General features: G+C 38.5%; 2 protein-coding genes across 2 annotated transcripts; one reads left to right on the top strand and one right to left on the bottom strand.

Moving 5' to 3' along the window:
* Nucleotides 1-760: 760 nt before the first annotated feature.
* LOC109034978 (molybdate-anion transporter) lies at nucleotides 761-10,924 on the top strand. The gene is made up of 2 exons (XM_019048423.2): nucleotides 761-1,307; nucleotides 2,971-10,924. Exon 2 carries the CDS (start codon nucleotides 3,235-3,237, stop codon nucleotides 4,645-4,647), a length of 1,413 nt encoding a protein of 470 aa, XP_018903968.1. The 5' UTR covers nucleotides 761-1,307; nucleotides 2,971-3,234; the 3' UTR covers nucleotides 4,648-10,924.
* Nucleotides 10,925-14,068: 3,144 nt separating this feature from the next.
* LOC109034945 (uncharacterized) lies at nucleotides 14,069-70,725 on the bottom strand. The gene is made up of 8 exons (XM_019048377.2): nucleotides 69,674-70,725; nucleotides 65,061-65,243; nucleotides 49,679-49,755; nucleotides 33,986-34,086; nucleotides 30,562-30,661; nucleotides 23,146-23,314; nucleotides 20,226-20,383; nucleotides 14,069-19,313 (listed from the first exon to the last, which is right to left on the bottom strand). Exons 1-8 carry the CDS (start codon nucleotides 70,344-70,346, stop codon nucleotides 19,140-19,142), a joined length of 1,635 nt encoding a protein of 544 aa, XP_018903922.2. The 5' UTR covers nucleotides 70,347-70,725; the 3' UTR covers nucleotides 14,069-19,139.
* Between the last annotated feature and the right edge of the window lie 1,364 nt (nucleotides 70,726-72,089).

The raw sequence follows: 72,089 nt of genomic DNA, 5'->3' as shown, positions 1-72,089 counted from the left end.
GATGACGACGACCACTCGCACTATCTGATTCCTTAATTTGTATGATTAATTTGGGAGGAGTTAGTCGTCGATCTTTTTTTCTTGCACTATTATTTTTGAGTAATTCTATTCACACATCTCTCGTTGTATGCAGACGTTTCCAGGGTTTTTTTTTGTCTTTTGAAAGGAGGGAAGGAGCGTCGCTGTGAGTGGGCTTAAATTTTGGATGACGAAATCCACAGCTAAAATTGACCGAATTTCACTGGATGCAAGTTATTGTGGTTCGTAAGGGTTTAAAGGAGGAGATAAAATCGTATAGGTAGGTACCTATGGTTTACTGGCAATAAAAAAGAAAAGAAAATAGTGTAGCATTTTTACACAAAGAGCTCACACAAACTCTTCATTCTTTTAATAAAGGTTTCCCCACCAAAAATGTATTTCAAAATTTGAAACTAAAAAAATTAATACTTCTTTCAAAGAGGAATCCAACATGGAATCGCTGGTGAGAATAATTCAAGGTAGGGCAAACAGAGAAGAGAAATTGATAATGGTCAAATATTATTGAATTTTTCGTGATTTCTGGAGACATAAATTTGGAGAAAATCTTTAAAAATACCGCAGGCAAGATTTAACAGATATGTAACGCGCTCATAAATATATCAAATCATATCAACTACGGTCAAATGTTGACTCTATTGACCAGTTGAAGTTTTCGAAATGCCCGCCACTAACCAAAAACCAACGGTGAATGGTGTGTTCGTTGTGACGAGACGATGATTGGTTTTTTTCTTGAAGTTTGGACCCTGAGAAAATGTAAACAAAAGTCTCTTCCTTGATACTGTTTATCTTTTTGTATTCGTTTTATTTGAATTTGTAATTCTCTTACTTGTTTCTTAGTTTATTGTAGTCTTATCAGACCGCAGACGACCTCCACTTCAACCAATTATACATATTAATTTTACATTTACTGCGGTTCCGCCGTAGCTGCTTATCAGTGAGCATGAACAACTGTTGTGCACCCTTTACTTTTTTATCACAAATTTATTTTATATTTCGATGAAAACTTTAATATATTAATCGTTTCTAATTGTGTCTGTGATATTTCATGATTTAAAGATTTTACCTCAGTGCACTCAAGCTGTGTTTTTCCATTACTTAGAAAGCAGAAAGAGGTCAAGGAGCACCCATTTTCTGATGGTACATTTTGCTGATTCTACTCTTTGATGTGTTTTTTCTGTAATCCGGACCTGAGGAGCTGCTTAGAAGACTGTTAGTGGGTGAACTCCAGTGCCCCCCAAATCTTAGAGCTTTGAACCCACCATCGTTATGTAAGAATTCAATTAAACTTATTTTTACCCTCTACACTCCACAGCGTGTTATCCAATCTGATTTGGAAGTACAAACTTCACGTTTTTCATTAGCTGTCACATGGCTTTGCCTTTAATCTCGTTTTGAAACAACACAGTCTCATTTTGTCCAATTTGTTGTGCTTTGACTCGTTCATGGTTAAGAGCATCAGCACTGCGGAAAAATTTAAATGATTTCCTAGGAAATACTGAAAATTTTGTGAGCCAGCAACTAAGCTTCTGATCTCATTAAAATACTGAGAGTCGAGGCTTATTAGATTTTTTTCCAATGACTATGCATGTGTGAAGAAAAGTTCTTGTCCCATTCTTTAGCTCTATCCATTAAACTTCTCTCAAAACTTTAATGTAGGTATACCACTATATATCAGGCAGGTATTTTCAGGATTTTAAACTTTCAAGAGATTATCTTGCAGTTGATGGGAATTTTTCTGAAGACATAGCAGAAACTTATCCCATATAGTCCTAATGGTTCAGGTATAAATCGGCTAACAATACTTATACACTTATTTTTCGCCTTCCTGCAAGTACTTCCATAGATTGAACTCATAAAAATTGCATCTGCAAGTGGATACCAAAATGAATGAAATAATGTGTCTACAGTTTGATGATTTGAACAGGAGCTTATAGCGATTTGATGACACTGATGGTACTATAAAATAACCAGTCAAACATTTCATAGAAAATACCTATTTTCCAATTGTTTTATCTACCTTATTGTGAACACAGCACAAACTATTATATTTTTTCCTTCAATCAGGTATTGTTTGTAAGTTTCTGAAAATGAGAAATTACTTGTTGCATTGGAACCTTCAGAATTTCGTTTTTAAAAAATTGGTCTCCTCTTATTTATGTGTCGTGAGGAAATATGATTACAGAAGGTAAAGAAACTAATTTCCTTTAATGGAAAAGTTGGCACTTTTAAGGCCATGGACTATCAATGTAAGAAAAGTTGTCTTCCCTCTTGTGAAACAATCTTGCTGTCTACATAATAGTATCTATGTATTTATGCAAGTCAGAGCATGAGTTCAAGGCCAACTTGTCTCTTGTAAGTTTCAATTGTCATGTGTCGCTTGAATTGGCAAAGCATCAACTTTTGTTTCAGATGATACAATGATGAACATTCACATCATGTGAGGGGGAATTTAATATTTTTGCAGTGTGATCAAAGCCAAGAGGTACCTTTAAGAACATCACATCCTGAGAGAGGCTCATACTTTCACATGCACTTAGATTACTAACATGAATTTAGTAAACATGTACAGAGTAGAGCCAATGCACTGAAAGCACTAAGTATTGCCCTGGAAAGAAAGAATCCAAAAAGGTGGAATTGCTGTGAATTCACAGGTTTCTACTCATCGATTGTCTCTTTTCTAAGAAATGAAGAATAAAATAAACCAAAGCAATGTGAATTCATTTCTTTTAATTCTGTTGGTTTTTATTTCCTGTTCAACATAGCAGTGTCCAACTCAACGTTTTTAAGTTTTTTGGCTCTTTGGTTCAGTAACTAATAAGACTTTTTCTGTGCCTTGTACTTGACCTGTAGGTACTTTTAATAATTTTATACGTATTGATCTTTTACCTGCAAAACCTTATTCAAATTTTTTTCGTTTTTTCCATTCCACAGGAATCGTTTTACGGATGCAAAGTTCTGGCCCATATGTAATGTATGTCAATCCTGCTGTATTGCTTTGTACGACTACTGCCTGTGTCGAAAGTGATATTTTCATCATTGGTCAAGTCTGTTATTGATTTTGAATGAAACCCAAGGGAAGGCTGAAACAGGATCAAATATTTAGTGGTGATTACCAGTTTTATTTTCTCAATTTTTCAGTAAGTACTTACGTCCGTCTTTCCTACGCTTGTGAGAAAAATTATCTTGAATATTAAAATGGTCTACATCACAATGTTTTTTACCATTGCGATCGCAGTTCTTGTCTGCATCTGTCTACTTTTTCATTTAATCACCAAGGAAACGGTCGATCGTCCAAAACATCGTGAATTTAGTCAGCTGCAACTGAAATTCCTTTGTGGCTATTGTTTAGCAGCCTTTTCTGATTGGCTACAAGGTCCCTACATTTATAAAGTTTATGAGTCATATGGCTTTGATGAACAAATGATTGCAATATTATATCTAAGTGGATTTATCTCAAGTTCCATTTTTGGCACTCTTGTCGGCTCTTTTGCAGACATTTACGGTAAAAAATCTATGTGTATATTGTATAGTTTTTTTTACTCTGTTTGTTGTATGACTAAGTTCTTTCAAAATTTTTTTCTCCTTATGATCGGACGGATTTTTGGAGGTATCGCAACATCGATTTTGTTCACAAGCTTCGAAGCGTGGTATGTAAATGAGCACCTGAACTATTATAGGTTTCCTTCAGAATGGCTAAATATAACTTTGACTAAAGCAGTTTTCTACAACAGCATTCTAGCAATTGTTGCAGGGGTTTTCTCTCAAATCTTGGTTTACCATCTGAATCTAAAACCAGTTGCGCCTTTTGGTGTTGCAATTATATTCTTAATTCTTGGTGGTTGTTTAATTGCTTGCACTTGGAAAGAAAATATGACAAAAACACCGGAAAAAACCACCTCAGTTCTCAAATCCATGAAGGAGTCCGTTCGATTAATCCTTGCTAAGAATAGGAGAGAATTATTAGTTCTAGGTGTCATCCAGTCATTATTTGAAAGTGTCATGTACATATTTATCTTTGCATGGACCCCTATTTTAAGTACAGAAAATTCCAAAGAACTGAACGACTCCCTAGGTTTAATTTTCTCCTGCTTCATGTTGGCTTGTATGATAGGTCCAAAAGTTTATGCTTATCTATTATCGAAGTCTTTTAGTCCTGAGAAACTTCTATCACTGACTCTTTCAATTGCCTGTGTAATTTTAGGAATTTGCTTGATTTTTACTGTTAATTTTTTCAATATTCAGAATGGTTGGGACAAGCAAATTTGCTTTGTTTTGTTTCTGGTCTATGAGTTTTCAATAGGAATGTACTACCCTGCTGTTTCATACATACGAAGCCTAATAATCCCAGAAAAATTTCGAGCGTCCGTATCAAATTGGTTCCGGTTTCCAACCAATTTAATCACCTGTTTAGCAATTATATGGGTGAAACCCAGTAAATTAGAGAATATGGAAAGTGTGAGTGATAGCTCTCTAAATATAACGTACATTAGTTTTATATTTCTCCCCTGTTCCTTACTTCTTCTAGGAGCCACGATTTTAAGTTGTGTCTATGAGAAAAAATTCGCTGCGTGTCGCAAAGAGTATGAGAATATGCAAAATGTTGTTTGACTGTGAATTTTCTAATTTTAAAAATGCTTTCTAAAATGGTACCTAGGTACTTTAGGAATACATGGACCGTTGGACAGGGTTAGAATCTATTGTTACCGTTTCCCTCATCATTGTCCTAATTATTGTTTTGCTTGATTTCAGTGAGAATTATTGTTTGCAGGAATTATTAGATCTGATCTGTGTAATGTTTTGTTTTACCTCCTAGTATAGAACTAAACTTTTTCTCTCAAAAATTCTATTCATGCGAGATTAATCTCAAGGTTTTTACTTTTATATTTTTTTAATTTTAATTAATCCGCAGTTTTCTCAAAATATTTCAAAAATGATACTCATTCCAAAATTAATTTTGTTCATTATCATCAGAAAAGTCAGAACAAATGAAGACTTCTTGTCAATAATAGGCTGAGTACCAAAAAGTTGAATTTGAGTTTTTCACATCTTTATTTCTGACAACTGCTGTGGTACGTACCGTAATCCTATCTTTTGGATGTTATACGCACGAATCCATTCTTGGTGGGGTTGAGCTCATTTTGCAGCATGCTGTCCTTGGTATCTAGGACAAAACTCAACTTTTAACTCGATTTCTGATTTTTTGGCACTCAGCTTACTGTTGATGACGAGTCTTACAATGTGAACGGTGTATCTGGAAGCACGATTTTGATTCACAATGACTGGCCATAAAAATTGTGTTCCTAAAAATGCAACTTCTCAAAATTGGAAGCAAATATATTGAGTCCTCTTCATGTTCAGAAAAAGAGACAAATAAGGAAAATGTTGCTCTCTTAGATAGCTATTTTAATACAATATTTTTTTGTGGTCTCGTTGCTCTATTCATACATGACATCAGTTTTTCGTGGTGGCAAGCCATGAATGTCAAACTAGGATTAACAAGGTTTTTTGCGGAACCTTGAATAAATGTAATTATTTGATTTTTAGTAGTATCTTAAACAGGCACAGCTCATCAAACAAAATCATATCACTAAAATTAAGACTGCTTCAATCTATACTTAAAATTTGTTTCTGAAAATGGTTTCTATCTGAAGTATTCTGCAAGCAAAAAACTTGTGCAAAATGTTTACAAATTATTGGAGTCTTGGCTTGTTTAGAGTCCTTTTTTACTCAGAGAAGCGCCATATGGAATCTATTTCTGATTAGCTCCCATTTTTAGGCTTCATGGATGTCACAAATGGGCAAGAAGATAACACTTGACTGGTTGCAAAGGTCATAAGCTGGAATTGACCAGGAAACTAAGGGTACAACCAGGAACCAACAGAATGAGAGAGGGAATATAGGAAAGGAATCAAGGAATGAGTTGACCAAAAATTATTGAAAATGTTACGAATTAATCTGCTTGCCCATTATTGACCTCTAAGACCGCAATTCTTGGTTTAAAGGGCCTCAAGGCTTGTAGGGCTCTAATTACTAAAGTCGTTGCATCAATATGTACTGTAAGTTGAAGAGGAGCTCTTTTCTTTTGTCTCTCTGAATTTTTGATTATTATTTTCTTAATGTGTATGTTGCAGACAAATAGTCAAATTAGGCATTTTGCCGTATACCTAGGCAAAAAGTCAAATATTCTTACTTTAGTCGAAATTCTGATTCTTTTGCTAACTTTAGACCAAATAATTCTTTTCTCTTGTAGGACAGAATTCTGTATAAAATTTGTCAACTTACAAAGGTAAATGAATTATTCCCAGTTTTTATAGGAGCATTTACCTAAAAATTGTCAGCATGTCTTAAAATTCAGAAACTTTGAAATCTCAAGAGTCAAAATATAGAAGGAGTATTAGAGGACAAAAATTCAAGAAAAGATTGTACCTAGATTTGATGAATCCTTACTTTCAAAACATTAAAAACTTGAGACCATTTTGTCAAAAACACACACAAATATTCAAGCCTTCAAAATTTAACTATCTGCCCTGACATTCGATGCCTGAATTGACTATTGCCTACAACACGTATAGTATGTGAACGAACTCATGAGCTGAGTGTACTCTTTCAGAACTTTGATCTTTTCTCTTTCATTATTCTGAATTAAAATATTGTTATTATTGACTTACGTTTATGACTCCTTTAAACTAAATTATCTGAAGACTAAATCTCATAATAATACTCTATTTGTGTAAAAAGAATCCATGGATTATCTTTAACATCAAATAATTTTTACCTCTTAAAACTACCACACTTTTGTAAGTGAGATTGAACGATGGTTTTAGCTCTCTTTAATGAGTAAAAGTTCTAAAAAAAAAATGCAGCAACATTGATTATTTGAACATGATTCTAAGATCAATACTCACAGAAAAAGTCTGTAGTCATGAGTATGAAATCTAAAATCATGATCAAACAAAAAATGCATTGGAAAAAGGGAAATAACTCTTGTGTCCCATCAAATATAGCTCAAATAAATGTTTGCAGAATATTTTTTTGCCAGATTCCATTATTTAAACAATACAAATTGAAAATGTTGATTTTTACGCACAAAATTCATCATTCTATTAAAAGTTTTTAGCGTGTTTTCCGAAGAAAATACATTATTTATCAATTTTACCTTTGTAGCCATATAAAGCTATCGCTAAATTTTTTACAGTGATACTGTCATTCAGTAAATCTATTTTTATGCATTATGAAGTACTATTTAAGGCTATTCACGCACAATAATGTATCTTAGGCTGGAAATTATTGTTTATGTAGATCTTTGTATGAGAAGAAGGGTACCAATGAGCGATTCTGGGTCATAATCCACGTTTTAAAAGACTCAGGATACCGAATGTGTTGTTCCTTTGAAAACTGCCCAACTCTGATATCATTTTAGTACAGAATACATTTCGACGGTGAAACTACCAAACCACGTATCTCGTTTGCGCTTTTAAAAATCTACGCTCGCATTTTATTTTTTTTGAAGTAGACCAAATCAATATCATTCCTTGAAATTTTCACAGAATTTTCTACGCACGATGAGGAAAAATCACAAAAATTTTCAAGACTGGACGTTAAGTAGTTTTTCATTTAAAAAATAAAGTATGACAGGAAGTCTGCGACGTCGCAAACCGAGATACGTGGTTTGGTAGTTTCACCGTCGATTTCTGAGGGGTCTTACACACCTCTAACTTTTTTTCTTTTTTTTTAAAAAAGTTTACTTTCAAATTTTAGGCATGAATTCTTGTTTGTTTAAAAAAGTGCCCTTTTCCAAAGTTCAAAAACGTTAGGCTGTTTTTGAGAACTGAATAACATGCATCAATTACTTTTTCCATTTACCGAAAATTTCCGGCTGAATTCAATTTCCTGGAAGTTTTTTTTTCTTACTCTTCAGATCTGGACAGTTGGACACTCTCCAAAACTAGCTATATTTAATTCGAGAAGTCTCAACATTTATACCTTTCTCCTATGAAGACAATGTAAATCTCCCAAAAAAAGAAGAAAAAAATAATCGGCCATTCACTCTCTAATGATTGCCAAAAGTATGAAAATTTCATTTGTCGAATTTTCTTCCAAGCAATAGTGTCTTCTTTACCTCCTAGTCGATTGAAAAGTGTTTAACTTTTTTTCATCATGTGTGCTCATCCACAAAGAGGTATCTTCATCCATTGAGGAGCATTTATTTGAACTGTCAAGTTAAACCCAGAAACTGGATTTTCAGATTTCAAACTCTCATAAAATAAAAGTTATAGTTATCTAAGTTAGTGTAGCCCATATTTTTCAGAGCTATATTTTTTGAACTGGAATGTTAAAACTACCATTATGCCAGCTTAGTTTGATACATTTGCGCATTTTTGCCCTAAAATGTTTATAGAGCTTCCCTCCATGGTCCAGTGATCCGCAAGGGCAATAAATATCATTAATTTGTTTTTCAGTTTTCGTGGGCGGAAGTCTTTTTTCATACTTGCTAAAAATGCATAAATTTTCAGTCATATTGTATTTTATAATTTTTCAGAAGTTTTGGTGCACAGCAATACGGTTTATTTTTCAAAAAGCACACACTGATAAAAAAAACCACATTGGATCTAGAGTCCAGACTCTTGAAAACATTGACAAGAAAAAGGACTCCTGATTCAATCAGATGTAAGCTTAAATCAAAAGGAAATCCGCTCAAATGAAGAGGCTTGGTTCTTGATTTAAGCTTAAATCTGATTGAATCAAGAGTATTTTTTCTTGTCGATGTTTTTAAGAGTCTGGACTCTAGATCCAATGTGTTTTTTTTCCAGTGCAAGGTTTTTTACCTGTTTGCTAAAATCTTCGAAAATGAGAGTATGCTCTTATAACTCATTCTTGGATTGTGTGCACATCAGACTAAGATGGTATTGTTTCTCAGATCGGAATATTTGAACTTTCAAATATCTATTTATGTACCAAAGTTTCTTGGTTCTTCATCGTTTGTCAATATTTTACTCTCTGTTATCTTGTAAGAGCTAATTCATGCTTGTGGGCGTGGTTCGCTCTGAATAGAATTTTCTCTACTACTTTGGTAAATAAAACCATTTCAAATGGCTCATTCAAAAATGAACGAAGCGCAGATTAATTTATTTTAAGGTGCTTAAATTTTTTTTTCTGAGCTGTTTACAGACTTACTGAACTTTTTGTTAAAACCCCATTCAAACTTTTCTACCCACACAGCCGTTAAAATAGTTTCAGAGGTTTTCGAGGAAGCAAGGCATATTTTGATAATTTTCTGACACCTCCTGAGTTACCTCCTGAGAAATGTGTCTAATTATTCTACTGCAGTCTTTATCACTTTGCCTTAATTTAAGGTTATTCTTTAAAATAAGATGTTTTTGTACTAAAGAAGGAATTTTTTGCTGAAACTCAACCTCAACTATTATCATAATCATGCTTTATTCGTCCTTTCCTGAGCAAAGGAACAAACTGCCATCTTAAAGGCAGAAATTTGATGTGAACAATAACTCATTTTTTTACAAGATTATAACAGTGCAATTTACGTTTAAAATTTGGCCAATTTTTGTCTATGATACGATAAAAAAAAAAAAAATAAAAAATAAAAAAACAAAAAAATTAAAAAAAAAATTGTTTAGTTAGAGATTCTCAACGGTTTCCTAATAAAAATACCAAAATTGTGAAAGGAAATTTTGTACTGCTAAAGTGTAGTTATGTTACTTTGTCTCGGAAATGGCTTATTTTTAATTTAACCCTGTCATGATAAAATCATTGATGAACACCAGGATATTTCGAATGTGATAAAATATTTGGTAATATGTTATTATAATTTTACAAATGTCATGTCTGTTAGTTTTATGTTAATTTTTTTTCGTTTTTAATTTTACTACCCTGTTATTGTTGAATGAAGTTTTATTTTATTATGTTTCATCCACATTTTCTAATTGATTTTTCTTACTCTTTTTAAGTCATGTCCCATAGAGCTCTACTAAAATTAACCTTTTTCATACTCATTGTTTATTGATGATACTCGCAGTCTCATCCATGTTGATAATTTATTTTTATTCGCTTTTAAATGGAGCAAGTTTGGAATTTGGAATTGATCCCAGGGAGGTACGGTATTTTAGATGCGACAGTTTGTTGTCTCTCTCACGAAGTCTCTCTCTCATCTTGTCTGTGCTATTCAAGGAACATCAATTTGTCCATAGGAGCACTGTCACATGAATTTATTTGAAAATTTTATCATTGGAAAATTTAAGAAAATTAATATGAAAGTGCTCCTACAAATAAATAAAATGAAAGGAAGCTGTTCTGAAACAACTCAATATAGATACATGTAAGTGATGATGAGTTCTAGAGACAATCTAATAAAATCTGTCTCAAACGGATTGGAAGCCCCTTCCCTTTAGTGGAAGTAGAGTTTTTCATCAAATATTGTAAATTTTGAGATCTCTGCCATATTCCATGGAAAATATATTGAGGCTCACATTATATTCTCTAATGATGACTTCGTATCTCACTTTTTCGTCTTGAAAATTTCAACAACTATTGCATCCATTATTGTGTTTCTTTAATGTCACCTGTTAACTTTCATAAATTAGACTAATATTTTCTACCTGTAACCATATCATTTTAAAACCAAAAATTCAATCATAGCCAAAAATTATGTCCTTCAAATTTTTTATCAAAATTACCTCCTGATCTTACAAATTCTCCTTTTTTTATCACTTAGGTACCTCGTTGTTTTGTATTTTATTTCTCTGCTTAGTTTTTTCATGTGGGTATTTTGTTTTTGTCTTCTTACCTATATTTTTTTTAAGATTTGTAAGAATTTACTCCAAGGACATCCATGAAATAGATACCAATAATATCAGTTTTTTCGATCAAACTTCTTGCTTTTTATTTTATTAAAAGAGTCTCCAGGAACATGTTTAACTTGGAAAAATCATTACGTTTTGAAAGGTTAATATGGCGTATCCATAAATTGTAACAAGACGCAACCTTCCATTTAGAGTCGTGCGAAGTTCCGAGGGTATACTGCCGTACTAAGGAGCAACGCCGTATGAACATTTGAGAGTTACCAAATTTCCTTCGATAAAATTACTATTTTAGAGGTAAGTTATTAATATTTTTCTTTTAAATTTTCAGAATCTTTAGGTAAAATTGTGAACAAAATTAGCTGAAAAATTGGGAGGAAAATATTCATAAGTTTACCAGGAAATTCGCAGCTCATCAAAGGAAATTTGGCAACGCCTGAAGGTTCATAAGGCGTTTCTTCTCAGCGAGGCAGTATACAAAGATACTTTCAACATTATTCTTGGCTACTGGAGCTGAAAAATATGCCTTGAATTAGCAAAAACGGCCTCCAGAGCTCTGTTTCATACTGCTTACCAATACTGCCGTGTTGAAGAAGAACGCCGTATAAACATCCGGATTTTTCCAATCAAATACAGGTATTATGCGTAGGAAGTCAAAACGCCTTCAATTTTTTGAACGCAATGCGGACATCCGTCGAGGTTGTATAGTTGTATCAAGGCGCCGTAGCAAGCGCGTCCCATTCCTTATCGTTACACACGAATGTAAGTTGAGAGAAGCCAGTCATAAAGCCTTCAATTTTATACGTGCATATTTTCGGGCAAAATGAGAGACGACGTCTCTCCATATGCGACGTTGCATACTTCCTTAGAAATTTTATTTTTCTCTCGAGAAGCTGGTCAACATGAAACTTAAATTCTCCATGATTTTTCGTATTCGATAGCAGAAGATTTGGTTCAAAATTTAAAGTCGTAAATTTCGATTGTTTCTCATTGAAGAGATGAATTAAGAACGGAAATTTTGAAACACCGCAATGGAGATACTCGGTCTCGCACTTCAGTCGGACCGATACGGACATCCAACAAGCTTAAATAGTCGCATCAAGTCCCCGTCACCGCTGACCAACGCGTTTGTCGATCGAATCAACTACAGGTATTATGCGTAGGAAGTCAAATCGCCTTCAATTTTTTGAACGCAATGCGGACATCCGTCGAGGTTGTATAGTTGTATCAAGGCGCCGTAGCAAGCGCGTCCCATTCTTTATCGTTACAGACGAATGTAAGTTGAGAGAGGCCAGTCATAAAGTCTTCAATTTTATACATACATATTTTCGGGCAAAATGAGAGACGACGTCTCTCCATTTGCGACGTTGCAGACTTCCTTAGAAATTTTATTTTTCTTTCAAGTAGCTGGTCAACATATCACGACAGCTCACGCTGTGAAAGTGATGACGAGCTTTTCCAAATTTTTTTGCATCATATTTTAGATTTAAGTTCCCTTTATTATTTAGTTAAATCATTCCTCCTTCTTAGTTTTTAATTTCTCTGCGAAAATTATATTTTTGCGAAATACAATCCTTGCGTTAGCGCCCTTAAACTCCGGCCTTAACGGTCGAAACCACAGGAGTGGCACAAGAAAACCGAAAAACCAAACAGGGACGCTACTTCAATAACAAACTTCCACCTTGCTAAGGCGCAGGGATACAACTATTTGATCTCGCCGGAACGCTTGAGGTATGACGCTTCAACTGAAGGCGTTTTCGAATTTTCTGTATTTACATGACGAGCTTTTCCAAATTTTTTTGCATTATATTGTAGATTTGAGTTCCTTTTATTATTTAGTTAAATTACTCCTGCTCTTTAATTTTTAATTATTCTGGTAAAATTTTCTTTTTGCGAAATACAATCCTGGCTTTAGCGCCCTTAAACTACGGCCTTAACGGTCAAAACTGCAGTAGCGGCACTTCCGATCGAATCAAATTTTCAGTAGAGTTAAATTTTCGACAGGGACACTTCACCGGTTGGAAACAGTTTCCAGTTGGGTTAATTTCCGATCACGTCAAATACGGATGGATTACGGTTCCAGTGATTTGGAATTTTGGGATGGGTCAGATTTCAGGTTGGATCAAATTTCCAGTTGGGTCAAGTTTTCGATCGGTCGAGCAGAGTTTACGGTTGTCGATTTCCGGTTAAGTAAAATTCGGTCGGACGATTGGTCGATTGATTTGAGTTTCCGGTGGGTAAGATCACCGGTTCAGTAAAGTTTTGGTTAGCAGGGTTAGATCAGGTTTTCGGTTGAGTAGGATTTGTGGTAAATTTGAGTTTCCAGGTAACTGAAAGATTCAGTCAAGTGAATCAAGTGTTCCGTTTAATTGAACGATCCCGATTTTTTAATCGACGATTTGCGTTGTCCAGGGAGATCATCGATTGTTGAAAATAGCGAAAAATAAGGCCGAAGTTTGACCCCTTTCATTATAAAATTCGAATTCAAACTTCCTGCCCGTCAAAAACTATATTCGAAGTAGGTCAAGGTAGCCATTAAAGACAGCCTGTAAAGTAAGGCAAGTAACTGGAGCATGGTTTCACACACATTTCCTCCCTCTTGTGATGTAAGTCACATCTAATCTTGCTTTAATAAAAATAAATTATTAATAAGTAATAATAAGTAAGAAGAAGAAGAAAAAAAATACACAATGGAAAATTTTTCCTCGTAGGCATGTAAGCAGAAGTTAATTTAGGGCTCGATTTGATTTAAGGAGACTCTAATCTTTTTGCTGGGAGGAAACGTGAATTAACATACATTGAATAGGTCAGATGGTGCTAAAAATCAGTAAATGTTCTCCCATTAAATCTATGTAAGATATTCACATTTTATTAGACAGTCTGGTAACCTTGAATGCGCTATTTTCTCACTTTTGAGTTGAATTTAGAAAGTTTCAGTGCATCTATCGTATTCTGCGCACATGTCAGGTGCGTGGCGTGCTCTGCAATATGTCAATTGTTCTGCCATTTAAACATATGGTAAAGAATTGATTACTATGTGTTCGCTGCGAACAACCTGATTATCGATCCTTTTCCATAGGTCTAAATGGCATAACAATCGGTTCATCGCAAAGCATGCCACGCCACTGGTACTTGTCGACGGAAAATGAATAGTGGTGCCTGATTGCGTACCTTTTTACAGCGGTCCATTGCATTATTTGAATCAGAATTCGAGATTGAAAATTTTTGGAACAGTTTTTATTTACAATCAATAAATAGTCAATAAATCTAACCTAAAACTAAATAATAAATAAATTGTTTCTCTATCATTACATAAAAATACTTTGGTAACAAAATTTGTATTTGATGAAATACTTCCTTGGTCAAATCACGAGACCAACACTGCCATGCCGGGGAAAAACGCCGCATGAACAGTCGGACATTGCCAAGTTTGTCCGAAAAAAATAGAAATCCTCGCAAGGAAACTTTATATATATATATATATTTTCCCGAGATTTTCCCGGATATTTTCCCGATAATTTCTCAGATAATTTTAATCGCAGTTCAATGTGTAGTTCCTGAAAATTTCAAGGAAAAATATTCGAAACTTCCTTCAAACATTGTCACTCTACTGTAGGAAGTATGGCAACATTCGAATGTTCATATGGACTGCATTTTGCAATTTGGAACTATAAATTCTGGCTCATCTGAAAAAACACTTTTGTGCACAGGGAAACTAATGGCGCACACGTTGTTTTTAAACCGGGCCAGAATTCATAGTTCCTAATCGCAAAATGTAGTCCGTGTTGCGTTCCTCCTCAGCAAGGCCTAAAAGGAGACTGCAGGAGAGGTTAATGAATATGCATCCACATAAATCAATCACATCAGAAGTATTTTGCTCGGAAAATTTGGTGAGGAATGATAGCCCCTCCAGGCATCCACAAAAGAAGTTTTCAGTGTATGAACAATCATTCCAACAATATGAAAACAGATAATGGAATATGATGTCAAGATCAGCCTAAATAATCCCTTCTCTACTGCAAAAACTGAAAGGAGTGCATTTTAAACATACAGTAACAAAATAAATTACTCCATACTCTCTCTTTTTAAGATGATTTTGATCTTTTTTAATTGAATCGCTGGGTCTAAAAGTTTTGCCAGGTGTACTGTAGAGAGGAACTGCTATGAAGAGCCAAGATAACCACCAAAGTAACGAGGTTTGAATGAAATATGAAAAGCAAAGATGTTTTAATCATTGTCGAAATGGCGGTAAAAAATTGAAGCCACTGATATAGTGAATCAGATACTGGATTTGATTTCCTGTCGGGTACAAATTCTGGCTGATCTCAATATCATAAAATTCTTTGGTCTCCTACCCAAGTGTTGCAGAATTATAGTATAGTGACATATAGTAATCTATGTATTCCTTCTTCAGTAGCATTATTTTTCTCGGAAATTTGAAACATGTCAATTAATGTCAAATGTCTGAAGAATTCACAGCAGCAGCCCTCAAAATCTGCCTTGAAAGTTTCTTATATTATACAAATATTCGTTCACACACTGGGAGTTTACCATCTAGTATTGAATTAATTTATTTTGTTCATCATTCTTGTAATTATGTGCGTACAGTTATGTACGAGTTTTTTTTGTTTTTTATTAATAATACCTACCACTTTCTGGACATTTTGTAAAAAATGCAAAACATCGGTACTCAGGATAATATTTCCATTAGTGGATCGCAAGTCAATTGTGAAGTTGCCACTGTAATCGTTCTATACATTTTCAAAGCTGATTATCTAATTTTATAAAAGTAATCTTACAAAATCTGAGTCATACTAAGAAGTTTTCGTTAGCGACTGCAAGTAATAACTCTTAAACATTGAATTGATTTATGATGAGGATTGTCGGCAGTTTCAAAAGCTTTTTTTGACTCCGACAAATTTTTAGCAAGGAAACTTTTGGCACCTTTGAGAGGGACTTTCCTATTTTTCTTGAATGATGATAGCCAGTGGCGATTCTTGAATGTTGGCAGCACCATTTTTCTTCCATTTAAATGTAGGTAAAACAATCGAATCTTGGTGAGGCATTGCCTCACCTGAAATCGATATTTTTTAATGGATTTAAATTAAGGGAAACCAGTGTTGCCAGTTTGCAAAATCGCAACTGATGATAGCTCAAGAGCGGAAACCAGTAAATCCACCATTTTAGCAATCTGAGATGACAGCACTCAGAAATTTCACAATTTGTTAAGTTTTGTGTTTTTGGAATATTTGTAGAGATTATAACTAATCACAGAAAAGAATGTGCACATATTTGTTAACGCTACACTGCATTTCAAAATGAATTCATAACATCAAGTCAGTCTGACTTAAAATCATAAAAAAACTTGAATTATACCCCTCCTAACCGAGATGACGCTTGAGAACAAAATGAATGAGTTCATTCAATTATCAATTCTCCCATTCTTAAAAGGAAAGAGCCATTCTCAAAAACTTTTTCATGATTATTCATGATGGTTCTACTCAGTGGTGAGGCGTGAATGGTCGATGATCGATATTTCCCCATTTGAAGCTGTGGTAAAGAATCGCTTATTAAGGTCTCCGTTGAGAACACGCTGTTTATCGATCCTTTTCCACAGGTATAAATGGTAGATTAATCGATATATCGCAAAGCACGTCACGCCACTGGCGCTGCACTCAGTCTTGGTAGTTTTTTTATGAGTCCTTCTCCACAGCCCCTCGATTATTTGGACGTATTTCTAGCGAACGGAACTATGTGCATTTGGACATGAACCCTGAGACCTATAGGAATACATGCATAACAGGGCTCACGTCGTAATGCACATAGTTCCGTTTGACGGAAACACGTCCACTCCTGTGAAGTATTCAGAATTATTTAATGATAATTGTCCCTTATTTACGAAATGGCAAAGTACCTATGTACACTAGTAACAACCAATTTTTTTTTTCAAAATTGACAGTAAATCCGATTTCACGATATGTACATGTTAAAGAAGCTTAGGGAACGTAAATACATGTACATTTTTGTTCCTTTTTCTATTAAGTAACAAAGTCGAATTTTATTTACCTAAACGAACAGTCCTGAGAAAGTTTTGTCCGCATCTATGAGACACAGAACTAAAGTAAACGAGAAATTACTCCGATAATTTTGCACCATGTGCATATTTACAAAGTTTTTGCTGAACACATTTTGTTTTTGACTTGAAAGCTCCGAAGCAAGTGTCAAACTTGTTAAGAGTCCGCGGAACAAAAATCATAATTTAGTGTAAATTTTCGTGTCACGACTATAGTGTCAGTTAATGTTCTAATAGTGAGGCACCAATATTCAGGTTATCTTTGATTATGAGAAGGGAAATTTAAAACCAAAGTTTTCTTCAAGATTTGCTATCCTTTTTATGTTTCTTCATTCATGTTGTGGAGTTCCATTAATCGCTTTTATTTCATCTTCTGTTTGAATAAAACAGTTTTCAATGGAAGATTTCCTTAACTAAAAGGGTTTACGTTTTTTTCTGAAATTCTGCTTTTTTTGAGAGGTTTGGTCAGGTTCTAAAATCAAAGTATCACTTCAGTTTTTTTAATCCTTTTCTTATTTCTATGTCAGGGTGGCTTAGTCTAATTCAATTCGAGCATTACCTCCTTCAATGCACTTTATCCTTCTCTTACGCTATTATTTCATCACGTTGCTTTCAATTTATCTTATGAGGATGGAAAAAAAAAAAAAATTTCCAGGATAGGAAGTCACATCGAAACAGGTCAACATTTTTACTTACTTATTTCTGTAAGAGTGAGGACGTTATTCAAATTCTGTGAACATAAACAAATCTGCAGTTATAAGAAGAATTGGACCGCGTCCAATAGGAAGGAACCAAGCCACATCAGCTATCGCCAAATTTAACCTGGCAATTAACTCTTTTACAAAAGAACGTTTGTGCGGATTTCATTCGAAAATTTTGAGGAATTTGCTTCGTACCATGCAGAAAATTTACCGAAATTTGCATAAAAATCCGCACAACCGTTTCCATTTAAAAAGGTGGATTACCTAATGGGCCTGTTGCATGCAAGAGATACAGCCGCGTGAATAGACTTTTTAGAGGTTAAATGACACGAAAATTACGATGGTCACATTAAAAAAGTCTGAAATACACTCCTTACTGCGCATTTTGCGTTGTGAGGAACGCGCTTTTTCAAATTTCCCGCGTCTGGGGGCAGTTCTCTAATCACCGGAAACGAGCAAACGGCGGGCTCGGTGATTTCCGGAAGATGCCGAGTCGTTGTTGTTGTTGTTGTTATTTTTTCCTTCAGTTTGTTTACAAACCCAACGTGATCTTTTACAGTGGTCCCTATACGCTTTATGCGGTAACCAAATCGATCAACTTTTAAATATCCAACGCAATCCTTCTACATTTCATTTTACGATATCACGAGCTCCGATTTTTAGGTTATGTTGTCAGTTTTAGTTGACCGGAAATAGCCGCGAGTTGCCGTTAATTGTTTCCGTTAGAAAACTGCCCCCAGACGCGGGAAATTTGAAAAAGCGCGTTCCTCACAACGCAAAATGCGCAGTAAGGAGTGTATTTCAGACTTTTTTAATGTGACCATCGTAATTTTCGTGTCATTTAACCACTATAAAGTCTATTCGCACGGCTGTATCTCTTGCATGCAACAGGCCCATTAAGTTTGGCAATAGCCGATGTGGCTTGGTTCCTTTCTGCTTGAGGCGGTCCAATTTCTCTTCACAGAAAATGATTAAGCATCTACATAAGTTAAGCAGCAAGTAAGGAGACTCGCCTTCCGTTTCCTCAATTTTTGTGACACAATAAGACGTTTTTTATCCACTGAAATATCTCTGCTATCCTCTGGCACCCATTCTCTCAATATTTGATACGTGCTTTCTTTCTGCCATGAGGTTTTCTTTTATTCATATTTTATTCGTCCTCTTCTTAATAATTATTATCTCACAATTAGATTGACATAACGCTGATTGTGCATACTTTTATTTGAAAGTGCTTCAGAGTCTCTATTTTCTGCAGCTGTCTCAAATTTCTGAAAAACATGGAAGGGGAAAAATAATAAGAGCAACTTGCTTTTTCCCCTTTTTTTCTCAGCCAGTCATAATTTTATCGTGTTGTAAGTGTTGCGGGGTACGAGGGTTTAGTTTAGACTAATTTTTAGAATGCGTTTGGCGAGTTTTAATGACTTGTTTTTAGTTCCTCAACTTTTTTCAGTCTACTTTAATTTTCTACCCCACGATGTTCCCCTCCGGTTTTCCTGCAAGGAAATATTGAAGCTAATCATGAGTCTGATGGTTGACCATCACTTTATCTATCCATGGCACAAACTTCTGAATGTTGGTGTAAACTCCTGGTAAGTGTTCTCTACCGCATCCAATTCCCCACGATACCAGACCGATCAAAGTCTTCCTTCCGTCCATCGTAGTTGTCAGAGGTCCACCAGAATCCCCCTGGAGGCAGCAGACACAAAAAAATAATTTTTTGATTTTCCCGATGATTAAGAACGAAGAGAGACCAATTTTTGCAATTTAAATGGAATCTTTTTTTCCAAGCCTCACAGGGTTACTGTCTCATTTTTTGTTTTGTTTTTTTGTTTTTGAAAAATTATTTAGATTAGGTACTGATTCCTATGGAAAATTAGTACGAGACAGCTTTTTTATTTTTGTATGAAATCCTACTTGTTGAAAAGGAACCAAGATCATTTTAATGTTGCTAGGAGTGCAAATTACATTCTTTGCGATAAAGTTACTGAAATCATGTAAAGAGTCAAATTTACGATGGTAATTTTCGTCTTGAATTTATCGTTTATTCAGGGTAAAGATAAACCTTGTTTAGATGCTCAGTTTATACTTGGAAGGTAAAGAAAGTTGCACAATCTTAACGACACTGGAATACTCGACTTGGTTCCTTTTTGCAAATTTAATGACTTTACCAGGCGAAACGAAGTTACGACACTGGAAAAAAAAACCACATTGGATCTAGAGTCCAGACTCTTAAAAACATCAACAAGAAAATATACTCTTGATTCAATCAGATTTAAGCTTAAATCAAGAACCAAGCCTCCTAATTTGAGCGGATTTCCTTTTGATTTAAGCTTAAATCTGATTGAATCAAGAGTCCTTTTTCTTGACAATGTTTTCAAGAGTCTGGACTCTAGATCCAATGTTTTTTTTCCAGTGAAGATTGAAATTATTACTCTCGAAATTACGAAAATAATTCTCCAAAAACAAGCGAAGAAAGCTTCAACATATTCTGGTCACAAGACAAGTCCGTGTTTGTCGGCCGTGTGGTATCACTGAAAAATGAAGGCGTTCCTAAGTCCAGCGTTTCTGCTCTCATATTTGAACGTGGTATGAACTCACCTGACAACTGTCTCTGCCGCCTTCTTTGTAACCGGCGCAGAGGAAAACGTCGTGGATTGTCTCTCTTCGGCCGGCTGATCGGAACCACCGTTGACATCGATCGTTGGGTATCACTTCCACCTCCACTTCCTGAAGTACGGTTGGCACTGTCGATACTCCTAAAATTAACCACATCCATTAGTTTTGGTGCGTTGCAATGTTTATTAGATGCTGTGCATGCTATGTGCCTTATTAAGGTGATTCGATGGACGTCAGATTTTGTGTCAGAACGGCATGCAATCACATCAATTGGTTACATTTTTTCAGCTACTCGTCATTTTTCTCCAATTTTGAGATCGCAATTCTGTTGTCAGGAGACTAAAGCACTCACCAATTTTACCAAAGAAATTCAACGTAATGAAGGCGTGGTTTTTTTAGAGAGGAAATATCGCATTCGAGTGCAGTCTCGATATCAGTATCGAATGCGATGTTTTCTTTCTAAAAAAAACCACGCCTTTATTACGTTGAATTTCTTTGTTAAAATTGGTAAGTGAGTGCTTTAGTCTCCTGACAACAGAATTGCGATCTCAAAATTGGAGGAAAATGACGAGTAGCTGAAAAAATGAAACCAATTGATGCTATATATCGCATGCCGTTCTGACACAAAATTTGGCGTCCATTGAATCACCTTAAAGTAAAAATGTTGAGCTACAAGGCTCCCAAGTACCTAGGTTTATTCAGCTAATTTTCAGGGAGCGACCCCTCAGCTTAATTTTTTTTAAAAATTTTTTTTTAATAATTTTTTTTTTTGAAGAAATTTTATTTAAGAAAATCGGAACTATAACAAGAATATGCTTTGTATCTATCTACATGATTTGAATAAAATCGCCTTTTTTCCATGACAATCGATCCTCAAGATGAACACTTCGAAGCCAAGACCACCCGAAGATTATGAAACACAGATTAGTCCAGATCGCTAACATCCAATCTAGCCAATGCTTCAGAAGCGTGAGTAATTTTGCTTACAGGTTAGGCAACTTTAGAAAATTGATGGCACTACCAGTAGTGAAAGAACTTGACCGGATCGAGAGAAATTTCCTCTTGATTCTGATTATAAAGCTTTAATAAAGTATAGATAGTAATGTATAATAATGGTTTTTGATCAAATAAGATTTTATCAAGTACTGTTATGCTAAGTATTCTGTTTCAATATTCTTACAACAGTTGGTAGCAATTAACTGCTCTCATGGGGGCCTGGCGGGAATTCAAAACTAGGAACCAAAAGTCTCATTTTGGCAGGATTTTGCTTTAATTTTCGGTTTCTAAGGCTTTAAACTTCAAAAATATGATATATTATAATCTGCAAATTTTTTCAATAATGTTATCTACTCAGTATACTGATGAACTCTGATTTGTTTATTTCCACCGATAAAGCACAAAAACATAGCCCGATTATACGAATAAAGAAGGAGAATTAATTAAAATACGGGTAAACAAGGCTAAAAATTATTGAAACACTTAAAGGCAGGACGTTTCGAGCTGCTACCAGCTCATTTTCAGCTGCAAAAACACATAAAAACAAGTAAAAAATTGAGTGGCGACCTGACCCCAGCCGTTATTATGAGTGGTTACGTGAGATAACGGCTGAGGTCAGGTCGCCACTCAATTTTTTACTTGTTTTTATGTGTTTTTGCAGCTGAAAATGAGCTGGAAGCAGCTCGAATCGTCTTACCTTTTAGTGTTTCAATAATTTTTAGCCTTGTTTACTCGTATTTTAATTAATTCTCCTTCTTTATTTATTTCCACCTTAATTATTTAATTTGGAAATATTGAACCACATAAATTCTACTGAGAAACTAATTCTTGAATTCTTCGGAACGTTTCATCCCACAAAAATCTGAAAAAGAAGTATTCTCCCGCCGAAAATCTGCTGAAAATAGCCAAAATTTCAGTTTTGGTTCCTAGTTTTAAATGCCCATGGATTTTCCCGCCAATGGCGCTCACAAAACTACTCACGCTCCTCCGCCGATGTTAGCGATCTGGACTAATCTGTGTTATGAAAATATTGGTTTTTTCCCAAATTTCCGGGACAGCTTAGAATGTTATAGTTGTTAAAATTTGCAGTAAGCAATGCCTATCGCCGGAATTATATTTCAGGTCAAAAACAGTGTCTATTTTAGGGGTACTCTATTTCAGGTACTCTATTCTAGGCCGACGACTCTTGCACTGAGGCATGAACTCGGATTAGAGTCCCTTCATACTGAGAGTTAAGACAAATCCCCCCTCCCTCCCTTCATGGAGTCAAAAACGGGTATGAAGATTACACAAATTGATAGTTTTTTATAATCTTGGATCGGCTCATTCTCAAATTCCTTTCTCCGTTCCTTCTCTCATTCTGTTTGTTCCTTGCCGAACCCGTTATCCTCCGGTCCATTCTAGATTATAATCTTTGCAATCGGTAAAAAATGTAATATTTATTCCCGTGTGTGACACTGTAGACTTTTGGAGGCCTAAAATACGGGAGCCAATCAGAAATGGATTCATATTGTTTTAACTTTCAGTGTAAAGGGACTCTACTCCATTTTAGGCCGACGACTCTTTCATTGAGCACTGCAAGAAAAAACACATTGTATCCAGAGTCCAGACTCTTGAAAACATTGACAAGAAAAAGGACTCTTGATTCAATCAGATTTAAGCTTAAATCAAAAGGATTGAATCAAGAGTATTTTTTATTGTCGATGTTTTTAAGAGTCTGGACTCTAGGTCAAATGTTTTTTTTTTTTTTTTTTTTTTTTTTTTTTTTCCAGTGGATTCTACTCCATTTTAGGCCGACGACTCTTTCATCGAGGCATGGACTCGGATTTCCACGCGGCGATGGCTCAAGGAAAGTGCGCGGTGCGGCGATATACTGAAAGAAGGAGGAAGTGGCTGGTCGGCCTACCGTGTCGCGTCCTGCCCCAGCCGGCGACGGTGGCCATTTTGCCTGAAAGCTTCGCCGCGGTGTCGGGCAAACAGACGGGTATGATGTGCTGTTTAAAACTGACGTCCTTGTCCACTTTCACCAGCGCCACATCGTTTCGAAAGTCCGTCGGGCTGTACTGCGGGTGAACCTGTCAAAAATCAACCCATCCATCATGAGCTCCAATTTTCAGCGCCCAACTCCGGACCGGTAGGAGTCGTGTCCCCGGCTCGCGGCCCCGGACCAACTCCCTCGCTCCAAAGGTAAAGAGAGCAAAGCTCCCGCGGTAAGGAAGAACGTCGTATGAACCTTCAGGCGTTGCCAAATTTCCTCCGAAAAACGACGAATTTGCGGGAAAATTTGGGAATAGTTCTCCTAGGCTTTTTCGGAGGATTTTGTTGGAAATGGAGGTGTTGCATATCGACGGTGAAATTACCAAACCACGTATCTCGTTTGCGGTGTTTAAAAATCTACTCTTACATTTTATTTTTTTGAAGTAGACCAAATCAATATCATTCCTTGAAATTTTCACGGAATTTTCTCAGCACGATGAGGAAAAATCACAAAAATTTTCAAGACTGAATGTTAAGTAGTTTTTCATTTAAAAAATAAAGTATGACAGGAAGTCTGCGACGTCGCAAACCGAGATACGTGGTTTGGTAGTTTCACCGTCAATATGTGAGGAATTTGCAATTTGACTGTGAATTCTTATGTAAAAGTTTGCCAGAAACACGATGGTGCTACTGGTTTTTTCTGAAATAAACTCCCGAGCTCAAAAAAAGCTCTCAAGTTGAGACCAAAATGGAGGGGATATCCCACCTTACCCTGAGAGTCCACCTCTACATCAAGACAAACTCTCCATGCAAAGATAGGGAGCAAATACATTAGTAGGGTTGCCGTGTTTTCAGTTTTGGAGTCCCCAAAGAAAGTGGCAGCCCTGTCAATGTATTTGCTCCCTATCTTTGCATGGAGAGTTTGTTTTGATGTAGAAGTAGAATCTCAGGGTAGGGCGGGATATCCCCTCCATTTTGAGCCTCAACTTGAGAGCTTTTTTTGAGCTTGGGAGTTGATTTCAGAGAAAACCAGTGGCACCACCGTGTCTCTCGCGAACTTTTACGTAAGAATCAATAGTCAAATCGCAAATTCCTCACACATGCAACATCTCCATTTGCGGAAAATTTGTGAATAATTCTCCTCGGATTTGTCGGAGGATTTTGTTAGAAATTTTATCTGAATAGTCTGAAAATTTCAAGGAAAAATATTCTTAACTTTCTTCAAAACTAGATATTTTCTGAAAGGAAATTTGGCGACATTCGAATGCACATACGGCGCTTTTCCTGAGCACGGCAGAATAGTTTTGAGGTTCTAAGCATCTACAAGCTGATTATTGTTGAAATTGAGAGACGAAGCGATAGACAGCGAAGACATAATATGGAGTATGGAGCTATCATATTGGTAGAAATTTGAGGTTCTTATAGACTACGGGATAAATGATGGAATTATTATAGGGTCTCTCATGGGTTGCCGTTAGTTAGTCTACGTGTATCACCTACTTCCTTTGACCATTGCAACCACTCGCTTCCACCAACAGGAACTCTCCAAATCCCTTTTGTCTTCCTTGTCTACAGTTTTGTCTATCAATTTCTAGAATCAGCCCAATGGACAAATTCGGTACAGAAAGATCAGTGGCGTGCGGTGGGTTTAGTGACAGGGCAAGCTCTAGCGTTCGCCATCCCGGGGGGGGGGGGGGGGTTAACGTAGTCTCTTTCCCCTCCTCAGGGAGCCTCCCTAGAAAATTGTTAAAATTTTACGGTATTTACTCTATTTTTCGGATGAAATCTGATGGAACGTCTTGAAAAACTGTGGTTTTCGTTTACTCGACTTGTTTCGAATGTTATTGAGCATTAGAGGACGGCTCCATGCTCTTAACTCCTAATTTTGCCACTTATTTGAGGTATTGTAGTCTTTATTCTACATTATTTAGATTTTTTTTAGTTTAAAATTAGAAATTAGAAAAATAAGTAAGAAAATTAGAATTTTCTGCATTTAAAACATGATTGAGAATTTTCTAATTCATCACTAATTAGATCAAGTGAGCGAAATTTTATAGAATGGGCATTTGCCGAGAGACTACAACCGCGACGGAAAGAGGGAGCAAGATAGCGCATCGGAGGCAGAAGCAGCGCGCTGCGGTGACGGGCCAAGAGATGGCCAAGTGAAGCGAGCTGCGATCGCGCAGCGAAGGGCTCGGACTCGGAACGTACCGCTCTACCCGCCCGCCTTGATTCCGCCGCCGAGCAGTGGCGCTCCGCTCAGCTGATCGCAAGCGATTCTCCAGCGCATGAGTCGGCCCGTGTCCAGGCCGCGCAGCTCGCTGCGCCACCTCCATCCGCTCTGCTGCTTTCCTATACTATAGTGGCACTATACGTATTTCTGTCTCTCTCTCTTTCTGTTTTCAATGCAATTTACATACTGAACACCTTTTATAAATTATATTTGCTAAAATGTAAAACATGCATGTAACAGGTGTAATTTTCTTCTTTCTTTTGAAATCTTTGGGCAAGCAGTGCTTGCCTTGCTTATCCGGACCGCACGCCACTGAGAAAGATGGGTCTGTGCAATAGTGCAGCATCGGCGGAGATAGGAATTTTGCTAGAGGAGGTTCAAAAAGACAGCACACAGAGGGAAGTTGTGGGGTGTTTCTCAAGGTCTGAGGGCCTCTTCCAAAATGTTTTGATAATTGAGATATCCTAGAAGCTTATTTGGACCGCGTTTAGCAGAAAGGGACCAAGCTAGATTAGGTATTGACAAATTTAACTGGAAAATGTAACTTTTTACAAAAAAATGTTTGTGCGAACTCCTTTGACAATTTTAAAGAATTTGCTTCGTACCTACTATGCAGGAAATTCTTTGAAATTTGCACCAAACTTCCCACAACCGTTTTCATGTAAAAAATTAAATTACCCAGTAAAAATTGACATTAGCTGATGTGGCTGGATCCCTCTCTGCTTAGCGAGGTCCATTTGAGCTGCTCATAAAAAAAATGTATCTAAATAAAATTTCAAAGATGATCTTATATATCACGTCAGTCTGAGATAGTCTCAGTCGAATTTTCGGTGCAAAGATATATCCTTCATTAGCAGAATTACCGCCTTGTTCAAGAATTATTCGTCACATAAATGGACTGCATTTTGCAATTTAGAACTATAAATTCTGGCTCTTCTGGAAGAACACTTATATGCATGGGGATACTATTGGCAAATACGTTATTTTTAAAACGGGCTAGAATTTATCGTTCCAAATTGCAAGATGTAGTACAAATGTAAGTCTTAGACCACATTCGTAATAACCTCGCTTATATTAAAGTACGAAACCACGTATCTGTATCGCGGTGTTTCAAAGTTCCGTTCCTATTTTGTTTTTCTAAGAGAAACAAGCTAATTTTATGGCTTAAAGTTTAGACAGAATATTCTACCGACAGAGAGGAAAATTCAAGGAAATTTTCAAAAGATTACGTTAACTAGTTTTTGAAAGAAAAATTGAGTATGATGGAAAGTCTGCAACGTCGAAAAAAGAGCTACGTGGTTCAGCACTCCGATATCATAGATTTTTTAGATTACCCAATTTTGATTAAACTTGTTGATAGAATTTGTTAATTTGATTGAATAAAGAAAATTAAGTGAACCGACTGAATTAAAAAGAATGAAGGGGAGAATGCCCTTAACCAAAGGAAAATCCCGATTTTCAAAAATGTACAGAGATATGTATTTTTTTCACATATTCACTGGGGGGAAAAAACCACTTGGATCTAGAGTCCAGACTCTTAAAAGCATTGACAAGAATAAATACTCTTGATTCAATCGGATTTTTGCTTAAATCGAGAAACAAGTCTCTTAATTTAAATGGATTCCGATCCTTTTGATTCAAGCAAAAATTCGATGGAATCAAGAGTATATTTTATGGTCAATATTTTTAAGAGTTTGGATTCTAGATCCAAGCGAATTTTTTTTCCAGTGTTGTTCATGTTTTGTGCAAACTGTCAAGTCGCTCCTCCACGCATTTCTCCACGATCGATGCCTCATCGAGTAGTGGGAAGCACTTGGATTACGCAGAGGCGTCCGCAACGCAAGGCTGATTAGCGTAAATACGCATCAATACACGTGACGTAGACATAAGAGGGGAGGGGGAGGGGGTAGTGCGTGCGCGCATTAAAAATCTGAGCATATCTGATTTATGCAGAACTGATTAATTATTGAGTAATAATAGAAAGTTCCCTTTTCGAACCCTAACTTCCCTCAAGCGCGGTTGCAGCGACTAGTAACTCACACGAGGACTTTCTCTGATCGATTCACGCAACAATCTTCTAAACGGTGTTATTGAAATGCAAGCGACGGACGCTCGTTACGTAGCGCCTGTCTCAACACCACCATCTTCGATGTGTTTACTGGTGGTGACAAAACAGTGGTGACATCATTTAAAATTCGCCCATTGGTATGTCGCAGGCAATTTGTCAAATCAGGCATTTTATCAAATGCCTAGGCTAATATTCCAATTTTGACAGGTTATGAAAAGTTGTTTTATGACGAAAAACTCCCAAGTTTCCAATATTTTGAAAAAAATGACTCATCAAATCTGCGAGCTCTCGTTGTCACTTCCCTCTCGAATGCTTTTCATACACTTAAATGTTAAAATTTTAAAAATTCTGTGTTTTATGAGACGCTGTAAATTGTATTCTACGTGAAATTTTGGTCAAGAAACAAGTATCTTAATTGCTTAATCTAAAAATCGATTCTTAATTTAGTATGTCGTCTAGTGGTCCATTCACTCAAGTTTCGTAAAAATTGTCCTTTTTACGTTATGCTACGTCAAAGACACCCTTAAACCTCCCTTAAACACGATGTGCATTACATGGGACCTCCTTGAGGAATGGAGCTGTTTAAGGAACGGCCTCTTTAGTGTTTGACCTGTACAGGTCAGACACAAGTGCCTTAGTAGGTACTGCCGTGCTAAAGAAGAACGCTGTATGAACATTCGAGAGCTGCCAAATTTTCCTCGATAAAACATGCACATAGAGTGTCCCAAAACAACTGAGGCCAAATCTGTAATTCGGAAACTATGATAGATATTGACATGCGGTTTGTAGGAGGTTATAAAGTCCATACTATTATTAGCTATTAAAACTCAAAATGTGAGCTTATTTGGTTGAAAACTCACCGAGTTATAGCAATTTTTTGGGGACGAGTTGAAGAAAACCCTACATACACACGGAGAAAAAAACCTCGTGCGTGGGACCCGAAGTTTAGGTCATATGGATCTCTGAAGTCTTCGGATTACACATCTGAAACTTCAGTTCTTACATCTGAAGTACTTCGGTTTTCACATCCGAAAAACTTCGGTTCTCACATCTGAAGTACTTATGATGTAAGAACTGAAGTTTCAGATGTGTAATCCGAACCTCGACAGCTAGACCTAAAGTGTTCAGATGCTCAATCCGAAGACTTCAGAGATCCATATGATCTAAACTTCGGGTCCCACGCACGAGGTTTTTTTCTTCGTGTACTTTTGACGACATCCATGCATATTTTTCCATGAAACTTTCAGATATTTTAGATCAAATTGGGAGCAAAAATTTCTGAAAATTTCGGAGGAAAAATTCACCATTTTCCTAATAAACTCAGTTTTTATCGAAGGACACTTGGCGACGTCTGAAGGTTCATACGACGTTTTTCCTTAGCACTGCAGCTTAGTTTAGTGAGATGCGTCAAAATTTGTCACCACGACGTCGCGTCGCGTCGTGACCGACGCGTCATTGACACTGATCGTTGACACGCAGCTCCGTAATCCCGTGTGGACGCACGATCACGAAGCGAGACGAGGAGGCGCAAGCGGAGGGTCGGTTACATAGCGCGGTCGAATTCCAGTTGGAAAGCGTCGCGTCTCCGGCGAGCCAAATTACAATTGAACCGAGGGATCATTTACATACGTTCACAATAAAAAGCGAAAGTCCGAGTTAGAGCATAGAAAGTGGCAAGTGCCGAGCGGCCGCCCGAGTACGGCACCGTAATGAGAAATGCCAACAATTGAACCGCAAATTGAGGCCTTTGACTGCGACTGCGCGCCGGGATCGGAGAACACGAGGCCCTTTCATTCTGGATCGGCAGAGCCGTCGCCGAAGACGTAATACTCGCGAATTAGCGCCGTCTGGATTTGCACCCGAGTCGAGGTGTCAAACGTGCTTTCGATTGACAACCGGGCCAAGTTCGGTGTGGATGCGCTCTTTGGGTTGGGTTGGTCCTTTCGCGGGTGACATTTCACTCGACGCCGTCTGATTACACCGTGTAAAATTTCGTCTTGCGTCATTGCTTTTCTCTGGAGTACCTCTATAGGGAGAGTATGAACACTGGGCCCCATGGAGAAGCTTAGGGCTCAAAAAAGGCAGCGCTTTGTTTTGGTTTTTGATGGCTTGGGGGGGGGGGGGGTCATTGCCTTTTGACGGTTATCACCAACTGCACTTACTGCCAACCTGACTACATCTATGATGATTTTTCTCAAAAAGAACACACGATCAGCCGTAAAACTATGTAAGTATGTCTTAATAATGCATTTGAGTAAAATTTTCATCGCGGAATGCAAATAAAACTACATTTCCTGTCACTTTGTATTTACATTTGCTGACAATGTCCGCCATTTTCGGGCCCTAGAGGGCTCGAATCAGTTTAAAGTGGTAAGAGCCAATCAGAGGTGGTAACCGAAGCGGCCATAATCTCCCTAAAAAAGTACTCTACTTTCCTTGAGAATTTTGTGAGAAGCCCAGGGGCACTAATTAGAGTTAGCAAAAGCAAAAGGAGGGATGCAGTCTGCCCTGCAGAGGAAAAACGCGGTATCAGCATTTGAGTGGTGTCAAGTTTCCTCCAATAAAATATTTGTTTTAAAGGATAGTTGTAAATATTCGTGCTAAATAGAACCAGAGATGCGTGGGAGAGATGGGGGTGTGCTCGTTTGAGCTGGGTAAGAAACAATGTGAAAGTGGATATGATTCCTTTCGGGAAAATTGGGAAGCGGGATTTGACATTCAATCAAAAGGAACTAAGCGTCAAAATATGAATGTGTAGATAAAAATATGTGAACATGATGGAGAAAGGCGTATCTGTATGAATGCGCCATAGACCTTTCGAAAAATGCTTTTTGAAAATGAGGAAAAATTGTCATCGGATATTAGAAAATAAAACCCTTATCAAATATTACATAATTAAACTGTAGTGAAACGTTAGCTCAGCGTGGTAGGAGTTATCAATCATTTCTCTTTTATATGAACTTTTCTTCAATTGAATGTTTTTTTTTAATATTTTATTCACTTTTTAAATTCCTACATCCGATGCCTTAATTACAAATTATTACCTCTTTTCTTTCGACGGCGTATTCTTCGTGGGTAAACCGTTCCGCCTGATCTCGGACGTCCCATTCTCCTAGTCGCACCTTCAGATTACTGTTTGCTGTCCTGAAAACATCAAAGGATAATTAATACACACTTTTAATTTGCACAGATTTAAAACTTATCTAAACTTTCAAAATGGTGGTATGATATAAAGGAGACGTTTTGAGTAACTCAAACTGTAATTTTTTTTTTTTTTTTTTTTTTTTTAACTGCATTCGTATGTAGACACAAGTTGGTGCGATTATTCAATCATAACTTAAATTTATGAGGGATATTGTGATGACATTCTTCCCTCTGCAGTGAAAATACGTCTGCGTAAAATGCAAAATCATAACGAATGATCACCACCTACTTGTGTCTGTTGACTGATCCATCTTACCGCCCTCTTTCATTATACATTCGCTTATATTCAAAAATTGTCTTCAAGTTGATGAAACAAAAATGTGTACTCATTATCCTCCACAAAACTTATAAATTGTTCGGTGAGGGAGGGAGAGGGAGCTGAAAGCTCTACACGAAAAAGTTTACTTTTATTCAAATAATTAAATACGTGGTAGACAGGTGTATATTACAACTTGTGTAAAACAGATCAATCGATTGCTGTATCGAATGCAATTTTTATTCCATATGAAGTTTTTACTCTATCTAAATTTTGCAATTTTTCACCGTGAATGCTTTTTTAGAAATATTCACAGGGGCTATCGTTGTTGTTCCTCTTTTTTGGCTATAAAGTCAAAATCTGTCAAGCCATTAATTTGACCCAATCGACGTGATAAATCACACACCAGTTCAACCACACTCAGAACCTAAGACGAATCACCCTTAGATCGATTGTCAGTTCTGGTGATTGCAAACAAGTCCGACAACACCTGATGGGCAGAAGTGCGGGCAAAGACCGGACGATGTGATGACAAATGAAATGACACAACGAAACCAGTTTCACACCTGATGAGTCAATCATTGACGTTCAGATCATGACCACATTTCGTCATCAAGTTCCCTTAAACAGACCCGCGTGGAATCTGAGCTACCCATCTTTCACCTTTCTTCAATAAGCGGATGTCGTCGTGTAATTTTCTTGAGCAACGCATGGAACTTGGGCTCTCCCCATGATATAAGGAGAAAGGTAATTTTACTCAAACGACCTTGAAGCAAATGCGCAAAAGCCTCTTAGAGTTCAGTGCCAGGAAACATTTCCAGACTGATATTGAAGATAAATTCCATCATATTTGAATGACGTGGTTAAATAGTCCCACAAATATAGCCAATCATAGAGAAGGCGACTATGACAACACGTCGTATCTCGATTGTGGTGTGTGTAAACACAGCTTGCACACAGGAGCAATTTTGCAGTCATACCTTTCTCTTTGTACCATGGATCTTCATTGCGATCATTTCTTTCTCTCGAGTCTTTTTTGTATTATTAGACACGATCAAGTGGCAGCTTACGGGTTTTCTCTGTATTGCGATACTCTGTAACGAGCGCATGAAATACGACTGAATAATATTGGTGTAATAAGTTTCAATGAGCCACCTGACTGGGCAAGAGTCACAATATCATACTGCATACGTTCGTCTTATACGTTTTTATACTTCTATTTTGGGATCTTCCATAAAATATAGAAATAACTGTTGGAAAATCGATTTGAAACTGATAAGTCATATTTTGCAATTTGTAACTCATTGAGATATTAACCCAACTCAGCCTCTTTCCTGCGGAGAAAATTATGCATTGGAAATAAATTTATTTAAAAAAAAAAGAAATATTGCCAACATTAAAGAATACCACGCAATATGCGGCTGAACTCATAAAAATTATGTGTTTGGTATGTACGTTTTACCTTCCAGAATAATTTAAAAAAATCGGCGAATAATTTGAAGCAAATTTTATAATACTTTCCCTCTGCCTCTGATATTTTTGATGAATAACTGGTTTCAAAACATCCAGCATGTGATGGAACACCATCCTTGTGAAAAAGGCGATTACTAGTTTAGTATTCGGAATTAAGTTTTGGGTGGAAACGTTGATTTTCTGACGAGTTAGGTTCTCAACCAAACAACTTTAAAATTTTAGTATTTTGAAATGGGTTAATTATCTAAGTACATTTTTCCAACGTCATTCGGTAAAGGAAGACGTGGCGGGGCTCCCCATATCTAAAGTCAATATGATCTAAGTCAACTTAATGCTAATATCTAAGTCAACTTAAGCAACACATTCAATCATGTTTATAATAACGCCTTGATACAACTATTCGCACTCTATGGACGCGCGTGTTGCGTATAAAAAATGGAAGGCGCTCCTGTCGCTTTAATCCATGAAGCTGTGTGCGGCGCGCCGATGCCGATACGAATACAAAAACACACTCACAAAAATCTGAATTACCCGCCACAGCAGTTACTTTAGCAATGTCAAGATGTAAATCTAACAGATGTGGCGGTTAATTTAGCGTTTCGTGAGTTGTCACACACTATTTTACACCCAGAATGTTAAATTAGCATCCTTTTTTTCCGGTGTAATGCTTTTAATGGTAAAAAATGAAAACTTTAAAACGCTGTATTGTCAAAATTCGCTTTGAACTGAAGCTATAACTTTCATAGGAGGATTGTCCCATCATGTTTCAAGTCATCATGTCATCAGGTCTTGTTTGGGATAGATTTAAACGGAATCCCTGTGTTTCCCAAACTGGGCACGAAAAAGGCCCTTTTTTGACAGGCTCTGCTGAGGAATTGAAATGAAATGTAACAAAATCATGTGCGCTCGTATACACTCAGTGAGTGCGTCTGTAAGTTACTCAGTCCATAACAGAATTATCGTCCATTTGAACCCCGTTTAGCAGAAAGGGACCAAGCTACATTAGCAATTGACAAATTTAACGGAGCAATTTAATTTTTAATGTGAAAACGGCTGTGCGTATTCTTTTGAAAATTTTAAGGAATTTGCTTCATACTATGCAAGAAATTCTTTGAAATTTGCACTAAAAATTCGCTTAACCGTTTTCACGTTAAAAATTCAATTGCCTCGTTACAATTGGCATTAGCTGATGTGGCTTGGTTCCTTTCTGCTGGACGAGGTCCATTTAAGCTGCTGTTATAAAAAAATTTATCTACGTAAAATGTATCTAAAAATTTATCTTTCAAGAGAACTTTTGTACGGATTTCTTGAAAAATGTCGAGGAATTCGCTTCACACTATGCAAAAAATCTACTGAAATTTGCACAGAATAAATTTTGCAATTTATTTGAAGTTTGCATCTGCACAACCGTTTTCATGTAAAAAATCAAATTGCTTAATTTAATTTGGCAACATCTGATGTGGCTGGTTCCTTCCTGTTTAACGCGATCCATTTTATTATGATAAAAAGAAAATAAAAACACAATTTGAACTTACGTGGCAACACAATGCGCAGCGGTGACGACCCATCGACTATTCAGGAGAGCTCCGCCACATGAAAGCTTTTTCGAGAGGAAACCTGATTTGATTATGGCCGCCTGAAAAAGATCCAAATCAAATAAATCATTAAAAAGAAGTTAAAGAAAAAATAAAAATAAGTTAATCAATTAAAAAATTCTACTTCTCAAGAAGAGCACGCGCAACAAATCAGCAGGGACTCGGGCGACGTGCGCCTTCAACGAAAGCTACCTACGACTCTGAGCAACTATTCGAACTCTCCGGAAATCAAATTGCATATACGACGGAATGAAGGGGCTTTCCGAGAATTCGATCGTTCGTGGTTTAATATTCTCATTGTGATCGCTTTGCTGTAGTGGCAGATGAGTTAATTAATACGTTGGGAAAAGTGCTGAGATGTTTATTCATATGTGTCTCGTTAGTCAAATGAATTGTTTGACGCCCAAAGTAAAATAATTGCCAATAATTTCATCAATGAATTTCATCAGTAAATTTATCAGTCTTGTTTGTAAAAAAATGACGGCGATTCCCGGGACATTTTTCGCAATATTAGAGACAATCAATGCTGGATTGAAATGCTGTGTTCTTGTCTGATCCTTTTAAACAAGGAAAATAATATTGCCGCTCTTACAATGCCCATACAAGATTCCAGATCTTACGTATACGCACAGTTTCTAGTCGAAATTACAATATCGTAATGATACAAAAATGACGCAATGATACATTTTAACGATAGTTGACAAAGATCTCAACAATGGCTCAAACCTGCCAAACCCTTAAAAAATTAAAATTAAAAAAAAAACCCTTTTATTAAAATTTTAAGTTAAGTTAAAACTAATAATTTTCAAAATTATAATTAAATTTGCTAATTTAAATTTTAATAAAGAAGAATAAACTTATAATTAAATTTACAATTTAACCCTTTTATCAGGCACTTTATTTATTAAGATATGGGGGGTTAATCAATTCTAAAATTGCAGTTTAGTGTTATATCTATTTAACTACTAATAATTATGAAAGTTTGAGCTTTTTCGACTAACCACAAAGATATTGGTGTTTTATATTTTATTTTTGGTGTTTGAAGAGGACTAATCGAAACTTCCTTTAGTATAATTATTCGTTCTGAGCTTATAAATGTTGGGTCTTTTTTATCAAATGAACATTTATATAATGTTTTTGTAACTTCTCATGCTTTTATTATAATTTTTTTTATGACCATGCCACTAGTTATTGGTGGTTTTGGTAATTGACTTATTCCGTTGATAATTGGTGCTCCTGACATGGCTTTTCCTCGTATAAATAATTTAAGGTTTTGGCTGGGTCTCATTTGGCCTTTGCCAAATGAGATCATTGCCAAAGAGATCAAAATCGTTGTTAACACTAACGTAACAACGTAACTGTGACTAGAGAAGTAGCATGGACCTAGAAACCCCATGGATATTGTAAAGGCAACGATTCTTGTTTCTCCATGCATTGCTTGGACTGAAAACATGCGGTATGTGTACTGCCGTCCTAAGGAAGACAGCCGTATGAAAATCCGAGAGTTGCCAAATTTCCTTGAAAAAAAAATGAATTTTTAAGGAAAGTTAAGAATACTTTTCCTTGAAATTTTCCAGTACTGAAGACAATATCAGGAACAAAATTTTCTGTGAAACTAGACGGAAAATATTTGCAAAATATCCCGAAAATTCGTAATTAGTCAAAGGAAATTTGGCAACGTCTGAAGGCTCATACGGCGTTTTTCCTTAGCACGGCAGTATAGTACAAATGCAATGTGTACAGCGGGTCTATTTAATACGTTTAAAAAAATAAATTAAAATTGACGAGCGTTTGGCAACGCTGTCGGCCGGAAGGAAGGGGCAAGGTGGGGGTGGAGGTGTAAAGAGCGCGCACCGAGTGCATCTGCACGGATCAGTGAAAGTAAAACAGCGCTACGGTCGCGGGACGGAGACAGCACGCCGGCTTATGGCGTTACGGTACGGACGGCGTTGAAGCACCGTTGCCAAATTGGGCAGCTCTCGTCGAGTTTTCAAAAGGAATTCGGGGATTATTCCGCGAGAAGTGACGTCGAGGTCGGCGCTTGGCGGTCGTGCCCGAAATGAGTCGGATTCCGAGTTGACGAGTAAAGTGTGAACTCTGAATGGATCCGATGAACGCGGAGACGCGCCATTGCCGGCTGCAGACGTAAACCGTTTCGAAAAATCGTTGAAATTAAAACGTGGTCCCCCTTTTCCTAACGCGACTATTAGCCATACTGCCTTGCTAAGGGAAAAACGCGTATGATGCTTTAGACGTTGCCAAATTTTCCTCGAAAAATGACGAATTTTCAGGGAAATTTGTGAATATTTCTCTTCCGATTTTTTGAAGGATTTTGTTTGATTTGATCTACATACATACATACGAGTCGCTTTTATAGCGCTCTTTGGCGCTTTACGACGACGCCTAATCGCCACAAAGCTCAAAGCTTGATTTGATCTAAAAAGTCCAAAAATTTCAATGAAAATTACTCCTAACTTTCTTCAAAAATTGATATATTCTGAGAGGAAATCCGGCAACATTCGAATCCTCATACGGCGTTTTTCCATAGCACGGCAACAATGCGATCGAATATCGAACGTCTTTTACATTGTGACGTTCTGCGCTCCAAAAGAACAGCTCGTCGCTAGTAATTTTACATATTTTGAGCTCTCGAGGGCTCAAATGGGTAAAAGCCCATCAGCAGATTTTACTTGAGACGGCAGCCATCCCTCAGAACATTGCTCGGCCACTTCTGTTATGTTTGAAATGAAGTCAATTTTGTGCATTTATGCGACTGTCTTGAAGATCTCGTTTTTTTATTTGTAAGATTAGCTATTTCAGCTTACTCTGTTGGTTAATTCAAAAAAGTTTAAATTAACATATTTAGAAAGAAACTCGATATGTGTCAGTAGACTCATGCAGCCTGATTGTTGGCATTTATGTCGGCACGACAAGAATCGATGTATTACACGGCAAAGAAAGGGTTATATCTTGTCTTGTCTTGCAACGTTTTCCGGGAAACCCCTCGAAATCTTCATACTTTTTCTTCCTTTTTTAGCGGCGAACTGGCAGAAAATCGGCCGACGTGAAAACTCGGACACAGTTCGGTGACCAATGACCTGCATCAAGACGCGAGACTCAACAATTTAACATTCGGATCCGAGCGCTGCACATCGCGTTCGCCGATGCAACTGCACCGGAAAAAATGTAGAGAAAAAATTATGTCAACGCGTTAAGTAAGTGTGACCTATATGGAACAGCATCCAACTTGTGAGCAACATGGAATGATTCTGCACATCTGAGAAAACTACTTCTTTGCTCGGTGATATTAATCATTCATCCTCTCTTCATCTCTATTTACGTATTGCTCTCTTTATTTTTCTAATGCCCTCTATGTAACTTTAACTGTTTCCCTCTGTTCTAATTAAATTTTTCAACTCACTCCCCGCCTTTTTTCCCTTTGACGGTGACGGTATTTGCATCTGTGCAACGTAAAGACTGAGGACCTAAAATTCTCAAATTGTCGTTTGACTGACGTCAATTTTGGTGTAATGTCCCATACTTGAATATATGACATTTCATGTTTCGATGCGGTGAAATAAGATTTCAATACGTAACCCGTAAACTCAATTTTATCACTGAAAACTTTGCACTACTCTGCAGGCACGCAGCCAGGATTTTGCACTGGAGAAAAATTCCGTCCGTGGAAGCCGTACTTACGGGTTATATCGATATACCATCCTCCTTCCGGGCTCAGAGGACGAAAGTTCCGTGTAGCACCCGGAACTTTTGGCCTCTAAGCCCGGAAGGAACGATATGTCTATACAGCCCGTCGCTTTTCCAGTGTGTTTGGGAGGGGGCGGCTAGGCCGGGTGAGAGGAGAGCCTGGCCCCCTCAGAATAAACGAGGTAATTAAACTGGAACAATTTTAAAAATTACCATTTTTTGCTAATGGGGGGAGTGATTCCCCGATCATCCCCTCCCCCCACCGGATCCGTCCCTAGTAGCATGATTCACTTTCCCCTTCCTAACAAACGTATAAGGAATTAATACCGGTTATATAAGCACCATTTTAACTAAAGTTTATGTATCGTGTATATAAGTTTTATATAAAATGCCCATGAAAATAATTATTCATATTTTCAGAAGATAACGTTTATATAAAATTCATATAATTGAGGAAGGGTTTTTATAAATTTTCTTTATACGCATAGTATCCTTTTGCTTAATTTGCTTAATATAACTGTTATATAAATGACCTGAATGACTTTAACGTAAACCTATCTCATTTTCATGAATGATGATGATGATCTCATTTCAATGAACACCCTCGACTCTCAGACTGCGTGGGATAGGTATTATTAGAGGTATTAGTGGCTCCGAGACGAGTTAAAAGGGGATATTTCGGCACACAATCCGAGGAGCCCTGTTACCTCAGTTGGTAGCGTGTCTGGCTCATAACCCTGCCCAGTTAGACAGCAATATTTTAAAAATATTTTAAAAATATTGAAATTTAATATATTTTTAAAATGTTTTTCATGTATTTTTAAAATATTTTCAAAAATACTTTTGAAATACAATCAATGAATATTTTTAAAACATTTTAAAAATATATTAAAAATATAAAAAATTAAAATTTTTAAAATAATATTTTATAATATTTTTAAAGTATATCATAATTATTTTTGTTAATATTTTAAACATATTATTAAATATTATTTTAAAAATTTTAATTTTTTTTAAAATGTTTAAATTAATATTATAAAAATTTAAAAGAAAAAAGGAAATGAAAATAATAATAAATAAATAACATAAATACATCGACATAAATTCAAACTAGAAAAAGGCCCAAATAATTAAAACTGGAAAAAGACGCAATTATAAAGTTAAAAAAAATAGAGAGAGAGAGAGTTAAAAAAATGAGAGTTAAAAAAAAATAGAGAGAGTTAGAAAAAATGATAGTTAAAAAACATGATAGTTAAAAAAAAGAGAGAGCTAAAAAAATGACAGAGAGTTAAAAAAAATGAAAATGAAAAAATTACATCATTAAATAAAAAACAATAGATAAATAAATAATAAATAATAAAGTCTGGTAAAATATCATAAGAATCCGTCAATAAACAAACATATTACGGACTCAGAGGCCTGCGATAGTTAAGAGATTGAATTTAGGGGCCCATCCATATCAAGCCTGGCTGGTCTGGTGGTAAAGTACTGGACTTCGGATTGCAACTCCATCCCGAGGTGTGGGTTCTAATCCCGACTAGGACGCCGCGGATTTAAGGTAAGTCACAACTCTACGATGATCCACCACCTGGTAGTATCGCATATGAAAACTTGCACACTTCATAACTAGAGTGCGCTACCAGCCAGGAAGAATAATGAAAATTCATTTTATACACTGTTTGAATTTGGTTATATAACTTTTATACTAAGGGTCACATAAAAAGCGTATTGATAATGTAAACTTTTAACTAAAAAACTTTACATCCATTACATAAACAATGAATATTCTTTAGCTTGTGGTTATTTACGGTTTATACTTTTAAAAACAAATTTTTTATATAACTCTGCTACTAGGGGTGCCTCGCGTTACCATTTTATTTTTTGCGGTATTTTCTCATTTACTTGGGTCAAAACACTCACTTCTCTGGTCAAAGCAAATATGGTAACAGCCGCTCTGCGTGACGTGTATCTACCGCGTTGGGAAGGCGGTGGCCACCTTGCGGTGAAAGCATACGTCTTGGCGTCGCGTCGGACGTGAGGTGCGTTCGTCGTCATCATCGTTTACCGGTCGACGCTTCCTACTCCCCAGCAGAACAGCGTGACGCGGGCGGGCGGGCGGGCGTCGAGAAGCTCGGCGTCCGGACGCTCACGTCTACGTCCTCTTGTTGGAGCAACACGCGACGCAAAGTCTTTAATGTAGCGACGACGCACCGGTCGTGAGAGGAATTTATTTGCCTTCATCCTCGTAATCCCACAAATCATCGTTTCACAGACGAGAGGAATATAAAAACGACTGAAAAATAGCTGTCAAAAATGTCACTGATATTTCACAATAATTTCTTGGTAAATCAGAGAAATTTTCGGTCAAGTGTGTATTGATATCCGAGTAAAAATATTTTTAGCGGAAATCAGGCAACGTTGAAATAGTGTTATCATATTAATTCCTTGTAAAATATTTTTAATAAGCTTGAAATTCATGTAGAATAATCTACTAACGGTGAGGGTAAGTCTAGGAGGTTTACAAGAAATTTAGTTGTCTAGCTTTCCGAGAAAACGATGAAGTATGGCAGGAGATCTGCAGCAGCGTAAACGGAGATGCATGATTTCGCACCTCGGCCATCGATTTATGTATAGGATCCTAGTTTCAAGAATTTCCCTGATTTTAACCAAAAAAATTGGTAGAGACGATTGATCCATAAAATTAAAATTTTTGGTAATGCTTATAATTTTGGTCTCGCAGGCTTTTTTAACCGCGCGAGCACTTACGTCCATGGATAAATCAGACAGCAGCGCGGAGGCGCGTTTGCCAGTTCGGAGGTGAAAGTGGCAGCAATCACCACTGTAACGACAAGAGGAGTCGAGGATTTTTCAGCGACCGCGGGGCGAAAAATGAATTTTTCATAATCGCTTATGAGAGCGCGTCGTCGCGGCGGCAGTGAGCGACATTGGCGGGCGTCGCGACGCTGCATCCGTCGACGTCGGCGTCGTCGTCCTGATCGCGTCCTTCTTTCCGTCTTCCTTCCGCGTCGGAATCGACAGTGGATCACTTTCGGTCTCGATACTCGCCACGTCCATCGTCTCGACGCTCACATGTCGTTGCCCCTCTGACGTAAGGGCGTATTTCGATTTCCACGTGAGCCCTGTGCTCCATATAGTGTCATGCTTTCCGGGTCTCATGTAGAAATAGAGATGCGCCCTTACGTTAGAAGGGCGACGCACGGTGGATCGAGTCAATAAGAGAGGTTGGACATGAAATTTCTGACTTAAACTGGAAATTTTGATGTTTATTTCGTCACATTTCAATTTTTAAGGAGTGTTTCTGAAAGAAAACAACACGAAGAAACCAATGAAGCCACTTTTAGAACCTCAAAGTTTGAATGAATGGAGGTATAAGCGTTTAAAGTTTCCAAAGTTTTGTCCGACCTCTCCTATTTGCTAGATCCACTGTGCGACGATTTGATCCGGCGGTGTCCAGTAGAGTGCCTATATAGAGAGAGGATGAAAATATCGGTAATTTTGAGATTAGGTCATGGAGCTCTGAGGGCCCAAAACCAGCCAACCTATGAATTCAAATTACCCACAGTGATTTATTATTAAAATTGAGGGGCTTGGAGGACAAGACGCATAAGTTTGCTATTTCGAGAAATACTGTTTGAAGTTTCGAAATTACATGGATCCTTTTGGTGGAAAGAAAGTTCAAACTGGCTTTTAGATTCTTAAAAATTGGAATTCGGGAGCGGATTTTTCACAGAATATGCCGTAAGAATATAGTTTTACTCAAAAGCATTAATATCTCAATTTTCAGCACGTAGAAGAACTCCACTCTCCTTCAGAGCGTAGTAATAAAAGCTCGTCTCGACTTCAAATTCACGATAGTTTCATTAGTTTGGGAATATAATTTGAATGAAATCGGTAATAGAAACTTTTCTTCATAAGATTTTCATAACATAATAGTTAATTATATTGCAGATACTAGCGCCTCGCGCAGGGAATCTATTTAGATACCACGAGAAGTGGAAACAAGTGAAATCGCCTTCCAATTTTAAGATAGGCAACTGCGACCTCCCCAGTGTACGAATAGTTATCTCCTCTAGTTTGCTCTACTTAAGGTTTAACTCTGTGATCGATACTGATTACATTTCAAAATTATTGTACGTCTCATTTTTACAGTAAGGTAGCTGACTTAGTACGAATTTCTCAAGTTAAAAAAGGGATCTTTTCCAGAATTTACAGTTTTATTTGCGTGCAAGAGAAATTTCTGGACAACGTTACTTTTGAATTTGGACAACTCCTCATTTTTAGTTAAGTTTTGACATTTTCAGGTATGCACAGCGAGTTTTGCGTAAAATTTTGATGGCAAATGTTTTATAATGCCTCAATTTTTAACCTTGATAGTCATGCAATTCAGGAAAAATGCCTATCGGAACTTCCTTTTACTTCACCTGTACACAGACTCACAACAGCGCCGAGTCGTCGTTTCAAGAGATTAAAGACCTAATTTTTCGAGCCTTGCTCGTGACCTCTGTCATCGATGCATCTCACCACTCAGCAGAATATCCGCAAGGTATTTAGGCGTCCCATTATGGGTGTTGCCAAATTATACGTGTATTAAATCACACAGGGATTTCACCATGGAGTTTAGTGCTCCTTTTATGTGAGTTTATAGACTTTATTACTTGCATCACATTGTAAACATTACTAAATACTGGCTTACTTAGGCATTCCCGTATCACTACCTTCCAGTTAAGACATTATTAGGAGGTCTAATATCTACGATAGTAATGAACCATCTTGACTCCTTCAAAGTTAATTCTGGTCCTTCAAATTATTTTGTCGCTGAATTAAAGGCTCTCTCTAAAATTTTTGGCATTGAAAGTGTAGCCTCAAATTTTATCAATCTGATTTGAAAATTGTTTTAAAACAACAACTACCACAATAAAAACCATCAGGACTGACAGAGAGAAGGGAAAATAATAAAAAATCCATTGTGGCACAAAGGTGCAACTATGCCACTCACATTTTCTTTTGTGTTGGATACTAGTATGTGTGTGTTTTCGGAAATTCAAATTTCAGTTGTTTGATTGAATATGCTGAAAATAGCTCCCCTACAGCTCAAAAATTCAAACATTAACATTTTGAACGTGCCATTCACCGTTAAATGTGTTTTCAACATGGAGTATTATGGAGGAATTAAACTTCCGACGTATTTCTCTCGGTTCAAACTTGATGTTCAGTGGCGAGGCGTGAATGATCGATTGGCGATATATTCCCATTTGTAGCTATGGTAAAAGATCGATTTTAAAGGTGTTCGTTGCGAATACTCTATTTATCGATCCTTTTCCATAGGTTTAAATGGCAGATCAATCGATCTATCGCAAAGCACGCCACGCCACTGTTCACTAAGAATTAGTGTGTTAATGTTAAACTAGGTCTGTTTCAAATTATAACAATGAAAATAAGTAAAAAGTTGTAGGGGGTTCTCTAAAATTATGTTGTGTGAGACACCCTCTGCGAAACGCGTTAAAAAATGGAACGTGTTAAAAGTGTGCTTTAATTCTCATTTTAAGCGCTGATTTGACAAGGCTGGTGCGTTATGTGTTCCGCTGACACTGATACCGACTGCGATAGAGCTGAGGATGCAGAGAGGACCCAGATTCATAACTCACCGCTCATCGAAAGAGCCGCCTACTTTTTAAGATTTTAATCGGATTTTAAGCGAGACGCGGGTTCAAAGTTCCAACCGCTTAAATTGCTCGGAACTTGAAGCATTGTTGCCAGGGGTTCAACGAGGGATTTTTCTTGGATATCGCGACAGATATTCTCGTTAGATCGACCGGAAATCTTTCGATAGGACATCTCTTTAAAGTATTCGGAATACAACAGTGCTCCCATTTCCCGAGGCTAGCTCCGGATTTCGGAACTTTGGAGATTTTCCGGAATTCCTTCCGAAACTTTCGAGATTTTCTTGATTTTTTTCCCGGAACTTTTGAAATTCCCGAAATGTTTCGGATCTTTTGCATTTTCCGGAACTTTCTCGGAACGTTTGAGAAAATCTAAAAGGAATCCCGGAACTTTCGTCGGTCATGGAGTGGGAGAAAGTGCCGGAACAAAAAAGTTCCGAATTCCGGAACTTTTGTCGGTCATGGAGTGGGAGCACTGGAATACAACGTGAACAAGGAGTTGTCCTGTTGCTCCATCAAGAGATTCCTTTCACGGCGGATTTTACAGGAATCCTGTTGATACAACCGAAATTTTTTCTCAGTGTGGAGGGCACAACAAGGTATCTTTCCGAGGAGGTCCGGGGGTTTCTCTGGATAAACTTTAAAAATTGAGACATCTTAAGAGTACTTTTCAGATAATTTTACAGTATAAGATATCGACATAAATTCCCAAACATCATCGCTCCTTTGACGTAAGAACGTATCTCAATTTCCGCATGAGCCTCAGAAAGCATGGATACATACGTAAAACGGGGCTCATGTGAAAAATGAGGTGACGCATCTTACGTCAGAGAGACAACGACATGATAGAAATATCACGAAATTATTTCGCAAAATATCTTTAAAAATGTTAATGTAGCACATTTAACCCGAGAAATTGATTTGAGAATTCCATTTTAGGAACGATTTCTGCCGGTGATGGTAAAAAAGTAATACGAGGTTAATTTGTTGACTAATCGTCTTTTTATGTTTCCTTTTGAACCACTTTTCGTAATGAGGAACTACTATTTTTGACTTATTCATAGAAGTACCCATCTGCCTAAGAATACGGCACTTAAGTTTTTTTTTCCAAAACAAGCTGGAAATAGTGGTACGTTATTGCAGTATGTAGTACCATCCATCCACTAATCTTAAGCCTTGGAATAAAAGAGACCTTGAACCAGTGTAGCCGTATTTTATATTGGATCGTTAATTGCGACACGCAAAATAAAAGTAGAGCATTGACATTAAATATGGCGTCCATTTCCGTAAAAAAAAGTGCGTGGGAGGTCAATGTCTTTAACTTCACTCTTTGACCCCTGGGTCTTATAAGGGTGGTTCTCCCCCAATGAGATAAGAATGTAGGTCAGGGTGGTGTGTCGGAGAAGGCGGGTCAGACAGGAGCTAATGAGGCTCTTTGCATGAGTATCAACGGCTGGAAATGTGTTAAACTTGTTGCATATCTTTCTATCGATTTGCAGTTTGACTTCCTTTCTCAACTTGCAACGAGTTCACAGAGCAGCTGAACCGTCCTAGAAGGCTGCTAAGTTTTTAACCTGATGAAGTCATGCGTCAAATAACGCTTCCACTGACCAAAGCACATTTATCGGATGCCAAAATGCCAGTAGAGTATCTGTAAGGGAATTTTTGAAATCTGGAATGTTTTGATAATTTGTGATAGGACCTGTGATTAGGGATCTCGTCTATTTGCGAGACTAATTTTCCTCAAATGCGAACACACCACGTTTTTCTCCCATTCAAGAATATTAGACTTGGAACTGAAGGACCAATATCTCCTTTAATTTTGGAGATTTTAGGTCAAATTTGCACTATTTCCAGATTTTATTCCTCCATGTGGTTAAAAAATGTTAAGAAAAAATGCCCTTTAGATGGACATGAGGTCCCTTTTCATAGAGCCGGTCACATGTGTAGTTTCTTGTAGATGAAAGAGCGCAAATGCAAATACATTTTGACTTGTTAAATTCAAGACAGAAATTACCGTTGATAATTTAATTTTTTGCATGATTTTAGTAAGGACTTGCAAAGGATATAAGTTGCACAATTCTAGTAACATTGGAGTGCTCTCGGTTCCTCTTCGCAACATGCAATTCAACTTCCTTTCCGCCATGTGGCCTCATATGGATCGCATTTAGCAAAAAGGAACCAACGCGATTACAATAATGTAAAAATGTTGCTTCTTCGTAATAATTATATGAAAAATCTCCTAGAATAGCAAATAGTTTTTGCTTCCCACCAAAAATTGTTAATTATTAAATTGTAATACTCTACGTATATTAAGTATTCTTAAAAGATTAGAAGTAGTCGCCCGATTTTAAAAACACTGTAGTCGCACTGGCTCCTTTTTGCTAAATGCGATCCATACAATTTAGAAACTTTAAACACGTTCTTCTCGAAATAGTAGGAACTGCACTTGGATTGCATTTTGCGAAAAGGAGCCAACAGCATTCTGATTTTGCTATAGGATTGTGCAACTCACATTCTACACAAAATATTACTGGAATCACGCAAAAAATTAAATTTACAAAGAAACTTTTCGTCTTGTGTTCATTTTTTGGGAGTGCAGGTGTAAATATTGTTTAGATGATCAGTTTACATTTGCAAGGTAAAAAAATTTACACAATCTTAGCGACATTGGAATGCTCTTTCTGCAAAATGCAATATCCACTTACGCGCCTTGTCCTCCGAGTCCCTCAATCGGACGTATTTATGCTAAAAGGAACTATTTGCATAGGGTTTGCGTGACACATAGTTCCTTTTGATATAAATACGTCCAATTAAAAGTGGCATAGCCTCATTACTCGCGGCATAGGCTGGTGAGTGAATCCAAGAACTAAAGTAGACAATCGACGATCAGTGATCTGTGAGTGGGAGAAAGTGGGACCGCACAGCGCAACAGAACTATTGCCAGGTACTTGCAGCGCACATATCGGGCGCACTTCTTTAAGGAGGTTGTTTGGATTTGCGCAACTTTGCTCGATTCCGGGTTCGCCTTGGCATTCAGACCATCTTTCTTTCGTTTCGCGGAACCCCACACGGAGGCGCCACTGTTGCCCTCTCTTGCAAGGTAAAATCGGAGATTAAGTGGATCGCATTTAGCAAAAAGGAACCAGCGCGATAACAGTGTTTTCAAAATCGTGCAACTTCTTGTTTCCTTTTAAAAATACTTAAATATATGTACAGTACATAAAAATTGGAGCGAATTTTGCAATAAGGAACTATAATCGCTGATTCATAGATAAAAACACCTACATGAATAGGGAAACTAACGGCTCATATGTTGTTTCAAAAATGAGCCAGAAATTGTAGTTCCTAATTGCAAAATGTGGTCTATTTACAAAATTATTAATTTTTTTGGTGGGAAGAAAAAACTGTTTACTATTTTGGAAGATTTTCTTACATCATTATGAAGTAGCAACATCATAACAACACTGAAATCACGCTGGTTCCTTTTCTGCTAAATGCGACCCAAGTGAAAGACTTGACTTAGGACTCTACCAAGAACCTTAATCCACTTAATCATAACCAAATCTCAAGTTAAAACTTATCTTTTGAAGTGCGGTGCGGGCAGAGACAAGAGACCCTCCACTGGCCTCCTAGCGACAGGTGGAAGCTTTTACTTTCGGGGTTTCAACAATTCCTTATGGACAATTATTAGGGAGCAACAGTCATCACCCTATTTTCGGCTGTTGACTTACCTACATGGTCGATGATGAGCTTCGGGTGACGTCATGAGCCAAACAAGTTTCCTAAACTTCGGCCATTTTCGGCTTGTTTGCGAAACGAAACTGCCAACACGTTGTTTAACATCAACCATGTAGGTAAGTCAACAGTAGAATGCTGAAGTCCCGAAAGTAAAAGCTTCCACCATGACCAAGATACTAGTGGAGGGTCTCTTGTCTCTGGGTGCGGGCTATGATTGTTGAAATCGGTAGACAAAGTGATAGACAAAGACGACAAAAAGGATATGGTGGGATCCTATTGGTAGAAGCGGGTAAGTAATGGACATATGAGGTAGGTAATAGACTAAGTAACAGCGTCCCACGAGAGACCCTTTTGTCAGTCAATCATTTTCTCCTTTTATCTACCAGAACCACCCATTTCAGCCGATTGGATCGCTCCACACTTATTATGTCCTCTTTGTCTATCGCTTTGTCTATCAATTTTAACAACCAGACTGTTGCCCGTTGATTGTTGATATTGATAGACAAAGCTATTGACAACGAGGACGCAGGGATATAGAGGGATCTTTTTGGTGGAAGCGGGTGGATACAATAGACAAATGAGGTAGGTAATAGACTAACTTACGGCAACTCACGAGAGACTCTTAAGTTAGTACGTTAAGTAAAATACATTTCTGTTGTGCTTAACGCGCTTTTCGTGCATTTTAACGCTTAAATCGTACTCAGTTGGTTGTATGTCTTAATTTTGAGCAACGGGCCCACTGTTTTAAAACACAAACGCGTGTATCATCAAGCCAAAAACTGTCTGTCCAAACAAATGAAAATGCTAAGCCTGCGGGCTGATTGTTGGAATTGATAGACAAAAATATGGATAAAGATGACAAAAGGGATATGGAGGGATCCTATTGGTGGCAGCGGGTGGTTGCAATGGACAAAGTATGCGGTAATAGACTAACTAACGGCAACCCACGAGAGTCCCTTCAGTAAGTCCATCATTTTCTCCCTTAGTCTACAAGAACCACCCAAATAAACCAAAAGGATCACTCCATACTTGTCCCCCCCTACCCCCCATACTTGATCCCACTTTGTCTATCGCTTTGCCTATCAATTTCAACAATCAGCCGGCAGACTATGACTCGATGGTGAGTAACCAGGAGTCAACAAGACGATTACGGTGGAGCAACTGGATGCCCGACTCGGGTCCGAGGATGGTCAAGGTAACGCGAGCGCGGCAGCGACATGGAAGACGGCCGAGTATGGTAAAATAACGGTTAAGGTCATCCTGAGCGGCGACCACGGCCCGGGCATGGGACCATCACTCTATCGATCCGATCGTCCTAACTTACGTAATACACTTTCTAACACTCTTCGTTACGACACTCTCACTTTCTTTCGCTTTATCTTGTGATTTAATCCGACCGGTTCCGTCCTTTTTCCCCTTGCCCGCCCTCCCGCCCCGCCGGCCGGGGCTTTTTTCGAGCCACCACCGCGGGGTATTTTCGCGCTCATGCGTTTTCGGCTCCGAGTTTTCTTTAAACAAAATGGACCGCATTATGCTGAAAGGGACCAAGCCACATCGGCAATGGAGATGTTGCATGTGTGAGGAATTTGCGATTTAACTGTTGATTCATATGTAAAAGTTCGCGAGAAACACGATGGTGCTACTAGTTTTTTCTGAAATCAACTCCCAAGCTCAAAAAAAGCTCTCAAGTTGAGGCCAAAATGGAGGGGATATCTCACATTATCCTGAGAGTCCACCTCTACATCAAGACACACTCTCCATGCAAAGATAGGGAGCAAATACATTAGCAGGGTTGCGGTTGCCGTGTTTTCAGTTTTGGAGTCCCAAAAGAAAGTGGCAGCCCTGTCAATGTATTTGCTCCCTATCTTTGCATGGAGAGTTCGTTTTGATGTAGAGGTGGACTCTCAGGGTAAGGTGGGATATCCCCTCCATTTTGGCCTCAACTTGAGAGCTTTTTTTGAGCTTGGGAGTTGATTTCAGAGAAAACCAGTAGCACCATCGTGTTTCTCGCGAACTTTTATATAAAAATCAACAGTCAAATCGCTAATTCCTCACACACGCAACATCTCCATTGCCAAATTTAACTGGGTAATTTCATTTTTCTACGAGAAGACGATCGTGCGGATTCCTTTGAAAATTTTAAGGAATTTGCTTTGTACGATGCAAAAAAATTCACTGAAATGCGTACAAAAATCCGCAGTTTTTATGTAAATAATTAAATTGTACAATCAAATTTGGAATTAGCTAATTTTCTGCTTAACGCGGTCCATATACAGCAAAGTTAAACGCAAAGATTTTCGCTGTCGATTTTTAGGATAAAAATATGGCTTTTTTTGTTTTATAAAGTTTTCCCAAAAAATCCGCACCTCCAGAGTTACAGCCCCTGAAAGCAATAGCCAAAAAACCGTTTTTCCTTGAGTGTGACAACAGTAATGGGTGAAAATTGATAAAAATTGGCATTTTTGTGCTCCGAGAGTTGATTTGGAGAAAAATAAATGTCTCTTACTTGCCAAGGATGAGATCCGAAAGAGGAACTGTGACCGCCCACAATTCGATGGCTCCGCGTGTAAAGTTCTCCACAGCCTGCAACCATCAAAGTCTGTATTTCAGTTAAATCAAACAGAAAAACATGTCAGGCAATGAACTAAAAATTAGATAACAACCTGAATACTAAAATAATAATAGTTCACAATGAGTCAGTTGCGTTGGAAACAGAATCAAGTTTTGATACTTGATTCTTGTAGATAAGCTAAAAATAAGATCTATCTAAACAGCAACTGTCTACGTTGAATATTTACCGAGATATTGTCCTTTGAAAAGTCGGGGTTTTGACGTCATCCACCGTGGTAGTGCATAACATGGTATGTACTACCGCGGTGGATGACGTCATAAATCGAGGTTTTCAAGATGCGATATCTCGGTTAATTTTCAACGTAGAAAGTTGCTGTTTGGGCAGATCTTATTATTTTTAACTGATCTACAAGCATTAAAACACGATTCTGTGGCCAGCGCAACTGACCCATTGACATGCATTAATTAAGACACTTTATCGACAATTTCCAATTTTTAAGTATACTTTTCAAGAGCAGGGGACCATAAACACATAGAAAATATTTTTGAAATTGTGCTTGTATTCTGTGTTATTTTTATCATGCATTTTATTTGTTAAATCAGATCAATTTCTTTGTCTTCAAGTATTTTTCAAAGTCAAATTATTCGTGTTCTCACTATAGCACGAGGAAAAATATCGCTAGAGAATTATTGGATGTGAATTTTGATTCATTCAAATTTCCAGACGTAAACTTATTGTGTCGTCATATCGTTATTCTAGCGTGAACCATTAAAACCATTATTGACCATAAAAGTGTGTTTATACACACAAAATTATAAAATGAATCAAGAGACCAAAAAATATGGGTGCATCATAGGAAATCATCAAGACGTGAAGACCATGAAGCCATCAAGATGTGTATGTACAGTGTGTTTGTCATTTTGAAGAAAGTGGAAGGAGAGAATAAAAAGAAAACGTAGCCTCTTTAAGACTTGAGGTACCTGCATTTTCTGAATGTTATGTCATTTTACTATTAAATACATAATTTTCAATATCCTGTTGGATATCTCAGAGTAAAATTCGGATTGTATTTCACTAATTATGAACCTCAATTATTTCTTTGTAGGCCAATGAAAATTCGCCATGCACTAAAAAAAGTTATGGACCATATAGACATACTGTCCGTTCCGAGCTCAGTGGCCGAAAGTACCGGGTGCTGGGGCCGTAGCCTCGACTGCTCCGGATGCTACGCCCGGAACTTTCGGCCTCTGAGCCCGGAACGTGGACTGTATGTCTATAAATCCCGTAAGTACGGCTCCTGCGGCCGGAGTTTTTTTTTTTTTTCAGCATGACTCTGTCACCGTGCTGAGTGAACTGTGGGACAGAAGTGTAAACGAGTCAATTGGAGAAGGGTAATAAAGTTTCTGCACGCAATTCTTTTCGCGAAACGTTGTCTGCGTCTCGTCCGAGCAGCTCGCGCGCTAAACGCCCATGTTAATGACTCGTGTTGAGCGCGTGTATCAGATCGCGACGCCTCACGCACGCCACTCGCGAATCGCGACACGCGCGTCTCGGCAGGTTCGCCGCGAATTTCCCGCCGTCAAATGTAGCGCCGTCAAGTGTAGCGGAAAGTTCATCAAGGAGAGAAAAAAATTCAGCAGCGGGTTGATTATTGAAATTGATAGACATAGTGATAGATAAAGGGGGCAGAGGGAAAATGGAGAGATTCTATCGGTTAAAATGCGGGTGGTTTCTATAGACTAAGAGAGAAAATGATGGACTAACTATAGGGCGTCTCGTGGATTTCCGTTAGCTAGTCGATTACCTACCTCCATTGTCAACTGCAAACACCCGCTTCCACCAAGAAGATCCCTCCATATCCATTTTGTCTTCTTTGTCTATAGTTTTGTCCATCAGTATCAATTATCGGCTCACAGGGCACTTACAGTCGTAATAACAGAAATGGACGAGATTAAGTCACCTATAACCCTTCCCCGATCTCCAAATCCAGAGACCTTTATGGGCTGATTTTTGGAATTGTAGACACACCAATAGGCAAAAGAGACAAATGGAAAATGGAGTAACCCCAATGGTGGAAGTAGGTGGGTGCAATGAACGAATGAAGTAAGCAATAGACTAACTAACGGCAACCCACTATCAGGGACCCACATTAGAATGTTCCGGAATTAGAATTTCGTCAACTACTATTCGAATATAAAATATCGATAGTGAAAGCACTAAACCACGTATCTCCTTTGCGACGTTGCAGCCTTTCTGTCATACTCTATTTTCCCTTTGAAAAACCCCTCAACATTATTTCTTAAAAAGACTTTCTTGATTTTTCCTCTCTGTCAACAGAACATTCTGTATGAATTTCAAGCTAGAAATTTAGATTGTTCCTCCTAGAAAAAATACAGAAGGAGCGGAAATTTTGAAACTATGCAATTGCGACACATGGTTCCGCACTTTGGCCATCGATATTTTACCCGATCGATTATTACATTGATATACCGATATATTATACAGGGAATGGGACAGATTCATTTTTCAATGAAAGTATCCCTCACATCTAGCATATATTTCCGTAAGTTTTTCATTCTCAAGAGTCCAGATTCTGCATGATTGATGATGCCACGTTCTGTGTCACTTCCGGTCCCATTTATTGCGATTAATGCATACTTTTTTAGTGTATAAATGTTAGTCATCTTCAGAAACGACGTTGAGTGAAATCCGCAAATGACTCATTTAAATAGAAGCCCGAATTTCCGAGAATACTCGGATCTGAACTTTCTAAAAAGCGCCGCGAAGTTTGGCACCGAACAGGTGTCTTAACGGACGAGGAGTTGGAGTGTTGGACGGGTTCCTGTTTCCCCCGGTCAAATTGCCGATGCTTAATTTCCACGTGCAAATGAGCGGGATTAACGGTGCGTATCACCATTGTTCCTGGTCTCACCTCTTTTCACATGCTCTGCTTCTTTTCGCCAACCTCCGCTTGTTTAGCTCCGTCGATCTTTCTCTCATCTTCGTGTTTGTTTATTTTTTTGCAAACTAGATTTTGAACATCCGCCGCTTAATAATTACACGCCGACGAAGAGCATAGACACACTTTATTCAAACTTGTTTTTTGTCTCAATTTTTTCTTGTAGGATTAAAAAATGCAGTACGAGGAAATTTGCATGGCCAAAAAAACCTATATTGATATTAAGTACACGTATTGAGAAATTTTCAAATAAAACTCGATAACATTTCTTGAGCGTTTTAGATTCGCATAGCGGATTCTGATAGCGTTAGATTTTAGTTTGAAAGATTTTGAATATCGTCCTCTATCAAATTCGGAAGAAAATCCATATAGAGTAACTTTGCATGATAAAAATGTCACTCGTGAATGTTTATATTTGTTTATTTGCTTACATCAGAAGAACTACCAGTTTGGCATCGGTGTTGGTCAGTGGCGTGGCGTGCTTTGTGATATATCGATTGTTATGCCATTTAAACCTATGGTAAAGAATCGATTGTTACGGTGTTCGCTGCGAACACCCTGATTATTATCGATCCTTTCCATAGGTTTAAATGGCATGACAATCGATATATCGCAAAGCACGCCACGCCACTGGTGTTGGTCGCAGTCTCGCAGTTTGGCGCTTAATTCAACTCGCAGGGTTCAGGTGGAAAGTGACCCTGACAATCGAGGGCAATGATAAGTTATCCTGACCATCTGAACTCTCTTTCCTCCTTTCTGTCATTGCATAGCACAGCATTTACAGACCACTTGCACCGGACACGGGGCCGAGCCCTAAGGAGACCTCAGACCCTCTCTCCCGTTAAAAACATATTAATACTAGGGATTGATAAAATTACTGTTTATGTAGAATCATTAAATGCTGCATGAATTTTCTCAGCCGCATTAAATTCCGATTACGATATGCACTACTTGCATCCGATGGCTTTATCGTTACCTCCTTCCGGCTGAGGAGGGCTGTGCCATGGCCAGAATTCGCTACCATTGGTGACATCCTTGGTAACAGTTAAAATATGAACACACACATTGTTCGCACATTGTTCCTCTCAGTTCTAAAATGACCGTATCTGTCAACCAACCAATCTACTCTCTCTACAATTTTGTTCTACCAAACAGTGACATTTCATGCGCAGTGCACGCAAGGTGCTAGGAAAGCACTGCTTTCCTGAAGAAGGATGGGATAGGGATGAAATAATATTCTTGTATTTCTCGATGTTCATCAAAAATCGCAAAAAAATTAAGGAGAATAATCAGGGTTAGCATTGAAATCATCAGGTGGAGTTTGACTTCGTTCACTTGCGATGCAAGTTTCTTAGACCCTACCAGACACGAATTTTCGAGCGGATTGTGAATACGAGTAGATATTGCTGCGTGCGAAGTGTTTCTGGCCTAGCTCGAAAATTGAAGGCGAAATAGCGAAAAACATTACTTCCACACTTTTCTTGTGTCTATTCCGCTTCCTTTTTTGCAATCAGCAAACACCGAATGCTCTAAATTTCATTTTTGCAAATATCCAAACTTAGAGGGCTCCATAATTTATTACAGAGGGTGTAAAAATATCACGACTGAAAATATCAACATGTCTCAAAATGAAATATAGTTAGACGGTTGACCAAAATCAGCCAAACTGCATTTTACGTTACATGATGCCTTCTCAGGTTTTATTTATTTGACAGAGAACCAAACAGCATGTCACTTTGAGAAAATTCCCGTAAATTTTCCATAGATCATAAACAATATACTATCACAACTTTAACACAGAGCATCGCTTAGTTTCCAGTGCAAAAAATAAAATATGAGAGGGATCCTGATTGTGGGTTGCCTGATTGCAGCTCAAGGCGACGTCCAATTTCATAACAAGGTTACTCAAAATTGAATAAACGATTGTATTCCTCTTAACTTTCCCTCACTCGCCCCCTCTGTTTGTGGTTCATGAATGGAAAATGGGGGGGGGGGGAGAGGGGGCTCGTCATCTAAATGGGAGGAATGCACCGTTTACAATCGGAACAATATAGGTCAAAATAACTGCGGATCGAAGTAGGTTAGGTTTGTTGCTAGTTTCCAACTAGTTCCCGGCAAGTTTTAATTGATAAAGTTGCCGCGGCTTCGATTCCGACCGCATCCAATACTCGCTCGGTGAGAATTGAAATGCACCCGCTCGGAGGGCCTTTCGAGATGACGAGAGCTTTTTACGTTCCGATAAGCTTTGCGTGCCGGCATTCAGGGACGATGAGTCTCCTAATATCCGCGGATAATACACCCTAAAAACTCACACAGAATATTTTTGATGTTATGCTTCAATTGCTCTGTATACTTCACTATCCTTCACTATAAAAATTGCAAAAATAAAAGTATGATCTCTTCTTTCAAACAAAAATCAAAACGACGGAAGAGTAGTCAGGTAAATTATCATTTGACTATATGTGATGATGATTTAACACTTCAATAGTATCGATAGTTTAATTGAATCCTGATCGAGCGATAACTTTCAGCAAAATGACTAAACCATCCTCTGTATGAGCTGTAAAGAAAGACATCCATCTTTTGAATAAAAACTATTTGGAGCGTATAAAGAAACTTATCTTCTAACCAAATGCAAGAAGCCACCAGAAGAGAAACCAGAGCTGTGCAAATAATATGAATTGGAGTGCGAATAGAAGGTGCATCGTGCACAAAAAATAACGCTGAAAAGTGCGGAAGAAACCGGAAGAAATTTAAAGAGTACAGATTTTATGGTGTTGAATTCCTCAATGTTCGTCATGGAGTAACAGAATGCAAATGCATATAATCCATAGCAAGAGAACCTTTTTTGACCAGCGTCGATAAGAAACGGCATCGAGCATTCATTTCTGACCTGAAATCAGTGTCTCTTCCGCATCTTATTCCATATTTTTTCAAACTCTCTCAAAATTCCCTGTAAGTAAAGAAAACCTCCTCCCATGATCAGCAAACGTATCCCATTTTTTTTTTTTTTTTTTTTTTTTTTTTTTTTATGTTCCATCAAAACTGCGCAGCTCAGAGAAACCCGAGTTATATGAATGCAAAGTGAGATAAGCACCATAAAAGCGCATGACTTTCCGGGGAAATAGTAAGTGGACTCCGCTCCGGAAAAGTGTGGATCACTCCGTGAGGAGAGTATATTCCGCTCCGCACAAAGGCGATTTTGCAATATAGCAACATTATTTTTCCTCCATTTAAATCAATTAAGAATATCGGTATTAGGTGGGCAAGCTGAATCACTAGAATGACTGTTTTGCATACATTTAAATGGAGGAAACACAGTGTTGCCAACTTTCAGAATCGTCGTTGGCTCCGCATTCATATCACTTGGGGTTTTTGGGTGCTATATGGACCGCGTTGAGCAGTAAGGAACCAGGCCACATCAGCCATTGCACAATTCAATTAGGCGATTAAATTTTTTATAAGATTGTTCGTATTTTTGCGCAAATTGAAGTGACTTATACATGTAAAGCAAAGCAGATTCCTTCAAATTTTCAAAGGAATCGGCACAAACATTTCACTTGTAAAAAATTAAATTGCCCACGAAAATTTGGTAATGGCTGATATGGCCTGGTTTCTTCTTCCTAATCGCGGTCCATATGAACTCCGACATCGAATTTCACTCCAAAATTTATAATAGTGTGAGGGCTCTCTGAACTTATCTCATGCCCCCTTCCTTCTTTGTGCAAGGATCCCTATCTTCTATTTTGTGCAAGAATCCCAATATTCTTCTTTATGCAAGGATCCCAATCTTTTTCTTTGTGCAAGGCTCCCAATCTTTCAAATAAAATTAGCTCCAAGACGAACATGCGAGGGGTTCAAACACCTAAAAACCGTGACAACCGCCAACGAGCCGTGCTCCCTCGTCCAAAAAGTGCGAACCGATTCTGACGCTTGGTTACCGGTTATCGGCCTGTGGTTAACGTTGAGCGACGACGCCGAGCTCTCCACCTGGGGGCGCATGACGATCTCCGGGAGGACCGTGGAGATGGTGTACGAGGGCCGCTCCGGGAAGGGCGAGGGGGTGGGTGGGGCGGGGGGCGGGGGCCGGGGCGGCCTGGAGATGGGCCACGACGACTGCTGGTAATGGTAGAAGGGCCGCTGGGACCCGACTTCCGAGGACGGGAAACTCGAGACCTGGTGGACGTGCGTGTCGAAATGGTGCGTTGGGTGCTGCTGGCTCGTGTGCTGCTGGCTGATGTGGTCCATCAGAACTTGGAGCGCTGCTCAAATCATACCAACACATACTCCGGTCAGTACGAGTCTTCGTGATGTCGTGTGGGTTTTTGACAAAGACAAAGAGAGGCCCTCAATTGGACCGCAAAACACTTCAATTCGGCAAAAACACTGAAAAATGGTATGCTGTTTCAGCACTTAGGATGTCAAAAATGTATCTGGTGATCCTAAGATGCTGCCTTGATTGCCCGCGCAATTGAATTTGCATTCACAGGATACAATGTGGGGGCAGTAAAGGCATCATCTTGGGATCACCAGACACATTTCTGACATCCTAGATGCTGAAACAGCATATTATTTTTTTCAATGCCAAAAAGAAACCAAAAGGAAACTTTTACTATCAGGGATTCAACATTTCTTTATGGACAATTATATGGGAGTATCAGTCATCTTACCTAATAGGTGGATGGTGAGCTTCAGGTGACGTAATGAGCCAAACGAGTTGCCTAAACTTCGGTTCGTTCGCAAAAAGGAATGCGCAACGTGTTGTTGAGCATTCACCCTAGTCGGTAGGCAGGCCCGCCACAAGGGGGGGGGATACTGGGTCCTTGGTACCGGGGCCCGGGCCCTGGAGGGGTCCGTGATGCAGGTGACAAACCACTACGAATTCATGTGTAACCCTTGTCTCGTAGGGAAAAGTGAAAAAATTACCCTAAAAATTCCGCAAAAGGTGAATAAAGTTTCAAAAACACGCTAGGGCACTATAAAATTTTTCTTACTTTTTTAGAGATTTCCAAGATTTTGAAAATATGTAGAATGATATTTTTAGTAACTGTGTTTCATTTTCTTCCGTTGTCGGATGCTGAGAGGCTCCTTTCTGGGCATCCTCGACTTCAATGGCTTAACTCCCTTGCCATAGACGTACGAAAGGGGAGTCCAGCCAGGGGGCCCGGCTCCCCATAGAATTGAAAATTATCATCTGCCCCCTCAAAAAAAAATTTATAGATGTTTTGAATGCAACAATTCGAAAGTTTTTGGTGCTGAAAGTAAACAAAAAGGCGTAATTATTCTGCAGAAATTGATGGAAAGTCTCCATCATAAGAGCTTCATAATGCGTCCAAATAGATTTAAAATTTCAAAAATTTCCCGGGGGAGGCCCCCCCCCCCCCTGTGCTAGGGGCCCGGGCCAGAATATTGGTACCAGGGCCCGAGATGGGATGTGGCGGGCCTGTCGGTAGGTCATCAGTTGAATGTTGCAGTCCCAACACCATCCACCTATTAGGAAAGATGACTGTCATTCCCATATGATTGTCCATAAGGAAATGTCGAATCCCTGAAATTAAAAGTTTCCACCTGTCGCTAAGAGACTACTTCCAAAAGTCCAAGTAGTTAACAAAAAGTTCAAAAACGTATTCCCGTTCCTAAAGAAAATTTCATCCTGCCAAAGTGACAGTTTTCACCATTCCTTTGATATTTACTTAGAGCCTCAATCTGCCTAAAGTTCACCCTAAAAACGAGTGTAGAACTTAATTTTAGGAGGGTCGATCCTCATCGATCTTCCTTTTCCGACAGCGATCTTTTAATCAGGATGTGACGACACACGAGTCTCTAAAATAGTCCGTCGGATATGGTGGCATGCTTCACCATAATACGTCGTTCCTCTGACGCAAGAGTGTATCTGGATTTTAACTTGAGCCCTGTTTTGCATATAGCTCCACGCTTTCCGGGGCTTATGTGGAAATGCAGTTACGCCTTAACGTCAGAGAAGCCGCAAATAGCCTATCAAATCTACTTGCCATGACTGCGCCTGCGCCGCGACGCGACGTGCGACGCTTCGATGCGTCGATCGCAGCTCTGCAAACGGAGGTAACCAAGTGACTACATTGACGGTTGGAGTATCGGCAGAGTTGTCAAACTTCTGTCTGTTCATTGAAGCAAAGCTCTTATTTTCGTTAGCTTCTCTTTCTCAAACACTGAAAAAAACTCTGGTTGTGGGATCCGTTCTTACGGGCTATATAGACATGCCGTCCGCGTTCCGGGCTCAGAGATCGAAAATTCCGGGCGTAGCACCCGGAGCAACCTAAATTACAGCTCCAGCACCCCGAACTTCCAGTCTCTGAGCATTGAATGGACGGTATGTCTACATAGCCCGTAACTCTTTTTTTCTTCAGTGAAATAAAAGTGTCACATCCAGGATGATAACAAATGTGCCAATACTACCGATTCATCTATCTGATGACCCTGATTACTTTTCTCTCTACATTCAGATGTATAAAATTTACGATATAGAATGATCAGCAACAAGATAGGGGTATTGAACAGTAAGTTACTGAGCAGAGAGGACTATCAATGAAACATTTCGGGCGAAATTATCTTCTCAAAGCACTGTGATGGACAACTCATCGATTTTATTTGAGGGAAAAAGTGATGAAAATAGAGGAAGAAACTCTCTAATCTCATCTGCACCCAGGTTTGCCTTCAATTCGGTCGGTTATCCAAAAAACTGACATGTGCGTCCGAATAGTTACTTTACCAGCGCCTTACTAGCGAATGACGTCTACTTATCAGAAATGTCACACATTTTTTGAACATCCTGGATGCGAAATTGGTGCCTTTTCCCCCTGATTCTTACTAATTTCGGACAATTTTTCCACGGAAAGTTTGGAAAACACTTCTTTGTTCATCGCAGGGTTGCTATTTTTTTTTTCCATCCGTTGCTTTTTTCACGCGTGTTATTATGTGTCAGACAAAAACCTGCATATCTCACAAAAAATTTTGGTTGCCTGAATTAACCTGCCTGCCTATGGTTCTGCGGGGAAATTTGGCAACATTGAAATGTAGTTATGTTCATATGTGAGGGAGACGGCGATTTAAACAAAATTTGTTAGATATCTCGATGTTTGCTTACTTTTGCTGTAGATATACACCGAGCAAAAAAAGATGCTGTTTTAACATTCTGGATGTAAGAAAGTCTGCGAGCACTCACTAAACGCTGAATCAACCGCCCAAGCAGTCAGTTTTACATCTTGACAATGCTAAAGTAACTGCTGTAGCGTTTAATTCAGCGTTTTGTGAGTTGTCGCACATTTTTTTACATTCAGTTTGTTGGATCAGCACCTTTTTTTCGGTGTCACCTTAATACAGACTGCACTGAAAAAAAATTCTCGGCGTTTTTACCAAAGTCCGTTGGTACCTTTACCATCTTAATTTTTTTTCCAATTATTGGTAATTTTCCAAGACAGACTGGTAAGCTTACCTAAAAACCGGTATTTTTACTGTTTTTCTCAGGTCAGAATGCCACTTTTATTGGTAATCAATTCCCGGCAACTTTGCCATTTTATCTCGGTAATTCTACCATAGTCGATAAAAAATATTGGCGTTTTTACCGGGGTCCAGTAAAGTTACCGAGAAAGTTAATAATTTTACCGAGATCTCTCGGTAAAATTACCATTTATGGAATTGGTAATTTTACCGAGAAAAAACTGAGATCAAATAGAACCCTGAATTCTTGGTAATTTTACCCTTTTCTTAGTAAATACACCGAGATTTTTTTTTCAGTGTGCTAGCCGCGGAAATGAATGGTGGAATTCAGTTTGGCAGCATGGAGAAGGCAGTGGATATGCCTAGAAGAGGAGAAATTTCTTGAACGATGACCACCGCGACTGCGACTGGTCATCCGAGATCCAAGAGTCCAAGACCAAAGACCCCGCGACAAGGGCGCTATCTATCTTCCGACTCTCAACACCTCTAGCGCAACGAATTAATGAGTTAATCGCGACGAGACTAAATCGGCACATCCTCCTTGCCACTTCGCACACGACATTAGCGAGTCTTTTTTTCCCTCTTAAAACACAACGTGTACGTTCAGTTCTTGTGCTCTCTATTCACTGTAAAACATGGAGCTGTTAGATTAGAGTACCTGCATATGGGAGAGTATTGCCATCCCTGTGCCGCTTTCTGATTGGTTCATCAGTTTTAGGTTGTCATGGAGCTCCAAAGTTGGCCCAATGTAAACAAACCCGACTCAGAGGAATACGTATTATTGGCTGAGAAATTAATGATAATCCCACTCAAAGCTCAATTTTCGGCAAAAATATCCATTAAAGCTCGATCCGAACTCAATTCAGAAGTTGATCATAAAAAAATTTCTATCACGTCCAAAATCACGTCTAGAACTTTTTAGGACTTTTTCGCCATCGTGTTTGTTTATATTGGGCCAAACTAGGAGCGGAGGGGCTGCGGGGTTTGTTTACATTGGGCAAACTTTGGGGCTTCACGATAGCGGACCAATCAGAGAGTGGCACACTTTTTCTGTAGTAAAAGGATTAATATAGCAATACTCTCCCTTTTCAGGTACTCTAGTCAGATTATTTGTAGGTTTTGCTAGTAAGACTAGCCCGATAGGCTGACTGTCAACTGTGGAAGAATCTGAAGAATATCGGTCTTTAAAAGATCGAATGATTATTGTGATCTACATGTCCAGGAAGAAACGTTCCAATTAGAGATGTCCAAATAAACGAGAGAAACATTACAATGCTGCACCTAACTTTCAGAGAAGAAATAGCCTTTAACTTATAACATAAATACTACTTCGGCACCGAATGTGTGCGATATTGCAAGCTAGATTCCTCCAGGCTCATAGGCTTATCTTATCAAGATTTATGATTAATGAATGAGGATGAATTAGGCGGGGACAACTATTTTACACTGAAAAAAATAGTATGCTGTTTTAGCACCTAGGATGTCAAAAATGTGTCTGGTGATCCTAAAATGCTGCCTTTACTGCCCCCGCAGTTAACTTTACATCCTACGAATGCAAATTCAACTGCGTGGGCAATCAAGGTAGCATCTTAGGATGACCAGACACATTTTTGACATCCTAGGTGCCAAAACAGCATACCATTTTTTTTGGTGTAGCCTGAGTATTTTTTTTATTTCTGACACCTTAAATTATAGTTTTTAACCCATTTTTCTTGGTAATTTTAGTCGATAATGAAGATCCGAGAACAGCTGATTTGTAAGTGGCCTCAAAAATTATTTTTGGTTCCTCTACCGGAAAATTTGAGTGAGAATTGAAACACTTCACCTAATAGTTTGTAAAAATCTTCAGTATGAGACCAGATTGATTTAGGTCCAACCGAAAAAGGAGCCATTTGAGATCCGTTCAGAGCTCAGATAAATCATGCATGACCTACAGAGAGATGCGGCCAGCTGTACTGAAACAGGAGCTTTTCCGGAGATTGAGAAGCAACCAGAGCAAAGGCGAGCTCTGTTTTTCCTCCTAACCTTTTTATTTGAAAGGGAAGCTCTAGAATAAATAAATAATATAAATATAAATGGAAGGAAATTAATTTTTGTTTTCCTGGTTCAAATTTTCAGAAATGTTTTGTTGTCGTAAAACTGGGCTTTTTGGAGTTATTTCTGTGTAATTTTTCACTCATTCAAAAATTTTCATAGAAAATATAGAGATATAGCTTCCTTTTAAAGAAATAAAACCTATAATTGGAGTTTTTGAATGTTGCAATAGAAATTAGATTTTTCCCAGCTCATTCATGGTATCATCGATAGTATCATGTTATCTATCAAGCGTGCCGGATAGCAACACGAGGCTAATGAAAAACGTGCTGTCTGGCAACACAGTGAAGTGAGGAAAAATGGCTTTCCAAAGTTGCGCACATTGTCTCAGCTATTCCTATTGTTTCAACCTAATTGTCGGCGTTACAATACCGGTCAACTCTAATTCCTCAATTTCATCCTATGACCGAGCAGTGAAAGCTGGTTACGATTTTTTTTCTGCCTCTCTGTCCGGACCGAAGATGTACGCAAGAAAACCAGCTTGGAATTTCATAATGTTGCACCAATATTTAGAAAATTGTACATGTTGGTTTCCGACGTTGACGCTGCGTTTGGGTTTAAGGGATTTTGCTCAACACTTGATTTCGTGCCGGGGACTTTTCACTTTTGCGGTTAAGCCGAGGAGCCGTAATTTTAATGAAGTTGTGGATGATTAAGTTACCTTCAGAAATTTTCACTTCAACATATTTAACACGGTAGAAAGATGCGTAATTCTGTGGTTTCCTTTGCCTTTTCTGTAGCTTTCTCTCTGAAAAACTTTCTACGGATCTATCGTAAGGTTTACGCTCTTGAATTTTAGTTCAGGTTTGGAACAAGTGCCCTTTTTATAATGCTATGTTAAAAGTTTCCTTAAATTTATCGTAATCACAACAACAAACGTATGGGACCTTCCTCAGGAATAAGCTCATTAGAGTACGACCATGAGCATGAACACTGCCTTTATCCCCTTAAAGATTGAGTAAGGGCATTTTAAGCATTTTCAACCTGTTTTGCGTAACATTTTACAGAGAGTCAAAAAACATACGGTGATCTAACTCTCATCCTGATAAGTCTATTCTACCGTGCTAAGGAAGAACGCCGTATGAGCCTCCGCAGACGTCGCCAAACATCTTATGATAATATACCAATTTTCAAGGAAACTTGTGGATATTCCACACCCAATTTCTAAGAGAATTTAACTTGTAATTTAATGTACAGTATCGGAACATTCCAAGGACCAATGGACCGCGTTAAGCAAAAAGAAACCAAGCTACATCAGCTATGGCCAAGAAACCGGACATTTTGCTTTTTACAAGAGTGTTTGTGCGGCATTTTTTGAAAATGTTATGGAATTTGCTTTGCACCGTGGTGAAAATTCGCTGAAATTTGCACACAAATCCGCATGGCCGTTGTCGTGTAAAAAATTAAATTGCCTTGTTAAATTTGGTAATAGCTAATGTGGCTTGGTTCCTTTCTGCTGAACGCGATCCAAATATTCATGTATTTCCTCAAAAGTAAATGTTTTACAAAGTGAAATTTGGCAACATCCGGATGTCCATACGGCGTTTTTCCTTAGCACGGCAGTTTTCAGGAGCCCTGGATCCCAAATTGGGCCCTGCGTGAGAAAATTGGGATCTCGTTCACCGTCTCATTATGTCACCCAATTTTGGGCCGTAATAGTCGACGCCGATAACAAGCGTTCAGTCATGAGTTGACATCCCGGCGAGCGGATGTTTCGGAGAATGTTCCAGTTCCCCGAGACAGAATCCGTTCAATATAATAAATGACGAACAATAAGAAAGTGAAATGGGAGTGAAAGAGGAGCCCGAGGACAATACATGTGAGCTTATGTAATTTTCCGATGGTCCCAGAGACGCGTCGCCTCTTCAGCTAGTCGGCTGTTTCGTAAGCCTGATTTTCCTTTGTCGAGCTATTAGGTAATGGGCCGTTGAATTTCTTCGCGTCATAAACCACCGAAATTTTTTAGTCATAAAGATAGAATGGACTATTAGGCAAGGATAAAAATCACGCATCTCGAATCACAAAACATTTACATACACTGAAAAAAAATGTTCGGTCGTATGAGCGAAAGTTCGGTGTTCCATATCATCCCAACCAATTCGCTTTGTCAAACCAAATTTCCGGTTCGTCAAACCGAACTTTCGGTTCGTGTAACCAAAATTCAACAGTAAAATGACCTGACGAACATAGTATGATCATATGAACCGAACGGTGGGTTACGGGAACCGAAAGCTCAGTTCGACAAATCGAATATTTCGGATGATTTGGAACACCGAACGTTCGGCTCATATGACTGAACTTTTTTTTCAGTGTACAAATGCGGGAGGTACACTAAAAATTTCAAATTTCAACCCAAAAATGGACGTATTTCTTCCAAACAGAACTATATGTGGGTGGAAGATGTAAAGTATGCTCGTTAGTTCTCGCACCTTAAGAGAGAATGGGAATTATAAAGCGCCAGTGACGTCAGCTCTGACGACGGAAGCGATCCGAGGAGCTGCTTGGTCTTTAACTCTTAAGCTTAATAATTAAAGCTTAAATAACCCCAATTGGCTAATCCCACGCTTATCATTAGCTCTATGTGACCATTGTCTAGGACCAACAAACTCAGGTCACCTGGCCGGGAATCAAACCCGGGTCCTCTTGGTTGTACGGCCAGCGCTACAACCACTATACTAAAAGAGGCCGATTTGAGTTTCCTGAAATTTTTCATAAAATAGACATGCCGTTCACTTCTAGTTTGAAAGACGAAGAAAAAAATTAGTGTAATTAAAGACTTTCACTTACTGGCATTTTCGATGGCTGCTAAGTTGTTGGAGGGAGTAGCGTGGACTTTATCCCGGGAGACACAACAACTCCAAATCATGCCCCCGCTACACAAGTCCAACGGCCGGCCTCCCTCCAACACGCAGGATATGCTCAGACCGCAGTCGAATCTCCCTCCGTTATACCAACATGTTTGCGGTATCACTGAAACATAAATCAAACGACAATTGGTTAATTTCATTAGGAAGAATATCAAGGGTCGTTAAAATATCCGTAATTAGCAACGCTTCGCACACACGCCTGCTTCCTGAAGTAGATTTTCAGGTTCTAGTGCCCGCATTTTATCATGTAGGCAACATGGACATCCTAAGAGTAGATAAAGTTGTATTCAGGGAGCACTATATCCGTCGTGTAGATTAGGAACTAGCTTAAAGTGCAAATTCCCTCCAATACTTGCTTAAACTGCCATACTTAGGGAAAACGAGTTATGAACTTTGAATGTTGCTGAATTTTCCTCGATACATTACATAATTTTGAGGAAAATTATGAATATCTTTCCTTGACAGCTTTAGACGATTTAGATCAAATTGCGAACAAACTTCCCTTCAAAAATGGGGAGAAAATGCAGAAGTTTTTAAGGAAATCTGTATTAAACTAACGCAAATTTGGCAACAGCAAAAGGTTCATACGTGTCTTTACTCAGCACGACAGCACACTACAGCCGGACCAATAAAAAACACCGTATAAGATTTTGAACGTTGCCAGATTTCCTTTGCTAAGACGTTTTGCTGAAGAAGTTTGTAGTATTATTCGACAAATTTTCCTGAGAATTGTATCTATTTTCACTTTAATTTTAAGCATCTGAAAATGTTGAGGAAAATTTTCATAACTCTCCTATGAAATATTTAATAGGAAGAGATTTGGTAATGCCCGAATACTTCGTCGTTTCCTGGGCGAAGGAACGTAACTCCATTTCAACGTTGCAAAACTGACTCAAACATTTTAATTTTTTACAAGAATATACCAATGCAATTTTAGTCCCAAATGTTTCTGAATTTTGCTCTATATCAGAAGAAAAATCAGTGAAATTTTCAGTTAGAAATGCCCAAGATTTCCCTAGAAAAAAAATACAATTTTCCAGAAGAAATTGGGCAGCATTGAAATTAAGTTAAGTTCTTTCGTTAGAGAACAACGTTTTATGTGGTGCTTTTTCCTTGACACGGCAGACTGTACGAGTTTTCTCAACGAGCTGAGCCATGCCCTGTTTCTTTCGCTCGACAAAAAATCCTCCGATTCTAATCATCGTGTTCCGACTTTACAGTTGAGGATGTTCTAACCATGCTTGCGATACAGGATCCGCAAGGAGATTAAAAGAAAAAGAGCGGCCAGGGTGAAGGGGGGGGGGGGGGGAGCTAGCCTGGAGCGTGACCAAATAAACGCTGCGAATGGTATAGAAGTGCGTGGAGAGGAAGTGCAATCTTGTGGGAATTATGAGTGCATCATGTGAGACACACGCGGCACTAGGGAAGAGAGGAATCGCTATTTTGGACCCAAAAAGTTAAATTTTCTCACAGTCAAGAAGAATAAGCCCAAATGTATAATGACAAGTAACGGTCACTCGATTGTTTTATCCGCAATAACACTGATCTACCCCCCCCCCCCCCAAAAAAGAAAAAAACGATGAAGATGTGGTTTAACTACATAAATTACCTTCCGGTCACAACAACATCAAGCATACAACTACTATCACACAACTATCATACAACTATCATACAACCGCCATCCGATGCTTCAAAATTACCGCCGTCATTTTACTTTTTTACTGAGAAATTATTGGTTTAAAAAATTTCACTGAATTTCATCGGCAGCAGCACAAAGAAAATTCAGTGAAATTTTCGGACAGCTTCCCTGAACGATTTCTCTGTATAAAATGAAGTGGCGGCGGAAATTTTTAAACGTCGCATGGCGGTTGTGATACTTTGACCGGAAAGTGACGATATGATGATGAGTCTGATGTAATTTTCAGCGCTATGTCCGAAACTGATCGCAGTTTTTTCCTGCGCCCACCAATTTTCCGGAAAGTCGTGATTTTCCGCAGAACAGGCTTCTCTAAGGAAAATTCAATTTTCACGGTTTGTTCGTGATTAAGAAAAACTAAGGCAAACTTCGGATTCAGCAGCCCAAATTTCATTGGAAAATATGTATTGTATATCTAAATCATTTTCCTCGCCATGTCTGTTTTCCCGATGATATGGCATAATCCGTCGATACACCCCTTTTAAAATTGGTAGGTTTATTTTGCACCTGATAAGTCGGGACAGCTATTTATTTCAGTCGCATCCCTCTTGATTGAAGGCAAAAACTGCCTCGGTTTTTTCCCATCAACTACCACTTTTCGGAAAATCAAACTTTCCGAAAATATATCTTTGATAGGGGCCAAAAACGTGCGTTGTTGAAAAATTCAATTTTTTGGGAAATCGGTGGGCGAACGGAAACAACTAACGCATTGCGCTTGGGTTACAAAATGCATAAAGCACGTAAATTTTCTAGACAATTGAATTTACCCCGTTTTGCGAGGAAAATCTTGATTTTCTGGAATGTTATAAGAATATGAATTGTAGGAAAAGGCTTAATTAAAAAATATCCACTTCCACTTGCCTATACCATCATCATTTTCTTATTCTTGTTAATCAAAAGAAAAACAATTTCTTGAAAGAAAGCAGTCAAATATTTGCAACAAGAAGTAAATGGACTTGCCTTATACAATTATTGCAACTGCAAAACCAGCAACTTTTCCTCAATCAGCAGAATCGTCTCCTCTCTCTTGAGTCCAAGAAATAGGTGCTCTCATTTTCCAACCATTATCTCATTTCCTTCCCGACCTCTCTCTACCCCGTCTGAGAGCGATCCTTCCTTTCTTCCTTCCGTCCTTCCTCTCCCACTGTCTCTTACGTATCAAAGCCATCGCTCCGATGACTCTGATTTGTGGAGCAAAATTTGGAAATCACTCTGGGGAGCTGTTGCCACATTTGCTAAAAAATGTATACGTCTTGCAAGTGAGGATTCGCGATTAATATTAGTTTAAAACTAGACACAATCCACATTTCAGGAGGGGAAGAGCAGAGTGCTGTAAAATGATTTCTCACGAATACATTTATTGGTATTTTTTGTGCTATAGTTTCGCCATTGCACCTAGAAAATCATATACGTGTATTTAGGATTGCGATGTTGGAGACTACCTGTCGCATTCCATTTTTCAAAAGACAAATGGTCATCGTTTTTGTCTCAAATTCCGAGCGATTCATCAATACTGCTCTTTTAAAATTTTGTACTTAAACATCAAAATTGGTCTATCTGAAGGAGAAAAAAGACAAAAAAACATCCAAAAAAAGGATGACTCATTAAGGAAAATCAATAAAAACTCCTCATAGTACGCTCAATGGTCATAGACCTAATTATTTGAGATTTTGAGGACCAGAAACGTTGTAATACATTTAAATAATGCATTCTTCGGAGAATTGACAATGTTGCGATTAAAGTCAGAAATGGTTTACATCATCGGCAAAATAGGCAATGCTGGAATGTAGTGAAGGCGTAAAAGAAACAATTGAAGCTTCTGTTTGTGTCGCATGCGACAGATACTGAACGAATTGTATTATAACCCCTGGATGCAACTATTCGAGCTTTATGGATGTCCAAGTTGCATACGCACTGAAGTGAAGGGGTTATGAGTTTAGACGCTAGTCGCCTCTCCAGCGGCGCTGAGAGAAGCGGGTAAATAAGAGGAATCTTACAAAATATGGAATTGTTAAAAACTTATATCGTGGTTGATACGGAACGTAGATACTTCAGACGTAGTAATTCATTGATTTTCTCATAAAATTTTTTTAAAAAATCACTTCTAACAACGAGAAATGTGAAGAAAGTATCGTCAAAATGTGTAGTTCTCTAGTGGAAAATTACGTACTTATCCTCTCTGAAAGGCTGGTTTTATAGTGCGGCAGGCTTTACTGTGAGGATCTAGTGCCTTTTATCGGTGGTTCGCTCCACTTGTAGAAGACATCTCTCAGGCGTGGATAGTTGCTCTACAGCTCATGCTGAGCACATAGCGATTTCAAAATTGAAGCACCAAAATTACTCGCATCCTCCTCCTGTATGCAACTCTGCCTTTGGTGCCGCGCTGCGGGAGTAGTTGTGAGTGCCCTGGCAGTCAAAATGCCTTCATATACACGTTTATGCAACACGGACATCCATGAAGCTCGAATAGTTGCATCCAGGAGTTGAAATGAATAGTGTTCGTCGCATTCGATACTACTTGAGGGTGCTCTGCTTGTTTCTCTCACACCATAACACCTATTTTGCCAACTAAATAAACTATTACTTGCTTTAATACAACATAGTTAATTTTGTGACTAATTTTATGATTTTTTAAATGTATAACAACGCGGCCGTCCTAAAATGTGATCCATCTGACGATCCGCAGGTACCACTTTGCTCCACTTTGAGCCTCATGGACCGGCTCAAAAAGTGCAACACGGACATCCATGAAGCTATGTTTGATTGTGTGCTTCATCATCATTCTAACATGCAACCCTAGCCCCATAAAAGCCCCAAAATGGAGTAAATGTACTCACTTTTTCCGAGCATATCCATGATGTCGTTCTGGAAGCCCTTGGGGTCGTCGGCGACGGTCTTGTTCAGCTGGTTCTTCTCGCCGAGGACCTCGATGAGCATGGACCCCTGGTTCTTGTACGGGTGCCGCTTGCTCCAGCCCAGGTAGGCGTCCTGGACCCACCGGAACCGGTTCCCGTCCTCCGACGCGTTCCGGTTCGCACCCTCGGACCCATCCTCGGCCACGCTGAGCCGGTACTTGTTCCGGTACAACCGCTGCACCGCCTCCGCCACGGACTCCCGCATCCGCCACCTCTCCTTCTCGCCGTCCTTCTGCAAGGTCGGCACCTGCTCCAGCTTCGCCTCGTCCAGCATCACGATCTCCGGCTCCGGTTTCCGCCGGTCCAGCACCTCCTCCAAACCGGTTTGGTTCTTGCCCAGGTCCAGGAACTTGACCCTCCGCCCGGACTTGGACGCCTTCTTCGCGTCGTCCTCGGGCGATTTCAGCTTCGGCGAACCGGTTTCTTTGACCGATTTCGTGTCCAACAGGTTCTTCGTCCCGTCAGCGGTGACGTCATCCTCCAGCCCGGACTTTGGGAAGCGGAACGAAGCGCCGTCGACGAGGAACGCCAGGAGCAGGAATTGGGACAGGACCAGGAAAACGGGGAATTTAGGGGTGGAGAAAACCGGTTTCATTTTATGGACTTACCTGTTCGGATCGGTTGCGAGGGGGTAGGGGTTGGGGGAGAGAGGGATGGGGTCAAAAAAAGAGGTATGTGTAGAAAATTGAAGTATTTGTTTTTCTGTTTATTCCCATGGCCGTGCAAGGGACGGCTTCACAAAGTGCTCTGAAACTTTGCGGAGATAGGCGGTGACGGATGTCTGGAGATAGCGGGGCTTGCGGTGTTCTGCATCTTATCCGTGGTTATTGAAAGAAACGGTGGCACTTTTTTGATTTTCACATCCTTTGCATTTTTTGTTTCACTACTCGTAGGGATCGAACGCACTGATTATCACTCCCGAAACTGGTTGCTGATGGATTTCGGTTTCGGTTCACTCGCGCATAATTCGGACGTTTCTTCGAGGGCCTGAGGAGAGATAAAATTTAGTAAGAGCAGGAATTATGAAAAACCGATGTTTCTGTTCTCTGTGCGCGTTGATCTCCTTCCACTACTAAATCAGTGGCGTGGCGTGCTTTGCAATATATCAATTGATCCGTCATTTAAACCTATGGAAAAGGATAGATAAGTAGGGTGTTCGCAACGAACACCTTAATACTCGATTCTTTATTATAGCTTAAAATGGGAAAATCTCGATAACCGATCATTCACGCCTCACCACTGTACTAAATCAACTGACGAAATTGATACCCCTAAACCAAAGCTCAGTTTTAACTTTTAGTCCTAAAAACCAGCACATATGGATCGCATTTTGCAGTAAGGAACCACTACTTCTGGCCCATTTCAGAAACAACATACATGCCACTGGTTTCCCTATGCAGATATGTGCTTTTATGGGAGAGCCAGAGATAGTAGTTCCTTATTGCAAAATGTAATCCACATAATATTCCATGCATGATATTCCAATCTTGCAGGTATTCATTAAGTGTAAGATTCTTGTCACACGAATAAATACCTAATGAAAAGCTGATGTAGGTTATCGATGACTCTTTCAGCCTTCTGAGTAGTCAAGGTGCATTTTTGATCATGAATGATCCTTTAAAGTTTTTAAATTGAGCTTTGACAATGACTCAAAAGTTAATTCTCTTTGAAAGTGTATCTTCAAGAGAAATGGACCTCACCTCGCGATAAGAAATCGCAATTTCTGGCTCATTTATAAAACGCCTGTGTGCATAGGGAAGCTAATGACTCATAAGTTGTTTTTAAAATGAGTCAAAAATAGTGGCTCCTCATTCCAAAATATAGTCTACATGTTGCCGTGCCAGAAAAAGCGCCAAATTTACATTCAAACGTTGCCAAATTTTCCCCGAGAGATTAAACATGTTTAAAAAAAGTCTTGTGTTAATTTTCTTAAAATATTCAGTAAAACCACAGTGGATTGCTAGTGAAATCCTTCAAATTGTAAATAAAATTCACAAACTTCCCAAAAATTCGTGTTTTATTAGAACAAAGGCAACGTCCCAGACGTTCATATGGTGTTTTTCGTGAGAACGAAAGAATGCAACATTTATAGTTACCACGTTTATATTTCCCAACGTTTTCAATTGTCCTACAATATTATACATCTTCAAAAATTAGTCGCTATTCTTTTTTATGGTGGAAATACAATATGAAGTTTTTTCATATCGCTGAATAAATGCAATGATTCTTTTTTAACCGAACGTTCGATACTCCATAACATCCCAACTATTCGGTTTGTCAAACTGAATTTTCTCTCCGTGTAACCGAACATTCGGTTCATATGATCGAACTTAGTTCG

The sequence above is a fragment of the Bemisia tabaci genome, chromosome 8 (assembly GCF_918797505.1).
Source record: "Bemisia tabaci chromosome 8, PGI_BMITA_v3".
Classification (NCBI taxonomy): Eukaryota; Metazoa; Arthropoda; class Insecta; order Hemiptera; family Aleyrodidae; genus Bemisia; species Bemisia tabaci.
The sequence above is the reverse complement of the archived record's forward strand: the minus strand, read 5'-3'. Positions and strand labels throughout refer to the sequence as shown.

What these genes read in the sequence shown, in the direction of transcription:
- LOC109034978 (XM_019048423.2), top strand. Translation starts at nt 3,235, where the DNA reads ATGGTCTACATCACAATGTTTTTTACCATTGCGATCGCAGTTCTTGTC.
- LOC109034945 (XM_019048377.2), bottom strand. Translation starts at nt 70,346, where the DNA reads ATGAAACCGGTTTTCTCCACCCCTAAATTCCCCGTTTTCCTGGTCCTG. An exon ending in AGCAGCCATCGAAAATGCCA is followed by an intron (nt 49,756 to 65,060) that starts GTAAGTGAAAGT and finishes TGATGGTTGCAG; the next exon opens with GCTGTGGAGAACTTTACACG. An exon ending in TCGGATCTCATCCTTGGCAA is followed by an intron (nt 34,087 to 49,678) that starts GTAAGAGACATT and finishes GATCTTTTTCAG; the next exon opens with GCGGCCATAATCAAATCAGG.